The sequence below is a fragment of the Toxorhynchites rutilus genome, chromosome 1 (assembly GCF_029784135.1).
Source record: "Toxorhynchites rutilus septentrionalis strain SRP chromosome 1, ASM2978413v1, whole genome shotgun sequence".
NCBI lineage: Eukaryota > Metazoa > Arthropoda > Insecta > Diptera > Culicidae > Toxorhynchites > Toxorhynchites rutilus.
In genome coordinates this window covers 163,776,333-163,848,421 of record NC_073744.1, presented here as the reverse complement: position 1 = coordinate 163,848,421, position 72,089 = coordinate 163,776,333, and the positions used below count along the sequence as shown (strand labels likewise).

At 40.3% G+C, this 72,089-nt stretch overlaps 4 protein-coding genes and 1 pseudogene across 4 annotated transcripts; all 5 read right to left on the bottom strand.

Annotated features, from left to right (window-relative positions):
* Nucleotides 1-29,147: 29,147 nt before the first annotated feature.
* Nucleotides 29,148-30,587, bottom strand: LOC129761569 (uncharacterized). Its single transcript, XM_055759305.1, has one exon. It carries the CDS (start codon nt 30,585-30,587, stop codon nt 29,148-29,150), a length of 1,440 nt encoding a protein of 479 aa, XP_055615280.1.
* A 3,971-nt stretch (nt 30,588-34,558) lies between these two features.
* Nucleotides 34,559-36,757, bottom strand: LOC129761568 (uncharacterized). Its single transcript, XM_055759304.1, has one exon. The coding sequence runs from the start codon at nt 36,755-36,757 to the stop codon at nt 34,559-34,561; it is 2,199 nt and encodes a 732-aa protein (XP_055615279.1).
* Nucleotides 36,758-36,793: 36 nt separating this feature from the next.
* LOC129761566 (uncharacterized) lies at nt 36,794-39,210 on the bottom strand. Its single transcript, XM_055759303.1, has 2 exons — nt 38,826-39,210; nt 36,794-38,784 (listed from the first exon to the last, which is right to left on the bottom strand). Exons 1-2 carry the CDS (start codon nt 39,208-39,210, stop codon nt 36,794-36,796), a joined length of 2,376 nt encoding a protein of 791 aa, XP_055615278.1.
* A 1,570-nt stretch (nt 39,211-40,780) lies between these two features.
* LOC129761565 (jerky protein homolog-like) lies at nt 40,781-47,880 on the bottom strand. The gene is made up of 4 exons (XM_055759302.1): nt 47,661-47,880; nt 47,075-47,602; nt 46,826-47,011; nt 40,781-40,845 (listed from the first exon to the last, which is right to left on the bottom strand). The coding sequence occupies exons 1-4, from the start codon at nt 47,878-47,880 to the stop codon at nt 40,781-40,783; spliced, it is 999 nt and encodes a 332-aa protein (XP_055615277.1).
* A 22,598-nt stretch (nt 47,881-70,478) lies between these two features.
* Nucleotides 70,479-71,528, bottom strand: LOC129763558 (replication factor C subunit 3-like; annotated as a pseudogene).
* Between the last annotated feature and the right edge of the window lie 561 nt (nt 71,529-72,089).

Below are 72,089 nucleotides of genomic sequence, written 5' to 3'. Positions count from 1 at the left end.
TCAATGAAAATTCGAGCGCCTTCGGCAAACTGCAGGAACCTTGTTCCGTTTATGTTGCTGAGCTGACAGCAATCGACTTCGCACTGGGGATGATCTCCAACAAGCCTGCAGACCATTACTTCATTTTCTCGGATAGTCTCAGTTCGCTTGAGGCTCTCCAGTCGATGAAAACTAGTAGGCACTCATCTTATTTCATCATAAAAGTGAGGCAGCAGATGAGTGCACTGATCGAAAGATCTTATAAGATAACCTTTGTATGGGTCCCCTCTCATTGCTCAATTCCTGGCAATGAGAAAGCGGACACTCTCGCAAAGGTGGGTGCCCAGGAAGGCGAATTGTTTGATAGACAGATTTCATACGATGATTTTTTCCAATTACTACGTCAGAGTTCTCTCTTGAGTTGGCAAACCGATTGGGACACTGGAAGTCTTGGGCGGTGGTTATATTCAATTATTCCAAATGTTTCTTCGAGAGCGTGGTTCAAAGGTTTGGACGTAAGTCGTGACTTCATTCGTGTAATGAGTAGACTTATGTCCAACCACTACTCGCTAGATGTGCATCTCCACAGAATAAATCTTGTTCATGGCAATGTCTGTCGGTGTGGAGACGGTTACGATGACATCGATCACGCAGTTTGGCAATGTACGGATAATTACGCAGCCAGAGAGGACCTTTTGAATGCCCTTTAAGGGCCCAAGGAAGACAACCCTATGTTCCTGTTAGAGACGTGTTGGGAACTCGCGACATCTGCTATATGCAGTTGATCTATATGTTTGTGAAACGGTCTAGTATAAAAATTTAATGCTGTTGTGTTTTTCTTTTTCGTTATTAGTTTGTTTGTCTTGTACCCTCATCTCACCGTCGCTCATCCTCGACAGCTAGTCGAACACCAGATGGTATTATGCACAATGCTACGGTGCGTGTGGAAACCCTCTATTGAGACAACGGTACTCCTTATCCTAATCCCTAACCTGTCCTGTTTTACAAAAATTGTTGCCCCTTTGAACCTCGAGTAAACCGCGAGTATTCGGTCGAATCCTACTAAACATAGCAATTAGTTGAAACTTTGTATAAACAAACCTTGAATTAGCGGCTCCGCAAAGCTTATGCGATTGAGCTTTACAAATTAATGAATTGGAAAATAATCTCAATGAAGATGTGAAATAAGGATTCTTAAACCATGGAAAATATTTTAGAAGTGAAAAAAAAAAAACGAATACTGATGCCGTAAATAATAACAATCATGGTAACCAAAAAAGTAATTTATTAGAAAATCAAGAGACTGGAAAAAAAGAATCGGAAGTATAAGTTTTAGAAAAAAGCATGGAAGAGTATAAATGAATGGGAATATAATTTTGTGCTCTAATAATTTTCAGTCGACTTTTCTTATTTGGTAGATTTCTGTTTTTTACTTAGTTTTCTTTCACCATGTTATTTTTCTATTTTCCTCAATGGATCCATCCATTGATGGTGCAACTACTTTTTTGCAACAGAAAACAAGTTTTCGTTTTACTTCATATGAACGTCAAAATAGGATTGTGTGCGCGAGCAACGCGGTACGTGTCGGGGTGGAGTAGTAAAGGGTGTGTCACATCAAATTGCATCACGGAAAAAACGCTGTAGAAATTTAATTTTTAGGAATTATATCTTCAGCTTTCGCTTATAATCAGATAAGAGTGTATAGATCACGTTGGCCATGCTTCACTGTCAATTTTTCGTAAATTTGGAAGAATGTCGTCGAACGAAAAAGAGCGTCGTGAATTAATCCTGTGCCCTCATTTCGAGAATCCGGAGTTGTCACATCGGGACATCGGTAAGATGCTGGGAATCGTCCAATCCACGGTCAGCAGAGTACTAAAACGATACTTCGAGAACCTAACCATCGACCGGAAGGTGAAGAACGGCAAAAATGGATGCTCCGTCAGTGAAAAAGATCACAAGCGTGTAGTTAAGCGGTTTAGACGTGATCCGAGAAGTTCGGTCCGGGATGTCGCCAATAAGCTGAATTTGTCAAGTTCATTCGTCCAGCGGACCAAGCAGCGGGAGGGCCTGCGTACATACAAGGTTCAGAAGGCTCCTAGCCGCGACGAAAGGCAAAACATGGTGGGGAAGACGCGGAAGCTGTACACCGAAATGCTGACGAAGCCGCATTGCCTGGTAATGGACGACGAAACCTACGTCAAAGCGGGCTTTCGTCAGCTGCCGGACCTGTTGTTCTTCTCCGCAGAGGACAAATTCAGCGTTCCGGAGGAGATTCGCAAGCAGAAACTATCCAAGTTTGCCAAAAAGTACATGGTGTGGCAAGCGATCTGCTCTTGCGGAAAGCGGAGCGCCCCCTTCGTGATGACCGGCACGGTAAACGGGCAGGTTTACCTTAAGGAGTGCCTACAGAAGCGCTTACTTACCACTATTGAAGCAGCACGAGGGCCCGACCATCTTCTGGCCGGATCTCACTTCGTGCCACTATTCAAAGGACGTGTTGGAGTGGTACGAAGCCAACGGGGTCACCTTCGTGCCAAAGGAAATGAACCCCAATAGAGAAATATTGGGCAATTATGAAGCAGGCCCTCCGGAAGAACCCAAAAGTTGTCAAATCGGAGGCGGAATTCAAGAGAAAATGGATTTCTGTTCAAAAAAAAAAACTACAACCTGACGTTGTACAGAACCCCATCCCGTCCATAAGGGTAAAGAGGAAGGTGCGAGCATACGGGCTTGGGCTCGAAGTATGAATAAAAAGAAAATGCCAAAAGTTGTTTAATAGTTTTTATTTTACTGTCTAAAATTTTCAAAAGAATCGGTCTACTGGGCAATTTGATGTAACACACCCTTTAGTGGTGAAGTGAAGTCAGGTTGATTGAAGAGGTAGATTTGTATTCATTTGCCACGTAAATTAGAATTTGCTTCAACTAGCAATGACTTGACGAGCGTCAAGAGTGAGGATTACTGATGAACTAGTCCCGTTGACGGCGAGTGCCAAAGTAGTTGTACTCGAAGCGAAGCGACTGAGAGGAGAGTTGATTTTCATGGGCGAAATGGGCGATTTTCATGTCATCGAGAATGTGAATGGAAATATGAACAGATTGTTGAATTGGAGAGCTGCTTCCGTAATTCAAATGTAGATGATAGCCTTTCGGTGCCCAAACTCATCACTCATCCTGAGCTGACAGGGAAATGCGTTAACGTGTACCGTTGTATTTTTCTCCCAAAACCAGCAACAAATTGGCCAAATTTATGCCCACATTCGTTCTGCTTGTTTTCCGCGGGCATTGCACAACGATCCGTATGTGCCTTCAACGGAACTCTTACTCGTGCGACAAGCAGCTGAGCTATCAAAAATCCCATTCCCGGAAGTTGTGGAGCTGTGTGTTTGTTGGGGAAAGACATCGCAATTTGGAACGTTCATTTCCCCGAAATCCACATCCACAAAGGAACAAAAAAAAAAAAATCAGAGGAAGAAGTAAGGTAAAAATAAACGAAAGAATTAAAACAACAAATATAAAGAGATACAATTCGTGATTATGAGTTTGTTGAACCCGCGGGCTTAAAAAATCAGCAACAACAGAGCGAAAAAAAATAAATATACGAAATGGCAGGAAAACGTAGATCAGGTGGTGACGGTAATGATGAGTGAAAGAAGCGAAAAATAAACTGCCAAAAAAAAAGAAGGCAATGGATGAAACAAAGCTTAGCAACGCACGTAAAAGGGTTGCGAAAATGAGAACATCGGCTTCCCCAAATGCGATAGCCAAAATCACGGCCGGGCAGGAAGGGGAAGAAGAAGCGGCTGTTCGTCAATGAACTTGAATTTTGTGATCGCCGAAAATCATAGCTCCTCTCGGGTCGTGAAGGGTATTTGCACAATCGTTAAGCCGTTTGCTCGGTCCTCACTCAGATATTTTGTCGATCGTGATCCCTATTAGCATCGGTTTATGAAGAGTTACAGCCCCAAAAATGAGAACCATTTTTCGCCCATTTTGGACCAAGAATTTTCAGCGCTTCCGCTGAGTCATTCAACTGTTTATCCAAATTTTTCCGGGAGCAATGTTCTTCCTGTAAGTGGCATTCCGATGGAAGATTGCCAATTTCTCGGAATAGGAGAAAAAGAAACCAACCAAAGAACTTTGCTCCAGCTTTTCTAAATGGATCATTTTCTCCACTTAACCACGATGAAAGGAAAATTTAGCCGCGAACAAAACAGAAAATAATAACAATCTTCACTGGCCACCGCGAAAAGTCCATTGAACTCCGCCCAAACAACAACCACACAATCTGGCATTGGGTTCCGTTGGATTTCCCGACGTTTCTTCGATACATTCGCTGATAATAGTTCCCGAAAATTCACCCGAACTAGACTCGAACGGATGCCAAAAAGATGCCCTGAAACACCTTCCCGCGATGTTTTGGAGCGGGGGAAGGGAAGACTTTGGGTTCGAATAATTAACACACCACGAGCCCCCGGAAAGCGATACCTTTCGCGAGGCGTTAAAATCAAAAGTATTTTTTCGATTGCCCTCCCCCACCCAATCAAAGTGCAAATGGTAACGAAAAAACCCTGCAGAGAATGAAGATCCCATTTCAACACAGTTCTGTTCGAGGTCTCACTTTTGTCGTGTACGAAAGCGACCAAACCACTTGGAAAACTCCACTCACTTAATTTCTGTGGAAACTGTACTTCCAGTTTGTCCAAATATGATCTGGCTTCTTCTAGGTCTTTTTGCTCGTTCCTCCGGGTTGAGCGCGCTGATAATGACAGCCGTGATCATGATGAAGATGATGATGATGAGGGGGATGTTTATGGATGTGTTTTTCACGTTTTGCGCCGCGCACAACGAACGCAACTCGGCGGCGCGTAAAAACGTCCAAAGTTCAACGACTTCAGGAAGGTGGAAAATATGGATGAGCTCCGGAACGTGAGCTGCCATAAGGGGCTGAGGAGTTTTTTTGAGCTAGTGATGACCCTCCACATAAACTTTGATGACAGTCTTTTCGAGAGGATGCGATTTGGCGGTGGCAAATCGTCGCATGAGCTTGAAAGTTCATCATCCTTCCATGATTTCTTTTATTTTCAAATTTAGAAGAAATAAAATAAAGATCGCTTAGCATATAAGAATATTTGTATGGAAAGTTTATATATCATTTCATTTATTACTATCACCGACAGGCCCGAACATAAATCCCCAAATGATGAATCTCATCTTTTCCTAATAAGTGTAATTTATTGTCTCTTCCGTTCTTATATAATTTAGTGTGACATGAAAAAGTGCTCATTGTGTTGATTCATATCAAACCTACGATTACCACAGTAGACCTCTTGATTGATCTCGTTCTGACATTCGAAACACAACATCATCTTTTTTGCACGTTTGCTTTGTTTTTTTCCAGTTCATTTTCATTTGAAAAAATGGAAAACTCGGTGTTTACAAACAACAATCCCTCTGTGTATCCGTAAATTCACAGCAGTGGAACTCCATACAATTCACTGACTAAAAAGTGTCCACATTTTCATCGCTTGTTTACATGGAGAATATAATTTTTTCAGGCACACTTAATTTGAGAGTGTATGGATTTCTAGCTGTCTTGACGCAAGGTCTTTAATGAAAAATGTTAAGATGGGAAGGTTTATATAAACATGTTTATTATTATATAAGTTTATTCAAATATTATTATTGCCCTTTTTTTACGATTCAGCGCAATTTTATAAAAATTTGAAAGAGAAATTAAAAAAGGAATGTTTTTTTAGTATTTTTTTTGAGATGGTTATTAAAAATCCATGATTACCCCCCGTTATTTGTTAATTTTTCTTTCTTTTCGTTCTTTGACCTATCATTTTGACAATTCAATTTGAGAGGTTTAAAATTTTTTTTTTGGCAGACTTATCTCACTTCTTAACTAGGCGAACCTAGCCAGAATTTTCACCTGCCCCCGGGCTTCTGAATGCCAAAGGGGGACTAGGCTCTGCGGAATGCACGTATCTGCATGCTCGTGCTGTTTCAGTCCTGGCCGAGAAATTGTCGGACAATCGTGCAGGTGCTAAGGACGACTGGAACAATTCTTGGGACCTCCCTTAGCCCCCACAGTTCCTTGAGCTCCACGGCCAATGGTCGGTACTTGCAGATTTTGCGACCGTGGGTCTCCTCCAGATTCTGGTTCAGTGGAATAGCGACATCGATGATGGTGACTTTGCGGTCGCTCTTGTCGAAAACCATTATATCTGGGCGGTTGTGGTGGATCGAGAGGTCGGTCAGAACAGTGCGATCCCAGTACAGCTTGAAACGGTCATTTTCCAGGACAGGTGCAGGCAGGTACCGGTAGTTTGGTACGTTGTCTTCCAGTAGAGCACATTGGAGCGCCAGTTGTCGATGAACAATACGGGCCACGTTGTTGTGGCGCTCGGTGTAGGCTGCGTTGGCCAAAACGGGACAGCCTCCCATAATGTGCTCTATTGTTTTGTGCCTAAAGCGCTCTATGTTTTTTTTTTTTTTTTTTTAATACCCTCCACTGACCCTCACACCAATAGGCTCATAGGGAGCCCACTGGTAGTGGACACTTACTAACAGCTAAAGAAAAAAAACAAGAAAAAGTTTAGGAAAACATGGAGGGTAAACTATTAACTAATAAACTAAACTTAGTCAAATCCCAGTGGAACTTAGTTCCTTTGAAGGGGTTCACTTAAGATAGGAAACAAAAAAAAAATAAAGATAAAATAAAAACAAAACGGTGATAATATTAATGACTTTGGAGACTATTTTGAATTAATTTTAAACTTTATAACAATACAAAAAAATTAAAAATTTATAAGAAATAAGATTGGTAAAGTCTAAATTCTAAATTGGTTGGAACATTTAAAGAATTTATTCATTTACGTTCCTGATTATATGATGTTTCAGCTTACTTTTGAATATATTGTTATTGGTTATTGATTTCAAATCATTGAGAAGTAAATTGAATTTTAATGGACCGTAGCTCATAATGCGCGTGAAACCCAAGTTTGTGTATGCTCTACTTCTTGTTAACTCATTTGCATTTCTCGTATTCGGAAGGTTCACTCGAGTTGAAAAATTTATGTTATGATGGAAATTACGATTATGCAATGTATTATGTACAAACATAATAGTTTGAGTATCACACAATCCTAAAATAGGAATAATTCTGTGGTGTAAACTAGTGTAGATCGAAATTGTCGGATATCGGAACGGTAGATTAAAGATTACTTTCACACATCTGTTCTGAAGTGTTTGGATTTTTTTTAGTTTTGATTTGGCAGCATGACCCCACACAACGATTAAATATTGGAGTATGGAATGAATACATGCACAAAACAACGTACTCTTTTCATGAGACCACATAGAGTTGAAACTTTTCTCGATACATGATTTATATGAGTGTCCCATGAAAGACAAGAATCTAAGTGTAGCCCTAAATATTTCAAAGATGTGACCTTCTCAATTGACATGTTCCTGACAGACGGATCGCGATGTTGACAGATTTTGAAAAACCATATATTTTGTTTTAGTAAGGTTTAGTGTGAGATGATTACCACTAAAATATTCCATGAGAGCCGCTAGATCTGATTCCATATCAGCTACGATGGATTCAACATTAGGAAGAGGGTAAAATAAAGCTGAATCATCTGCAAAAAGTCTCGGTATACCATGTAGTTTTAAATTTCCTAAATCATTGATGAACATCAAAAAGAGTAAAGGACCTATGTTACTTCCTTGAGGAACTCCCATGTCAATTGGGCGTAAGTCACTGCGAACACCATTAAACATAACGAATTGTTTTCGATCAGATAGGTAGCTTTTCATCAAATCGTTAGCAACTCCTCTTATACCATATCTTTCAAGTTTCAGAAGTGTCAAAAGCTTTTTTAAGATCGATAAATAAGCCACCTACGATCTTTTTTTGATCAATTTCACAAATCAGTTCATCAACGAGCTCGATAATAGCGATCATTGTTCCACAGCCTTCTCGAAAACCATATTGATACTCGTACATAGCATTGTTTATACGCAAAAAGCTTACAAGCCGTGAAGTTAACAGCTTTTCCAAAATTTTATTGAGAACAGGTAATGTTGAAATCGGTCGATAATTCGAAGGATCGCAGGAGTCGCCGGATTTAAACACTGGTGTAACTTTGGCGATTTTCAAAGCATTTGGATAAATTCCAGTTACGATTATTTTATTAAAAATTTTTGAAATGATCTCAGAAAACTGATCTGTGTTAGCTTTTATCAGTTTACCTGGAAAATTATCATAGCCTTTGCTTTTATTAACGTCGAGCTGACTTATTAGAATGCTCACTTCGTTCACGCTAGCGGGTCTCAAAAAATTAAAGCTGCTTATACATTTTAAAGGTTTGAGATAGTCAAAATTATTTATTGGTAATTTACTGGCCAAATTATTGCCAATACTGGAAAAATAGCAATTAAGCACTTCAGCAACCTCTTTATCAGAAACTATGGTTCTCCCATCAACTTTTAATTTGATTTGTTCTCTAGGTTTAACGCGACCAAAAATTTCGTTCAGTTTTTTCCAAAATTGTGAACTGATTCTCAAGTTTGGCATGATCAACAATGTCCATTTTTAACACTTGTTGACTTTTTGCATTATTCAAAGGAATAGATGAAATAATGGGAAGGTGGTCACTAAGATCGTTAAAGATAGTATGATTTTGTAGGTTCACAGCAAGATTGATCGGACATATAAAATGATCTAAAGTATTACTACTTGCTGGACGAGTTGGGTGCGTATTTGCACATACATAACGATAAGATTCTAATAAATTTGTGTACTTTATTACTACGTTTTTGTTCTTTAGATTTATTGGAACATTACAATCACCAACAATGAGTGATGGTTTCGATTGTGTAGCAGTTGATAACCAACCCTCTAAAATATTGTGATAGTCATTATAATCCAACGAAGGCGGACGATAAACACCAATAACTTTGTACACGTGGCCATTGCATTTCAGTTCTAAATGGATGTAGTGCAGACCATTCACAGTTTGGCTATCTAACCATTTGTTTTCTAATGAGTTTTTTACGAAAATTGCTAAACCTCCAGAAGAACCATCGCGACACAAGAAAAATGCGCGATAGCCTGGAATCTTATAGATTTGACTATTTTCTTCTTTCAGCCAAGTCTCGCCAATAACAATGACATCAATAATGCTTTTACACTCATTAACAAAGTAAATAATTTCATCAAATTTGACAAAGTCATTCATTCCTCTCACATTCCACTGAACAACATTCAATGTTTTTTTACTAGCCATATCACATGTTTTATTTTAATCATGTAAATTGTCATAATATGTATTCGAAATCATTATTAGTATAAAATCCCATAAATAGCCCGAAAATAATTCATATTAATGTGCACTTTTCTTCTTTTTTGGCGAAGGAAAAATTGCGACAAGATAGAAAAAATTTAGTGTGAAAGAGCGAATTGTGGAAAATTAGGTGGCATTTTTTTTATAATTAAAGTTTTTCTGTAGTATTTAATTTCTGAGTTTGTTTTTATTGACCGATTGAAGTTGATTCATAAAAGAATAAGATTTCATTTGATATGTCGATTTTTGAAATCGACTCAATGGTTAAAAAGTTATGACGTTTCTTACTAACTTAATCAGCAAAAGACCCCAGTGGCATGTGCTGTACACAAAAGTCGTCTCCATTCACATGAATTTTATGTTTGTTTTCCCAATTCTTAACTTTCAAACTTATTTCAAGGATCAACATATCATATCTTTCTATTAATCCGCAAGCATGCCTAGTAGTAACTTAAAAAAACCAAACTCATAAACGACAAAAAGAGTCTTCGATTGTATATATTATATCAATCAATATTCAAGGAAGTTAATGATACTTATATTTTCTAGCGTTAATCCAAGTGCAGTAATCCTAATTATTATTATGGCCAAAGATATGAAAAACAACAAGAAAAACGCGAATTTTGAAATTTGTGAATTATTGCAGTATTACTTCAGCCATTCCATGCCAAACTGATATAGTGGTTTTCAGATTTTCGTGAAAATTGGTAGCTTGTTTTCGTTATGGTAAAACATTGAACCTGTATTATTTTTTCGGGTGATTCGATTTTTTTAACTTTACCAAAAAATTACTTTTATCAAAAACTCATAACTTTTGAACCACTAAGCCGATTCAGATGATCGACACATCAAATTGAAGTTAATGAGCTAGTGGAAAAAATATCAAACTTGCAACGAATTTGAATTTTGTTTTCGTAATTATTGATTGTATCCATTTTTTATAGTTTGCATGGTTTCGGGACCAACGGCGCTCTAATTTTCTATATTTTTTCTTGAAAACTGAGGATTTTTTACACATTTAAATTTTTACTCAAACCAGATGTATTCTTTTTTCTTTTTTGAGTTAAAATGTTAACCGAGATGATCGATATATCAAATTAAAGCCAATCAGCTAAAATTTTTTGGAAAAATATTGCACTTGCGAAAAAAATGTATTTTGTTTTCGTGATTAATAATTGTATCTGTTTTTTATAGTTTACATGGTGTCGGGACCAACGGCGCTATGTTTTTTATATTTTTTCTTGAAATCTAAGGAATTTTTACTTAACACATTAAAAATCAGAGATGTGTTCTTTTTCGTTCTTGAGCTATGCTTTTTCAAAGTTAACATGTTTTTAAGCTTCCTTCGATCATCCTATGCGACCAAACTACATATATGCGAATAGAATTCCCCTTTTTTGCAAATGTGAAATGATTGACTTTTATTAACTATGTCGATTATCTGAATCGGTTCAGTAGATCAAAAGTTATGATTTTTTGAAAAAAGTAATTTTTGGATAAAAGGAGGAAAATGATTTTTTGAACCATCGGTTAAATTTGAAAAATCTTACTTTAAAAACGAAGAACAAATTTATGAAATATGTTATCTAAAAAATCCTCAGCTTGCGAGAAAAAAAATATGAAGAGCTATAAAGAACAAATACGATCAATAATTAAGAAAACAAAATTATTTTTTTTTTCAAGTGTAGAATTTTTTCAAAAAAAGACTAGCTAACTAGCCAATTTGGTATGTCGATCATCTGAATCGGTTTAGTGGTTCAAAAGATATGAATTTAAAAAAGTCACAGGAGGGTTGTTTCCGAGACACGACCGCATAGTTGACGTAGGATTCCGTTAGACTATCTGTTGATTTTGGATATGTTTGAAGAATTACATCGTTAAACTCTTTGATAATGATATGGTGGCCCTGAAAAGGGCCGTTTTGTTTGGTTGTTGGGTATTGTATGTTAACTCCACCAGTGTTTATCGAGTGATGATGGCAGAAGGATGGTAAACAGTCGTTGGATGGTGCGTGTCAGATAAAAGATACCGAAGTGGAACGAGATATGATGAAAACCGCCCTCTGTGATCCTATACGAGATGCCTCCTGTGATATGTATGTATGAAATAAAGAAAAAAAAACTCACCAATGTAACATAAGACAATTACCGATACCGAACACAATTATAATTTTTCCTCATCAGTAAAAACATGTTAAAGCTATAATCTTCGTGTGTGATTGTCCCTACATCCTTATACCCTCCTTTCCTTCCTTTGCGGGTAATTCGTCCCCTTGCTATAAATAGTAGAATAAGTTGAAATGTAAATACACTATAGATATACGAATAGATTTATGAAATGAGTGTTCATCAACATTGTTACAATTTCCTTATATCCCATCCTTCTCCTAAAAATATGTCACCCTGCTAAACTTGAGTACACCGCAAGTAATCGGTTTTCCACCTTACTAACCATAGATGTAGCGCGTTCGCTTAGTAAGCGATCGATCGTGAGTTCAAAACTCAGGACCCTCATTGACCATCTTTGTGTTGTTACAGAATAGCTACATCCACGCAACAATCATCAGCGATGGAGATCGATCCACGGTCGAAATAAGATCGATTTATCCATACAACTACTCTGCTCTGCAAGACACATCGGGCTGCTGTTCTATAAATAACTCAACAATGATCAAATCAACTGTCTCCGCTGTCCGGTGGTCCCACTGGATAATGGAAGAACAGAAAGAATACTCTTACGCCTAAATGGCTACTGTGTGAATGTACCATATGTAATGGTATAGAAGGAATACTGGCGAATGGCAACTGTGTAATGTGCTAATTATAGATATATGATAACCATGTGACATGTACACGATTAAAATTCGGCTCTGTTACAGCTAAAATGCTAATGAGCCTTAAATAAATAAATGGGATAAAACCATAGATGTAAGAAAATTGTTTATATATATATAGTTTTAAAATTATATTTAAGAATTCGGCTCCTTTAAACTTAAATAACTGAGCCTGTAAAAATAAACGAATTGATAAAAAAAAGCCATAGTCGGCCAGGCGGTATATAACCAGCGGAACCTAAGTATGGCCTACATCGATTACAGGAAGGCTTATGACTCCATGCCTCACTCGTTTCTCGTCCGGGTATTGGAACTCTACAAAATTGATCCCGTCGTCGTTAGGTTCCTGCAGCATGCGATGAGGCAGTGGAGTACGTCTCTGCACCTCAGTGATGGGGAAAATGTTGCAGTCTAGAACGCTGCAGATAAAGAGGGGGATATTCCAAGGCGACTCTTTCAGTCCGCTTTGGTTTTGTCTGGCACTGAACCCCCTCAGTAGGACGTTCAACAGAAACGGTCATGGCTATAAAATAAGGTATGGCGACGGCGCCCACGAAGAAGTGACCCATACCTTCTACATGGATGATCTCAAGGTCTACGCTGATTCACGTCAGCGTCTAGGTGTAGCTATCCGGGTTGTCGAAGACATAAGCAGGGACATCTGCATGGAGTTCGGCCTCGACAAGTGCCGCTGTGTCCATCTGCTGAAAGGGCAGCTTATCGAATCCGGAGGTTACGAGGTCTATGACGGCGAGTTCATAAGAGACATGGTTTGTGGCGAATCCTATAAATATCTTGGATTCCGACAGCTCACCGGGATTCGCCACTCCGACATCAAGACGGAGCTGCGAGACAAGTTCTTGAGTCGAGTGAACTGTGTCCTGAGGACTTTCCTCAACGCGGGGAACAAGGTACGCGCGATCAACACATTCGCGGTTCCCCTGCTGACCTTCAGTTTTGGTGTAGTCAAATGGAGCAAAACTGACCTAGAGGACCTTGAGAGGAGGATGAGGAAAGCATTTAAAGAGGCCGGAATGCACCATCCTCAATCGGCACTGGAGAGAGTTTCACTGCCACGCAAAGAAGGGGGACTTGGAATAGTCGACATATCTGCACTGTGTGTTGCCCAGGTACGACAACTGCGCGAGTACTTTGCAGAACGCGCTATACCGGGCTGTCTGCGCCGTCGACAGAGGATACAGCGCTCTGCACTTGGCGCAAGCGGAGTACCAACTCAACTGCAATCTGCAGACAGTGGAGGAGAAGATTGCAGCTTGGAAGCAGAAGGCAGTGCATGGTGCCCACCCCCATCAACTGGACCGGCCACACGTCGACAAGGCCGCATCTAATCTGTGGCTAACGCGTGGTGAACTCTCTTCAGTAGTAGAAGCCGACATGATAGCCATCCAGGACAGGATAATGCCGACGAGAAACTGCAGGCGGTACGTCTGGCATCAAGACGTTGATGACATTTGCCGGATGTGCCATCAACCAGGTGAAAACATAGAGCACATTATGGGAGGCTGTCCCGTTTTGGCCAACGCAGCCTACACCGAGCGCCACAACAACGTGGCCCGTATTGTTCATCGACAACTGGCGCTCCAATGTGCTCTGCTGGAAGACAACGTACCAAACTACCGGTACCTGCCTGTACCTGTCCTGGAAAATGACCGTTTCAAGCTGTACTGGGATCGCACTGTTCTGACCGACCTCTCGATCCACCACAACCGCCCAGATATAATGGTTTACGACAAGAGCGACCGCAAAGTCACCATCATCGATGTCGCTATTCCACTGAATCAGAATCTGGAGGAGACCCACGGTCGCAAAATCTGCAAGTACCGACCATTGGCCGGGGAGCTCAAGGAACTGTGGGGGCTAAGGGAGGTCCCAAGAATTGTTCCAGTCGTTCTCTCTGGAACTGGAATTATCCCGAAGACACTTCTGGAAGCACTCAAGGTGTTGAACATCGAGAAGGAATTGGCCGGCATCCAAAAGTCGGTCATCCTTAGCACCTGCGCGATTGTCCGACAATTTCTCGGTCAGGACTGAAACAGCACGAGCATGCAGATACGTGCATTCCGCAGAGCCTAGTCCCCCTTTGGCATTCAGAAGCCCGGGGGCAGGTGAAAATTCTGGCTAGGTTCGCCTAGTTAAGAAGTGAGATAAGTCTGCTAAAAAAAAAAAAAATCGGTCAACAGAAAGGGGGTCAAATTTCTATTAATGTGGGACAGCGCTACAAACATGTAACAAACACAGATACAGATTACAGGGTAAGCTAAATAAAACCGTTTAACAATATCAGGAGCATGTTTGGACTTCAATTTGATCATGACTTCCTTCGTGTTAAATCGCGGATATGTGTCAAATACAGAGCGAGTCAAAACGTAGCTGAATAACTTGTACGCTCAAACACATTATTTAAACGGTTTTTAAACCTAGTGGACCCCCAAAATCAGTGTTCGTTTATGTCGACACCTGGGAAACCGATATTTACCGGAAAGGGTCGATATCGATCACTTTGAAAATCCCTGGTTCACAGAGAAGTCTGTAAAATCCAGGTTCCGAATCTTCCTAAATTCATTATCGATATCCTGAATATCTTTCGATCGCAAATATTTGGAAGACTTTGTAGAAGGGGGACAATTTACATATGCTTCCTTTCTATCGATCAATTATCGCCATGTTCATTGAAATTAAAACGTCTTAGAACTTGATCGCAGAGTGTAATGCAAAATTTTATCGAATTGGTGTTGAATTCAGCTACGATGTTGTGTGGAACTTTACATACTGACAAATATTCATTGATCAACATTTCGGTAGCAGCGTCTACATAAACATTATCCAAACTGACATAAGCTTTCTGATCGACTTGAATATCAATAGAAGGGAGGCAAATTAGTGAGAAAACACCATACCGTACTTCTGTGTGCTTATAACAGATAGATAGATAAAAAAAAAGAAAGATAAAAAAGAATATTATTTTGAAAAGCAAAAAAATAAAAAAGCTGGATAAAAATGTGAAACTTAAAAAAAACTGGCATTATACAGGAAAAACTGGAGAATTGGCAACTCTGCTCACCTGTAGTATATGTCAAAGCACGTTGAATTCAAACATCGATACATGCATACGTGATACATGAGAGAGGAACGAATTCATTTTGGGGTGAATCACTTCAATATGCATTGAAGCCCATTTGACGCGAAGGAATGAAATACGATAGTCGAGTCGTAGAGTGAGATAAAAACTAAAAACCCGAATGAATGTTGAGTCATGTTGACGGAGGAACTGTTGGAACTGTTCATAGAATCCCCTCCAAACCATACACGAGCCTCCACCAAAATTCCTGGTTGAAAAATACTGTTCCTCCGTCCGTAAATCACGTCAGTACCCGTTGAAACGATCAGGACCATCAAAATTGTACTTTTTTCGTCAGTGAACATAATCTATACATTGAAGAACTTTTCGGTATAGTATATAGCAAAATGTATTCTTTTGGACACATTCTTTGTCACAACATACCATGTCCCACAGTCGGTTCATGTGAGCTTTGGCAAAACTCAGACATCTTCCGACGTGAGATGGTGTAAGATGAGGAGCTTTAACCTTTTAAACCCCTTTTTGTGTGAGGATTTTTTAAAAAAACTTGGCAATTGTCACCTGAGTAACATTTCAATTGAAATGTAACTTTATTTGCAAACGCGATTTTGAGATATTCGAAGCTGTTCCAGCTATTTTCCGCTTCTACCGGTCAGAGAGCTTCGATTTGCGTGGAGCTCTTTCCTTCTTACCGTATCCTTGAGGATTCGCCAAACAATTGAGCACTACCTGATGGGATCGTCCAATCCAACGAGCAATTTCTCTGATACCAACATTTTTGTTGTTGGAATGCATCGATTTGTCTTTCGTCTCTCTCCGTTAGCACTTTTCCCTTCGGCGTTTTCCAGATTTATTGCTCCAAACAACAAAAACAACGGAAAATGTAACTGGTCTTATAGAAACTTGACACTTGAAAAATACAAAAACATTCGTTTACGCTCAGCGCTTGTACACACATATGGAAGTCATGCAGTGTATGATAGTCACAAATACCTACACACTAGAATATGATTTGCAGCATTGTTCGTTTACAATGACACAAATCAGCAAAATCATCAACTGGTCTTATAGAAGTTGGACAGAGTGTATAGGTGAAACGGCAATTTTGACATATCGTTTTACCTTCTACTTCACTTTCCTTGGTAGAGTTGTAGGAGCAGGAAATCACACCTTCGACCAATCCCGAGATATACAGTACTGGCAATGAATAAGAATACTCTCTGTCAGTTCTAAAAATGTAATCAAAATGGGGATTAATTCAAAGCAGTTATCGAGATTTTATTTTCCCAGTGTTATAATTGCATGTCATCCTACCAAGTAAGAAGAAAAAAGTTTCGTTAAAGTTTGGTTTGTTCTCCAAAAAACTGAATATTAATTGCTAATTTTGGTCGGGCAAATAAAAAGAATACATGTCGTGTAGTGCTCCCGTGGCCGAGTGGTTAGCGTCACACACTATCATGCCGGGGGTTCGGGTTCGATTCCCGTTCTGGTCGGGGGATTTTTCGTCAAATAAAGTTCTTCCGATTTGTACTGTGGTCACGCGTATTTTAGAGCTTGCCACTCAGAATACATTCAAGGTGTGTTATTTGGCATACGAAATCTGAACTAAGTATCAATAACGAATGACGGTAGTTAATGTCTACGTTAGCGCCATTAAAAAAAAAGAAATGTGTTTGAAACGAAAGCACAAAAAAAAGTCATTAGTATGTCGTGTGTCCTCCTTTGGCACAGATAACTGCCTACAGACGTCAGGGTATGCTTTCAACCATTTTTGCAGGAAATGTTGATCAATTTGTTCCCACGTCGTTAAAAGTTCCTCGAACAGCAGAGTTTTGTTGGTCATCGTGGTTTTATCTTTTTTTGTTTGTTGTTTGTTTTGTTTTGTTCAACCACAGATATTCGACCGGGTTCAGATCGTGGCGGCCAGTCCATCAACTACATCAACTTCACGTTGTCTTGCTGAAAGATCCAATCCTTCGCCAAACCGATCTCCTCCGAGCTCTTCAAATTGTGCATAAGGATATCGATGTACTTGTCAGCATTCATTATACCATCGATCTGAACCAGGTTTCTAACACCGGACCAAGCAAAACACCCCCAGACCATGATGTTGTGGCCACTGTGTTTCACTGCCTTCTGAACGTGCTTGTCAAGCAGCTCCTCGCTTAATCCATACACTGGGTCGTTGTTTCGTTCCAAAAAGCTTTTATTTGATTTCGTCTGACCACAGTATCGTTTTCAGAACGAGATTGTCTCGTGGACGTATTTATTGGCGAACTCCAAACGTTTGATCTGGTTGACCTTACGGATTAACGGTCGACGAGACGCAAACTTGTTCCTTAATCCTGGCTGTTGCAGCCTCAATCGCACTGTTCGTTCCAATATGTGCAATTTCTTTTATAGTTCTGCTTTTAGCTCTTGACTTTAGAGGATGATGGAACCCAAACACCGAAAGCGAAAAGAATTGTCATTGATAACAGTAATGAGGCGCCATCTCCAGCTGAGTTCGAAAACTATCACCTGTATTCTCTTTTTTTGTGCCACATTCAAAATGACCGTTTCTACAACATTATTCATTTGTTCACAAACATGATCAAATCTGGCACAACCAATGTACGAATCTTGCACTGCAGCCCGAAAATAATATTGGTGGTGATAATTGATGTCTTACTTACATGTATAACAAACGATTCATGAGCAAAGAGGAAAAAAAAATTAAACAGTGTATTCTTTATTATTGCCAGTACTGTATTCACAAAATTTCATATCTCCTCCATATTTGGTACACCTACCCTATATGCAAACAAGCTCTCAACAGTAGCTTCGTTGTCACTTAGATGAGTCGCACTTTACCCTGAATTACGCGAGCACTGCGTTTGTTCGTAGGACACAAATTTTCTGATTCAGTAAAGGTCCATATATAAAGGTAACATATGTAATGAACTTTCTATAAAACGAGTTGAACCCAGTGAACCGTATAACACTTATACTACACAAAATGAACTTATTAGGTTCAAACACTTTAACCGAAATATAAAACAGTCAGTCTATTGTAAACCACCAAATTTATCACATCGTTATCCGAATCGTCTTTGCCCTAGAGGTGTCTCCAGTTCACTGGATTCATAAGAACAACTTCTTTACATCCTGTAGACAGGATTGGGCCGTAAGGATATACCGATTGGAAGTCGCGGTGTAATATGCTAATCTTCAACGGTAGCAACCCAAAGTGAAGGTGGTACGGAGATATACAGTGGCTGAAGAAAGGCACCACACGAGTCGTGTAAAAAAGCATTGTGAGGATGCTTTAGGGAAAGATTACCCAGGAAACGAGGAGCATTTGGAAGCACTACGGAGTCAATCTGTTGAGTATACGACAGTGATCATGTGGTGAGCACATGGCAGTTATTAGTCGGAGCCATAGACAGACAGTGTATGAACAATAGAACATAAAAAGGGACGCATTGTTCTACAAGAAATACGTTGGAAGATTATGTTTCGTGAGTACGTAGATCGTTCTGTCATCGGAGAACGTATCGGTTAGCTCGCATCGAAGTTGGAACAATTCAACGTTTGTTACTGACCGAAGGGATAAACGATATAAAATTGCAATGGCGGAAGATCTGACAGCACAAATAGCTGCGTTAAAGTTGGAGTTAGACGAACTACGTCAGCAGTCGGCGTCAAATGCTGGCGCGAGCAACAATCGTAATGAGGGAACAATGGAAAGAGTACCCGATTTCAGGGAAATTAGGGAGTACGTTAACCCATTTAATCCACAAGTGCCGTCGTGTCCCACGGCGGATGCTTGGGTGAAGACCATTGACGGAATTGGAGATCTGTATGGTTGGTCTAGAGCAGGGGTTTTCAGATTTTTTTTATGGCAGAGCACTTTTTATAGCAAAATAATTTGACGGAGCACCTGCATTATTCAATCAATAAAACAAATCTTATTGCATTGACATTACCCAACTGTGAACAACTCTATTTCGGTTTCCACTCGCAGTTACACGACATCTGACCCGGAGTAAACAAGATAAATCACTATATGCCCAGTGAAATGAAATTAAAGAATTGTTATTTTCAAAGTGGTTTTCAGGCGGGAGCATTTGCTATAATTTCTCGGAGCACAAATTTCCCGCGGAGCACCATTTGAAAACCCCTGGTCTAGAGCATTACGTTTACACTGTGCCCGTTTGAGTATGGGTGGTTGTGCCAAATTATGGTTCGAGGGTTGTCAGATCTCGATTAAAAGCTGGGCAGATTTTAAAACTGAAATAATCAAAGGATTCCCGTCGGCTAAAAATCCAATTTATTACCATAATTTGCTGTCGTCTCGAAAATGGAAGATAGGTGAAACGATAGAGGAGTACGTCTACGAAATGCTGGCAGTGGGACGGAAGGGTAACTTTACTGAAGAGACTATTGTCACGTACGTTACCAGTGGCTTGCGATCGTATGCCAAGCGATCGGGCATGACTATTGGGAAAGTATCCACCGTGCAGGAGTTGGTAGAAGAAGTTCGATGGATTGACAGTGTGGATGCTGTGGCTAGCACAATAGCTGCAGGTGCTAGTACTAGTTTTGGTCCAGCGGCGAATTGTGACGAGGGCCGCAAAAAAACGCAGCATATCGGCGAATCCTGCTTTCAGTGTCGGGAAATGGGACACATTGCCAGAAATTGCCCCAAAGTGAGATGTCACCGCTGTAAAAAAGAGGGACACATGAAGAGAGAGTGTAGGAGTTCCGGAGTAGGAAAGGAAGTTCGAGAGCAAAGTCCGAAAGTGATGCGAGTGGTGGACCAAAAAAGCGCTTTTGTCAAAAATGCAGAGGTGGCTGGTCTCACGTTGAAGGCCTTTGTAGATACTGGCGGTCGAGTGTCAACTATCCAGGAGCGATTCGCCAAGAAGGTCGGAGAATTAAAACCCAGTCACAAGGTGTTACGTGGTTTTGGGAAAAAGGAAGTTACGGTGTCCTCGAAAGTATGTGCTCAGCTGCAGGTCGATGGGATTATTCTGCCAGTGGAACTTCAAGTAGTACCTACATGGGTTCAGGATACGGCGATCATCTTGGGAGAGGATGTAATTGACCAGGATAGACTGGTGATGATGAAGCGCAAAGGTGATGTGAAATTTGCGTGGGAGAGAGACTCGGAGTCGAAGTATTCTGATCCTATATCGGAGGCGCGAGCAGAAATAGCAGTGGCCCCAATGTACACGTTTGAAGTAAAATCTGGGAGAGAGATCGACCAAAATCGCTTAATAGTGATGGAGAAGATGAATTGAATCAACGGTTAATTCAGATGATACAGCAGTATCGAGACTGTTTTGCTCTCAATATGAAGGAGATGGGATGTGCGAAATCGACGGTGATGAGAATAAATCTCACTGACGAAGTTCCAGTGTACATGAAACCGCGAAAGTTGGAGTACGCTCGGGAAAATGTTCTTCGTGAAATCGTGAGTGAATTGCTGGATGCAGGTATTATTGCTGAAACGGAATCTTCATACAACAGCCAAGTAGTGTTGGTTCCGAAGAAAAATAATCAGTTTAGGATGGCCGTTGATTATCGGCTATTAAATGCGAAGACAATCAAGGACAAATATCCTATGCCCGACATCGAGGTGTCTTTGCAGAAGCTGGCTGGTGCACGGTTATTCATCACAGTCGATTTATATAGTGGCTATTATCAGATTCCGTTGGATACGGAGAGCCAGATTTATACAGCTTTCTCGACCACGAATGGTCATTACCGTTTCCTGGGGATGCCCTTTGGTTTGGCTAATGGTTGTGCTGTCTTTCAAAGGGCTATGAATAAAATAGTTGAAGTTTTGAAAAAGAAAAAAATTGTGGCGATCGCTTACATCGATGATCTGGTCTTACCGGGTCAAAACGAAAAAGAATTGCTAGAAGGTTTTGAAGAACATTTAAAGATTCTGGGAGACGAAGGATTCACAATAAATTTGCGAAAAAGCCACTTTTTCAAAAAATCCATTTGTTTTTTGAGGTTTGAAGTGAGTGCCGATGCTGTGCGGCCTGGTGAGCTGAAAACGAAGGCTGTGGCAGAGTTTCCAACTCCAACTTCCATTCATTCAGTGCAGCAGTTTTTGGGGTTGTCCGGATTTTTCCGGCGGTTTGTGCAAGATTATAGCGTAATCGCGGAACCTATGTTTCGTCTGCTAAAAAAGGGTAGCGAATTTGTTTGGAAAGCAGAACAGAAGGAAGCATTTCGCAGAATTAAACAGCTGTTAGTGGAGCGACCTTTGTTGGTGTTATATGATCCCAACGCGGAAATCGAGCTGCATACCGATGCTTCTAGTGTGGGTTTGACTGGAATACTGCTGCAAAAGTGTGAGGATGCGTGGAAACCTGTCGGTTATTTCAGCAGGAAGACTTCAAAAGTGGAAGCTGTATATCACAGCTATGAGCTGGAGCTACTGGCTGTGGTGGCGAGTGTAGAGAGGTTTGGCAGTATTTAATAGGAAGATTTTTCGTACTTCGTACGGACTGTTCCGCGATCCGAGATACGTATGCGAAAAGAGAGAGATAAACTCTAGAATTGCTAGATATTTTTTGAAATTGTTAGAATACGACTTCCGAATTGAACATCGAGGAGGGACGAGGATGCGGCACGTTGACGCTCTCAGTCGATCGCCGATCGAAGAGCCGACCGAAATAGAATCGGTAGCAGAAAACATCATGGTGTTGGAGATCTCTAATACTGACTTCTTGGTGAGCAGTAAAGATGAGCGGTTGGTCGAGATAATTAACAAACTCTCACGAGATCCGTTGTGTGATGAAGATAAGCAGATTCCCGATAACTACATATGCGAAAACCATCGGTTGTACCGTAAGGTAGAAGGTCTAATGTGTTGGGTAGTGCCGAATGCTGTTCGTTGGAGTATGCTGAGAAGTTATCACGATGAAAAGGGTCATTTTGGAGAAGAGAAAGTATTGGAGATGATGGGTGACTTTTTTTGGTTTCCTAAAACGCGAAAGTATGTGCGAGCATACATTGCTGCGTGTCCGAAATGTGCTTATTTCAAATCAAAGCAAGTGAGACCCGAAGGTTTCCTGAATCCGATCCCGAAGACACCGATACCATTTCATACGATACACATGGATCATCTAGGACCATTTCCTAGGTCTGCCAAGGGAAACGAGCATATCTTGGCCATTGTTTGTGGGTTCTCAAAATTCCTGTTGGTAAAGCCAGTGAGGTCCACCAATGCGTCTTCAGTGATAACGATGTTGGAAAAATGTTTAAGCAGTATTGTGAAGCCTATGGAATTGATCACGTTCTGGTAGCTATGGGAACCCCTCGGGGAAATGGACAGGAGAGGGGAGTAATCGTACCATTCTCACAACTCTTCGTACAATGGTGGACGAGGCAGATAAAAGGTGGGATGAGAAAGCAAAATTCGTGCAAAGTGCGATTAATACAGCTCCGAATTCTACCACCAAAGTATCACCAGCCTCACTCGTGCTGTCGTATAAACCAAAAGATATAGTTCAGAACGAAATAATCTCTGTCATTTCAACCGAGAACAGTCGGTTAACAGAGCCAATCGAAGAAATTCGTAATCGGGTGGAAAGAGTCACGCGAGAAAACCAAGAAAAGCAGAAGCAATACTACGATAGGCAACGTCGAACAGCGACCCGTTACGAAGTGGACGACTTGGTGCTGGTAGTGAAGGACCAATACATTCCAGGAGGCAGTCATAAGTTGGAACCGCGGTACAAAGGGCCATTCATTGTCACCGAAGTGCTGCCGAACGATCGTTACAGAGTAGCTACAGTTCCGGGAATTGGCGTTCGTCCTTTTTCGACCGTATACTCTGTGGATCACATGAAGAGATGGTGTAAAGCTGCTGAGATAGATGAGATAAAACTAGTCGGCGAAGATCACACGAGCGACGAAGAAAACAATTGAACTTGTTTAAGAGTGAATTATGAAATATATATTGAACTTCGATGAGGACATCGTAAATGTCTGGGTGTCCGATTGTAATGAACTTTCTATAAAACGAGTTGAACCCAGTGAACCGTATAACACTTATACTACACAAAATGAACTTATTAGGTTCAAACACTTTAACCGAAATATAAAACAGTCAGTCTATTGTAAACCACCAAATTTATCACATCGTTATCCGAATCGTCTTTGCCCTAGAGGTGTCTCCAGTTCACTGGATTCATAAGAACAACTTCTTTACACATATCACCTTTTGAAGATTCTGAACCAAATATATTACCATAATTCACTGCATATTATCAACAGGAAGATCGTTACAAGCTACTGGGATGAATTTTCCATGAACTTTGATTACGTCAGAGGGCGTCAAGGCAAGGTTAACTGCGATCAAAACACCCAACGCCTCCTTAGCAATCAATCGATTCTCCCGCGCAAAAGTGATCTGTTTTAGTTCAATGCCCCACTCTGTTATTTGCGTATTTGCAAGTTGAAATCTCGCCTGGCGCCGCCGCCGCCAAGCCGCTAAGCCAAATACTCCAGAATAGAATCTCATGCGTATTCATATGCTATCGACGGAGCAAAACACTGGGATGGTGAAAAATAAACGCCACACTCTCTAGCAATAGCACAAATATGTGGCGAGATAAATGCTAATTGCGTCGGGAGAATTTGGAATTCGGAGCCGTCTGCCGTCTTTGAGTGGCCCAAATGGCGATCGCACGAAACAAACAAATGGCTCGGACATGAGGCATAGGTTGGATCCAGGTGAATGAACTCCAGGGAGAGTATCTATTTAAATGTCTTCACTAATTTCACCCAACCTCGTGATCGTGAAATGGAAACAACCGGTCACGGACTTCAATTCCCCCCCTCGAGAGCCTCAATCTCCCAATGCAATGAAGCAATTTCAGCCACAAATAGCCGTCGAAATCTCCGCGGAGAAGCGATTATGCAAGGTAAGGTGTTTAGGAGTTTGGCCTAGAAAAATAAACCCGACTTCATGTCGGGGTAGGATTTAAACTTTGCGTTACTGGAAAAAATTATTCCATCAAATTAGGAACGGCTGCCACAAATTGACCCACGGGAGAAGATGTATATATACAGTAATAGCAACCTGCAGAGAGCGGCCGATTTTTTTTGCTTCATTTGCGGTCGGAAGAAGAAAAAAATATGTTATGGAAAATGGCGGAGCAAACACGTCGATAATGATCTTCACGTGATTTATTTTCTGAAACGAAGGGGGATTCGTGATTAGGCAGAAATAAAAAAAAAACAACCAGCTCTCAGATTTTGATTGGCCGCCGGGGTTTACGGGGATCCTCAGCGTCTTTAACACGTTTACGTCAACAACAGTTTGCCGAAGCTTTGTGTGCCTGTGTGCGCAGTTTTCTTGTGCCTAATTATCCTTCATCCTTTCCTCGACCAAAATAACGGGTCATAAATCAGCAAACGAGCCGATGCTGAGATTTTGCGAAAATGTTTAGAGGGTATCCCTTTTTTATGATGTCGAACAGAGGGACAGGGAGGCTGAACAAGAACCCACTGTCTAAACTCTTTTTCCGATGCACGCTTCCATTTATGGCCCGGTGCGCAATTTTGCGAAAATTCTACTCTTTCGTCATAATTGCACCACTCCGGCCATAAAAGCCTTTAACCGTTCCTCCGTTGTATCATCAGCACTAATAACCCTGTCTGGGTTCTAGCCGTGCCAACAGACAACGGATTGCTTTTTTTTCGATTAATTCTTCCCAATTTTGCATATTGTCGAAGTCACGAGGAAGAAGATAAAAACGACGAAAGGATTTCGGGTATTTTTTTTGCGTATCCTTTCGTTGCCATGTGGAAAACGCATCATAAAAACAGTCACTTAACCCTCCTGTACTCGCGTGCAAAATCATAACACGTATACTCGCGCACGGTGTCACAGACCGAAAATTGAACTTCTCTGTAATGTTCCCATTGTGTATTTTTCAGGCTTTATTGGCATTTATTTGAAGAAGAGGGTATGATTGAATGAACTCACTCAAAAAAAAAAAAAAAAAAAAAAATGTTTTCTTCGTCCATATTATGTTTTTTTTTTATTTATTTATTCAAGATGCGGAGCACATTTACGGCTATTTGCATCTAAACCAAGATACATACAATACATTTTATACATTTATAAAAAAAACATCACTTAATTCTACCTAGATATAACAATATACTAAATTACATTATAAAGATTTGATTCTTTAAGGAATTTCAGAAGATCATTTACTCTGTCAAAATTATTCCTCAAACTCTGGCTATTGATTTTATATTTTAGTCGGAAAATTGCATATTTCGGACAGTGATCCATTATGTGTTCTACAGTTAGTTGTGTTTTGCAATCCATACACTGTGGAGGAGCCTCACGCTTAAAAATATATTTATTCGTCAAATTTGTATGACCGATTCTAAGTCTAGTAATGACAACTGAGTCCTTTCTTTGCAAGGAGTACGATGTGTTCCACTGTGATGTGTTTGATTTTATTGAGCGTAGTTTATTGTTTTCAATGTTTTCCCAGAATTGCTTCCATTTGCCTCTCACAGCGTGTTTTGAAGCGCTCATTAGATCACTATGTGTGGTTCTTGTTTGCGTTTGAGAAAGATTTGTGGCCTCTTTGGCCAGTTCATCTACAGTTTCATTTCCAGGTATTCCCATGTGGCTTGGAATCCATAGGAATTTAACTGTCTTTTGACTGTGATTGACGCGTAGCAATAGTCCATGTATTTTTTGGATCAATGCATTTTCAGAAAATGGATCTTGTATTGCTTTAAGAGAACTCATAGAATCTGATATGATTAGGAATTTATAATGAGAATTATTTTCAATAGCATATTCAATGGCACTTTTTATTGCGAATAGTTCTGCTGAGAAAATTGATGTTTGATTGGTCAAGCGTTCCTGCTTTCGATGTTGTAAACTAAATACAGCATAGCCAACGTTACTGGCGAGTTTCGAGCCATCTGTATAGATGAAATAGAAACCATCATATTTGGAGGCTTGGACCAAAAATTCTTTTTGGGCCATCAGTGGAGTTGTACTTGTTTTAAACGTCATTTTTAAGGATAAATTTATTTCAAGTTCTCACACAATCCATGGAGGTTCAACGTGGAATCTACGTTCGTAGATATTTCCAGTCTCTGTACTGTATGAATTGCATAAGCTTTTGAATCGGTGTATTAAGGATTTGGTCCTTCCTGATGGGCTCCATCTATTTGAATCAGACAGTTTTGTGTTTAAGGGATGTGAAGATGAGGCAATTGATTTGATTCCATATGCTAATGTTTGGGAGTCTCTCCTGAAAGATAATGGCATCATACCTGCATCACAAAGGATACTAACAGACGGGTTTGTGTTGTAAGCTCCAGTTGCTAATCTTATACCTAGGTGATGAACGGGGTCTAATTGCTTCAAGCGTGTATTTGATGCCGAGTTATAAATAACGCTTCCGTATTCCAGTCTTGACAGAACAAGTGAGTTGTGTAAGGTAAGGAGAATTTTTCTATTCGATCCCCAGTTTGTATTGGATAATGTGCAAATTATTTTTACTGCTCCCATGGATCTTACTTTAGCATTTTTCAAATGTCGATCCCAGTTCAGTTTTCTATCGAATGTCATTCCCAGAAACTTGTGGGTATTCACCACTTCTATTTCCTGTCCATATAGAGTCAAGTAAGGTTCGGTGTTACAACTAGTTTTACGACAAAAATGGATGACTTTCGTTTTACTAACCGAAAAACGAAAACCAGTGACTTTGCTCCAATTTTCTAAATTTTGTAATGTAGTCTGCAAAAGTCGTTGTACTTCAACTAGAGTTTTCCCGGATGTATATGCTGCTACGTCATCAGCAAATTTATAATTCTTAACATTCATTGGGATAAAGTTTTTCAAGCGATTCATTGCCACTAAGAACAAGGTTACGCTTAAAACAGACCCTTGCGGAACTCCGTTTTCTTGTGTAAATTTTGACGAGTACGTATTTCCAATTGCTACACAAAAGGATCTATCTTGGAGAAAGTTATTGATGAACCACAACATATTGCCTCTAACCCCGTAAGAGGAAAGTGTTTTCACTATTTCAAATCTCCATGCAGTATCATATGCCTTTTCTAGATCGAAAAAGATACATACCAGGTGTTCTTTATTTTGAAAAGCTTCGTGGATATCATTTTCCAAAACAGCCAAATTATCAATCGTGCTACGATGTTTTCTAAAACCAGTTTGAGTGTTATCTAGTAAACCATTGGATTCGAGATACCACGTTAGCCTACGATTAACCATCTTTTCAAAGACTTTGCATATGCAGCATGTCAACGATATTGGTCGATAATTCGAAGGGGTTCAATGGGCTTTTATTGGGCTTTTTAATTGCAATGACTATAGATTCTCTCCATTGTGCGGGAACTTGCGTTGGGTCCAGATATTGTTGAGCATTTGTAGGAGGTAGAAGTATGCATCAATCGGTAAGTTTTTAAGCATTTCGTAATGAATATTGTCAGGTCCAGTAGAGCATCCCTTGCAGCTCTTCAAGGCCATTTGCAATTCTTGCATTGTAAAATTCATGTTCAAATCGCTTTGAATGGTTTCTTCAAACAGAACAATATCATTATTTTCCGTGTAGTTCTTGTATTGGATGAATTCTGGGGAATAAGATGAAGAGCTGGCAATCAATGAGAAATTTTCACCCAATTTAGTAGCAATAGCTACTGGTGAATGAATCAATCCTGATTCGGATCTAAGGCAAGTTATCCCTTGAAATTTAGTTTTTCCTGAAATTTTTTGTACTTTGGACCAAACTTCTTTCATCGGTGTTGAGTTATCGATTGTAGATGCATATTTCTGCCAAGAGTTTCGTTGATGTCGACGAATGGTACGTCGGGCTGTAGCTCTTGCGATTTTATATATTTTTTCCGATTCGGGATCCATTTTCCAGTTGAAAACCTTGAGAGCCTTTTTCCGAGCCTCGATGCAATCTGATATTTCTTTACACCACCAGGGAGGTTTACATTTTTTAACAACATTCGATGTCTGTGGAATTGATTGCTTTGCGGCGTTTAAAATGCTTGAAGTGAAATGATCGACTTGATGCAATGAATCTGTGGGTTGTTGTTCGTTCAAATTTGAGTTTACATAATTAGCGAATGATGTTAACCATCGAGGGCGTCTCGTGGTATTTAACATTCTTGAAAGCGGAGAAATGATAATAGGAAAATAATCGCTAGAACATCAATCAGTGTGTACAGTCCAATTAAAATGGTTTGATAGGCAGGCAGAACCAAACGAGATATCAATGGCAGAATAGCTATTGTTTCCAACACTGAAGTGAGTAGGTGAACCATCGTTGAAAATATTCAAGTTCCAGTCATTTATTATTAATTCGAGTATTTTCCCACGTGAATTATTCTGACAGCTTCCCCATAAAATATTATGGGCGTTGCAATCGGTGCAAACCAGAAACGGAGTAGTAAGTTGATGAAAAAGGTCATCTATGTCTGCTCTTTGAATCTGTTGGTCGGGAGGTAAATATAGTGACACAAGTGTAAATTTAAGTGGATTGAACATTTTGACTGCTACAACTTGAAGATTTGTGTTAAGATTCAATTCTTCCGCATGAAATCCATTTTTTACACATATAGCAACTCCTCCTGATGCTAGTGTATGGAAATGGTCTAGTTTATAGAAAATTGAATAGTTTTTAAGCGTGGGTTTCCTTGTATGGTTAAAATGACTCTCTTGGATGTAAATAGCGAATGGGTTGAAATCATTCATGACCATCTTTAACTCGTTATAATTATTATAAAATCCATTAATATTCCATTGTAATATGCAATTATCCATAATGAATATATGTATAAAGTATGCCAAGAGATATGATTGTTTATAACTGAATATCATCTGTTTCAATATCATCAACGAAGATCGACTGTGAGATTGCTTGTGACAAGGTATGGAGATTTCTAGTTTCTGTCGTTGCGTTTGTAGTATTGGATTCATCTGTGTTCTTCTGAAGCTTATGGCTATTGTTAGTTGGGTTAGTAATATCATCTGTTATCGAACTGATTTGCGAATTATTCATTGGACTTTCATTGGACTGGTGGAGATTATCTGCATTAGCTGTGGGGTTTTTCATCTCGTTGCTGTTAGTATTAGTCGTTGAGTTCTCTTCGACTTGGTTAGTGGTCATTGTAGTATTCATTTGAGTTTCTCTGTCCATTGTTTTACCTGTTACGCATGGTTGTATTTGTTGAACATTCTGTGAGTTCTCGTTGGTTTTTCCTGTATTATTGTCTCTAGTAGTGTTCACTTTCTTGGGCTCGCCTTCAGATGTATTGAAGTGACTAGAGAACAACTGTCTCAGTCGTGGTGGGTTAGGGTCCGGTGCTTGTAGTCTTCTCTTTTGTCTGGCTTCACGATAGGTAATCTTTTCGGTGGTCTTCATACGTTGAATTTCGAGTTCATCGGTGTACACTGGGCAGTCTTTAGATAAGGTGTGGTGTCCTCCACGGCAGACAACACATCTTCTCTCTTGCTGGCATTCAGTTTTGTCATGGTATAAATTCGCACAGTTGGCACAAGTCTGATTTCCTTTGCAAACATCTTTCTTATGACCAAATTTTAGGCATTTCATGCACCGCAGTGGGGGTGGGATGTACTGTCGAACCCTGCACAGATGAAAACCTACATCAATAGAATTTGGGAGGGTTCCCAAGTTGAAGGTAAGGATGAATGCTCCTGAGTCTTCCAGCTTTGCACCGTTCCGCCGCTTGATTCGTTTTACATTGATAACATGTGCGTGTTTCAACTCCTCTGTGATTTCCTCGTCTTTATGCATATTCAGATCTGGACAGAAGATGGTTCCACGGGTTGTGTTCATTGTAGGATGTTCCATTATTGCGATGGTTATTGTTCCAAGTTGAGTCTGTTTCAAGAGCTTTACTGCTTGCTGTCTGTTTATGGTTTTCAGTAGCAGTCCACCATCCTTCGTTCTTCCTATCGTGATATTGGATGTGATACTGTCCATTGCCTTTCTGATGAAAAACGGGCAAACAGTAGCCATTGTCTTTCCTTCGTCCGTACGTTTTAAAATCAGATAACGTGGTCCATTGTGAACAGCTATTGTGTCCACTTTTTGTTGTTTAGTAAATTGATATTCCTGGTGTGTTGCTCGAACAGCTGTCCTTTTGTTTCCTTTGTTTCCTCTATTGTTTCCTTTTGTAAGCGTTTGTGTGTTATCCAATTCCTGTTGATCCACGTCCAAACTACTGAACGTAGATCCAAAGGTCCAGGATGGCCCTCCGCCATCTGAATCCTCCATCATTGTCCAACGACCTCCCTCGTGACTTCTTTTTAAATTCTCCTGCTACGCGTGAAAATTAATAGAAATCGACTATGATCTGACGAGCTACAGTGGAACGATGCTTCTCTCTCGGTAGCTTAGATCGAACTGCCCATATTATGTTTTAATAGTCATCTAATTCAGCCTCCTCAAAACAGAGCAATTTTCGATACTCCAACACAAATAACAAAACTCAAATTTTTCACTGTTATTAATTAAAAGTAAGCAACTGAATGTAATTCATGGAAGTATAAAGAGTTATAAAATAACATAAACAAGTATTAATCGATTGTGGTTTCAATCATTGTGGTAAGAATCAGAACATAGCATAACTGCATGCTCGAAACAAATTTATTTTTTACATTTCATGCAGTTGTTGCGTGTTTTTCGGGTCTTTTATCGAAGAGAAGAATGTATAACGACCTTCTAGATAATTACCAGATGATAAAGGTTCTGTAATATGAAGTTTGCATATTCTTCATCTCTGTATTCTTGGTAAACTAAGAATTAATGCCTTTTTTAGATGGGCCATAAAAATGATATAAAATGATTTCTAGGAACTTCCTTTTCTATTTCTGTTTTCTTGTCGATATTGTCCATTACAAGAAAATATCTCCGAAACTGTAACTGTTAAAAATTACCATAAGCCACCGATTAGTTTATAGTTTACTGTTTACAATTCTTTCACAAGTGAAATTCTTTCACAAGTGTGTATATGTATGACCATTATATTTAGCGAATAACTATACGAAAGTCAAACATTTATATTTTGCATCTGAACGTATGAATCTAACTACGAATAGTTAATATATGGATCCGCTCAATCCAATTACAAAAGGGACTGAAATCAAATAAAAATAATCCGGTAATGATCTTATGCATTATATTCAATGAATATTCCACGCCACTAACATTAATTTATACATTTCATTCAACAATATTCTAGAATATGAAAAAAGGTACATGTCCAAAAAAGTTACTCCTATACTCGCGTCGGTGTGTCAGACCGAAAGGGTGAAGAAAGTGACACACGTCCCCTTTGTACCAACACATGCGATACGCTAAACGACGACGAACGACGAATAACGATGCTAGAGAGAATCGCAAAATCGTAGTGTTGATATTTTCTGAGAAATGAACGAATTATTGATTTCTCGGTCTGACAGACCTATGCGCGAGTATAGGAGTGTTAAAAACGAGACTGGTAACTTGCCAGCGTTGGCTAGTTAATCGTTTTTTTTTTCGTCTGACGAACAATTAGCTAGAAATAATATTTGTTGAAATCTTTCAGAAAATGGTTAGGCTGTTCGGATGTCTGCGATGTTTAATAAAGATCGCTAGGGTAAACGATATAGACATTATCGTGGTAATAAATGATGAATCGTGAAGAATATGCAAGAGAATTATGAATATGCATTATTATGGAAGGTGGGACGGTTTTCATACACGAGGGTCGTCCAGAAAAAGGCGAACAGCACTGGCAAAATTGACAAAATTTCAGCACAAATTAGCTATTTTTTTAACAGACCGCAAAGATGTTTACTTCAGTCGAGTGGAAACTCATCTAGTCTAAAGAATTAAATTATATTTTTGATTAAATAAACAACTTAGGGCCACCAAAACTTCCACTGAAGAATTATTCCGTAATGTTCGATGCATTCTTAAATAATATCGGAAATGATAAAAATCAAATTGATGTTTAAAATTCATCGCCGGAAAAGAGCTTGTACAAATTTAGAAGTATTTTTGGGTTTATTGGTGGTTGGCGACTTCCCGATCGATCATTCAATTTTCGCACGTTGTTTCCGTGTTGAAAGTGACGTCAAAGTGCCGCTCATGCGGCGAGAGCTGTGTTCTTCGATTGAAAGAAAACTGATATGTTTCGATGCACACAACCAATTCGGTTCTGATCCCCTTGGTTTGTTCTCCAAAATACGCTGCATAGTATTATTTGTGGATTATTTCTTCGATATTTTGATATTTTTGGGAGCGTGGGAAATATAATTTTTCGAAGACATACTGAAAAACTATTTGTATATTCAATAAGTACAGTACTTAAATGTGGCTCTAGACAACGAGGATCAACATCATTCATTGATAGTCGGTAACAGTTTGGATGTAATATTGTATTCAAAATCGTATTCGAAGATTTTTCTGTGAAATTTAATTTATTCGACCGGATATATTCGAGAATGCGATGCAAATATCTCTGCGATCTATAGAGAAATGGCAGAGCTTAAATCATCATATTTCCTCTCTCCTCTCTAATTGGCCACAGAACGAACGCTGCATTCGATTCGTGTATCACGTGTATGTCAGCGTTTTTCGGATTTCCTACAAGAAAGTACTGGAAAAGAATCGCTAAAAGCTGCCAACGCTTTTCGTTAATTTGATTGCGTCCCCAATTTGTTATTGAACACAACTCGCTGACAACTCGCACCAGATTTTCTCCTTGCCACTAAGATATTGCGTTTGAGCTTGACCTTAGGCAGACTGTAAACTTCGTAGTTACTCACCGTGAAATCAGCGAGATTGCACAAAAAACACACTAAATGACGCTTGGGAGTAACAAATCATTCTCGGTGTGCAAGTTTTGGTGATTCGAGCTTTAAATAGTCAATGGCGATGCCGGCCACGTCCTTATAGTCACTAGGGGAAGGGAAGGAATGTTAGTATGATATTTGCCGCCCGAAGGCCAGAAGTGTCACCTCACCGTTTATCAAGGAAGGGATAGTTGTTAGTGTGGGGAGGTAACAATCAGGATTCACTAAGGTACATGATGTGGTTATGTTAACGCGGACTAACGCTGCCTAACAAGGTAACCGAAAAAGCTCCTATAGAATAAATATTTGGTCGTATATACTATGACTTTCCACGTCAAGTACTCTATTTTAATGTCAAATCGCGACGCCGGCGGTTAACAATCGGTTATCTGAGAAGGTATCCGAATAGATTCCCTTATAACGGTTCGCATCGGATATATATTATGTGACTTCTCATACGTAGTACTAAGAAGTTCTAAGGAGGTAACTGAAAATACTTCTCTATGACGTTTCGAATCGACTACTGATTCTGTGACTAACGCTAACACTGTATTGTATTGTTATCAAAAACCAAAGAATATATGAATGTAAAATAATAAAAAAATGTTTTGATTCGATATATGCAGTGAAAATAATTTGAAGACTGTATATAATCGAGTCCGCCCAATATTAGATAACCAATTGTACTTACGACGCAAAATGACCGGTTAAATCATATAGATTTGTTCGCAAGGTTTTGTCTTGGAATTTCATTAAATATTTTCTTACAATGTAATGACTTTTTCTAAATATACTTTATTTCCGTTGAAATTTTAATATTTTGACAACTATCACACTGGTCAAAATAATCGGTTTGGTAGAAATTCTTCTAAATACAGCACTTGTTCACTAACTGTGTGTTCTTTAACTGGGCCGCCTTTTAACTGGGCTATAGCCCAGTAAAAAATCAGTTAAACGTCAAATATAGCTGTTCGGATCGAATTTGAAAAACTCTTTTTGTAGCAGGTTGTAGTACGCAGCTCAAAACTGAAAATCATTTCATTTATTTTTATGACAATTTAGGTATATAAATTACTTACATTAGTGTTTCTGTTCATCGGTTTCTTTACCGAACAAATTCTTTAATCGATCTTTATCGAGATTTACTAATCGAATCCGAAAATAACTAGAATAACGAATTCAATAGACTTTATAATTTCAATTTTAGTTTTAAACCCTTCTGACTATAGCTTTCTTGTTCAATTTATTTTAATGCTTCCTTCTCTATAGAATTATTGTTTACTTCTTCTTTTCTATAAATCCTTAACGTCAAACTCTGGTCTATTCCAATCTGTCACGACGATCGTTTTCCGACAGGTTCTTCAGCGTGCCCACCGGTGTTATGCCTAAGGGCGGCGGCAACAATTCCCCCTACCGTAACTCTGGTTCAGAACTAGTAATCTGGCCAGATTTACATCTTAATTCCATTGCCGCAAGCTTGGCGACTGCTCGTCGAAAAATTCCCTTCAATGTTCTTACCAATGCTTGACGAGCTCTGCCGTCGGTGCCTCGGAAGACCTTCTCCACTATTCCACGAATCCAGGTTCTGCGGTTACTTCCATCGACCAGATATACCAGTTCTCCTTCTTGAATAGGCTCATGCTCTCCATGCCACTTGGTGCGGCGATTGATGGTTGGTATGTACTCCTTCAACCATCTTTGCCACAGTATATCTGCCACTTGTTGGGATCGCTTATAATTGTCCCGCAACGCTTCGGCCGAATTTGTCGGCACGTGGACCTCTTCACACTCTCCAGAAGGCAGCCCTCGAAGAAAGTGGTTCGGCGATATGGCTTCGACGTCCGCTGATTCCTGTGGTACATATGTGAGCGGCCGAGAGTTCACCATGTCCTCAGCTTCAGCTAGCACAGTGAGTAAAATTTCGTCATTTAACTTTCTACCATCGTGTAGAGCCTTAAGTGCATCCTTCGCCGACCTAACCAACCTCTCCCAAACGCCGCCCATGTGCGGCGCCGCAGGGGGGTTAAACGTCCATCGAGTTCTAGCATCGGTGAAGACATCAGCACACTCTAAATCGATACGACGCACCTCTTGAACGAGCTCCTTACTGGCTGCATGAAAGTTCGTACCATTGTCTGAGAAAAATTGCAATGGAGCACCTCTTCTGCAGATGAATCGCCTGATGGCCATCATGCACGATTGACTGCTTAGGCTATGGGCGACTTCCATGTGAATTGCCCGAGTCGCTAGGCACGTAAACAGGCAAACCCACCTCTTCTCAGATCGTCGTCCAATCGTTACAATGACGGGACCAAAATAGTCGATCCCCACGTGACTAAACGGACGTAGCTGCGGAGTGAGACGTTGTACAGGCAGAGGTGCCATTCTGGGAACTGCTGGTTGGCACTTATTAATTTTGCACATCGCACAGTTCTTCATCGCAGCTCGAATGTTTTGGATATAGAAGCGTTGTCTGAGTTCGTTCACTACTGTCTCACGGTTCGCGTGACCGAATTGTCTATGATAATGAAGAATAAGCTTGCTGGTAACGTCGTGACTCTTTGGAAGAACAATAGCGAAGCGCTGTTCGAACGCGATAAAACCTGCATGGGCTGTCTGCCCTTCCATCCGAATAACTTCAGAATCATCCAAAAAGGGGGACAATCTGTACAGAGGACTGGATCGTTCAACGGAGTGCCACTGCACATGTGGTCGATTCCGGTTTTTTAACAATATCTTGACTTCGTCCGGAAACCCTTCTTGCTGTGCTGTTCTCCACAAGTAATTTTCTGCTCGACGATGTTCCTCGCATTTCAGTGGAATTTTGATATACGGTAACGAAATTTTAAGCAACTTTTCCAACTTTGGTGTGGTTTGAACGGGCTCGATTGGCAACTTCTTTGCCTTTCTGCGGCAGTTTGATATGAAACGAAAAACGCAAGCTATGCATCTCACTAAAATATTCCAGCGCGTAAAACGTGCGGTATCTATCAAAGGCTTGGGAAATAGAATTTCATGGAACAAATGGAACGCTCGCAGCTCTTCTTCTACATCCGGTTCGGGCAGTATCCGTTGTGGCCATTCATCCTCAGGGCGGTACAGAAACTCAGGTCCATTTACCCACCTTCCGCCAGTTTCAAGCGGTGGTCCGTTGTTACCCCACTTGGTTAGAACGTCAGATATGTTGCTTTTCGAAGGAACCCAGCGCCATTCGATAGGATTCGTGAGGCTCAATATTTTCCCGATACGATATGCCACAAACTGCTTATACTTCCTGTGATCGGAGCGAATCCAGGAGAGTACAGTTGCGGAATCGATGTGAATCACGAGACGTTTCACCTGTACCGAGTGATTGGCCTTTACCACAGCGGACATTCTCGCGCCCAGTACAGCAGAAAGAAGCTCCATTCTAGGAATGGACATATATTGCAGAGGAGCAACTTTGGATTTGGCCGACACTAATGCTACCCTTGGTTGTCCATTTAACATAACTCGGAAATAAGCGACGCACCCGTAGGCATCTTCACTGGCGTCTGCAAAAATGTGAAGTTCGAGGTTCTGGTAATCGGATGGCGTAATGCCGGGAAAGTAGCAGCGAGAAACATGCATTTTTTGAACTTGTGGTAGCAAAGCAATCCACCTGAACTATTTCTGCGCCGATATTTCATCGAGGATATCGTCCCAAGAACAACCGTTTCTCCAAAGATCCTGGATGATCATTTTTCCAAATACAGTGAACAACGCCCACAACCCGAGCGGATCAAAAAAGCTCATGACGATGCTCAATAAAATACGTTTTGTAGGTAGCTTCCCTTCCATCAAGAAAGACTTCAAGTCGTCGCGCAGAACGGTAGCAAACACGCAAGTATCTTTTGCTGTATTCCAGGACATCTCCAGAACTCTTTCCATACCGCCGGTCTTATCACAACGAAAGTGGATCATTTGGTTTTTTGCTAGCTCTCCAAAATATTTCAAGAACTCTGAGCTGTTTGACACCCATTTCCGAAGGGTAAATCCTGCCTTAGAATGGATGAACGCAACCTCACTGGCCCGCTTTATAGCCTCACCCACCGTGAATGTGGAATCAAGGTAATCGTCGACGTAATGCTTGTCAACAATTGCCTTGACAGCATCAGGGAACTGATCGACAAAATCCTTCGCGTTTAGGTTCTTAATGTAGTGCGCCGAACATGGCGAACAGGTGGAACCAAAAGTGCCGACATCCATTATGTAAATCACCGGATGACCGGATGAACTCGGTCGAAAAACGAACATTTGCGCTGATTTGTCGTCCGCACGTATTTTAAATTGGTGATACATCTCTGCAATATCACCCCCGAAAGCGACAGGGCGTTCACGGAAAGGACACAGTACTGATGGGAGACTGGTGAGAAGGTCGGGGCATTTTAACAACACGGAGTTGAGAGACTTTCCTTGGACAGATGCCGCTGCGTCCCAAACCAACCGGACCTTTTCCGGCCTTTTGGGATTTAAGACAACGTTTAGTGGAAGGAACCAGACCTTACCTGGCTCTGCTTCCGATAACTCCTTCGGCGTTGCGACGTGGGCGTACCCTTTAAGTTGATACTCCTCAATTTGATTTTTCACATTCTGTTCAAGCTGTGGATTTTTCGCCAATTTCCGCTCCAAACTTTTCATTCGCTTTAGCGCCATCGGGAAGCTGTCTGGTAGTTGCGGGTTGTCATCTTTCCATAAGAGCCCCGTCTCGAAGCGGTCATCGACACGGATGGTTGTTTTTTCCAGTAGTTCTCTGGCTCTGCGGTCTTCGTCTGATTCTGGAAGCACTATGACGGACATTCCAGACTCCTCCAAAGTAAAATGTTTTCGGAGAAGTTCACGCAGATCCTGGTCTGTTAGTTCACCAGATTCGTGATGACCAGTGAAACCGGCAGATGGATCATCGTTGCCTTGAGGGCCGTATATTGTCCAACCAAGTTTCGCTCGTACTGCTATTGGTTCGCCAGGTTTGCCAATGCGCGACTCAAGTGGTGCATACACGTGCAGATGTTTGAGACCGTTGAGAATCCTGGGAGGACCGTCCAGACAATCAGCCACCGGCAGACCGTAGAGATGCTTGAATCGATTCGTTACCTCTGCAAATCGTATCTTCTGTTCCGGCAATTGCAGCTGCTGTACCGTATGGACATTGCGATGAAGAAACCTTTCCTTTGATCCTTTTGCAGAAACCGACACATCGATGGATTTTGAATCTCGTTCCAGTCGGCTCATGCCAGCCGTCCACTTCACGATTATTGGTTTCCAGACACCGCTTAAATTCATATGATCAGCAACGCTGCTTTCCATCAGAGAATACGACGAGCCCTCCCTCAAGAAAGCGATGACGTCCATAGTTCGCTTCCCGTTATAAAGTTTAATTGGAACTACTCGGAAGATGACGGGATGTTGTTCCGAATTATGAATGAGACAGTTTGTTGAAAGCGGTGCAATTGAATTCGTCGGATGAATGAGTGAGTGGTGACGTTCCCTGCAGTTACCAATGTTGCAGTGGCCTTTGAAACGGCAGCGCGTTTGTCCGTGTTCGTTAAGGCACAGCTGGCACAATTTCCATTGCTCCACAATTTTCATTCTGTCACTCCAGGCCAACTTCTTAAACTCTGACATAGACGAATGCGATGATCTAGTTGATCGCACGCACGGCATGGCTTGCGGTTGGCGTACTGAACGTAGCTTTTTTGCTGATCTGATAGCTGTTTCGACGATTGTTCTATTCCCATATGGGTGTTCAGGAAGCCCTCATTCTCTCTGGTTCTCACTTTAACATTGTTCCTATTACGGTTGGAACGGTTTTCCGACTGCGGTTCCATGTAGAGTGTGACTTCGGTTGCCTCCGAGACGATTCCGGATAGAAAATCGGAGAACGTTGACAAATTCACTGCAGCTTGTAGTCGCTTGTACCTTACCCATTCTAGTTTAGTACTGGGGGGCAACTTCTCCACCAGTTCTGAGATAAGCATCGGGTTTACGAGGTGATCTACAAGCTCTGAGGCCACCAAATGATCACACAGTTGTTGGACGACCATACCATAGTGAATAAATGTGGTTAAACGATCAATGCGAGGTGGTTCAGCTTTTCTCGCCTTCTGCATCAGGGTATGGAGAAGTTGTTCCGGTCTACCATATAGATGACGAAGAGTTTCAATTACTCTTGGGACCGACTCTGGGAATAATAATCTGCTCCTTACTGCTTCCAAAGCTTGTCCCTTAATGCTCTCTTGCAGTCTTCCGAGGTTCTCGAGGTTGCTCCAATTACATGCTGCATTTCCATTTATGAAACTGCTTATAAAAAGGGGCCACTCTTCTGGTTTCCCTGTGAACACCGGCAATTTAGCGAATGGGCCCTTCCGTGCAGCTATCTGCGCTTTTGACAACTCCTGGTATCCCTATTGAACGGCTGGATTAGGGGAGCGGTGTGGGGGCTGTTCCATAAAGTGAGACACCTGTACGGGCGGCATAAACGGCTTGTCCATTTGTAATGGCACCAGGTGGTCCCGGAGCGATGCATTTTCCTTCGAAACTTTATCAAGAGGTGGTAGGTTGTCCTTGTTGGTACCCAGTTGCGTCGGTACATCTTTGAGAGTGGAAACTTTTGAAAAAGCTCCCCGTGGATCGACAACATATTTGTTTTGATCGTTTGGGAATTTGAACTTCTCCCTACACAATGTTTCCAAATCCGCATCCGTTTGCGGCCGGTTTTGTACAACAGGACCTCCGCCAGCTTCATCTTCTTGATACTGAAACTCCTTGTAAAGCTCGCTTCGCATCCTACTAAGTTCCGCTTATACTGCTTTCTTTTTTTCCAGCATTTCTCGTTCTAGAAGAAGTTGTAGTTTCATTTTCTCCTTCTCCCTCTGAAGTTGACGATCGAATGTTTTCTTAATCTGCAACATTTCATTCCGGTGTTGTAACTCATCTTCATCAAGCTCTGTTTCGACGTGAGTATTGCCGTCACCCGACTCCTCCCGCGAATCGGAAATATCGACAATGGTATTTTCTGTGGTTGGCGTTTTAGGGCTGTCGTCCGTGGCTGCCAATTTGCAATCCTTGCAGGCCCACGGTTTGTTGCGAATTTCTGCGGTCACCTTTGCACACATGAAGTGAAACCATTTGTGACAGGTTTCACAGTAAACCATATCGCTATCTGCATGGTTTGGTTTCTCGCACAACGCACAATCATACCCGGTCGATTCGCGGTTATGTTTTTCTTTGGAGGATGGCATCTCACTAATTTTTGAGAAATTTGTTCGGATCGAATTTGAAAAACTCTTTTTGTAGCAGGTTGTAGTACGCAGCTCAAAACTGAAAATCATTTCATTTATTTTTATGACAATTTAGGTATATAAATTACTTACATTAGTGTTTCTGTTCATCGGTTTCTTTACCGAACAAATTCTTTAATCGATCTTTATCGAGATTTACTAATCGAATCCGAAAATAACTAGAATAACGAATTCAATAGACTTTATAATTTCAATTTTAGTTTTAAACCCTTCTGACTATAGCTTTCTTGTTCAATTCAATTTAATGCTTTCTTCTCTATAGAATTATTGTTTACTTCTTCTTTTCTATAAATCCTTAACGTCAAACTCTGGTCTATTCCGATCTGTCACGACGATCGTTTTCCGACAGGTTCTTCAGCGTGCCCACCGGTGTTATGCCTAAGGGCGGCGGCAACAATAGCATAAACCAAGGCGCGTAGAAGTATATCCTAAGGTGGGCCAACTTGCTAAAACCACTCTTCAGCCATCTTGGAAGTCTACTGTGTTTTGTTTGTAAACAAAACACAATACGCTTGTGCCCAAGCTCGCTCGTGATCAGTCTGTCTCTTTCACACTTCAAGGAAAAAATTCCCCTTCTGCTTTCTTCCGTACTGTTTTCATATACCGCTCCCCTAACCAACTTAGTGACGAAACGGCCTCACCTAGTACCATAGACCCGTCTTGGCATAAACAACAACATTGGTTAGGGGTACTCCAATGCATCACAGATCTATAATCATGAATACACTGAGAGAAATAATTAGTACATATTTATATAACAGATTTTATTCTGACTAATACCAATTCGATAGTCATTTTCTACTGTACTAACTATGCGTACATCTACGTGAGTAAATGGTAAATACAAATGTCAACATTTATAGCAGAATATCGGCTTAACATCGAAGCATTCTTCGTGCATACACTCTGTCAAATATATACCAGGAATTTGGAATCTTCCTGCTGAACATTTTTAATTTTCTTAAGTATGTACTACTGTTAGTGGCCTTATTTATTTATTTTTTCTCATTAGTAACATGAGACTTCAGTTCCTTTGTCTTGTCGTTGTTTTAGTTAAAGAGAGCTAGTTCGCGAATAACATATCTCACGAGACCGTTCATAATATTTTGGATGATGTTTTAGGCATGAGAAAAGTCGCTGCACGACTAGTGCCAAAAGAGCAATTTTTTTCAAGAATTTCATCGCAATCATTCAGCCATTTGACATGCTTGAACAATCAAATTTTGATCCCACGTGCACCCAACGCATAATTACTGGCCACGGGACATGGGTGTACGAGTATGACATACAAACGAGTCAACAAACATCATCATGAACCGCTGCAAACGAGTCGAAGCCCGTAAAAACTACGTCAAAGTCGATCAAATGTGAAAGTAATGAAGACTGTTTTCTTCGATATTCGTGGTGCTGTCCATTCGCAATTCCTTCCGGAGGACCAAACGGTCAATCAAGTGTACTGCCGTGACGTTATGAGCCGTTCAAGAGAGAAAATTAATCGCAAACGGCCTGAACTGTGAAAGTATAACACTTGTATTTTATAACACGATAATGCACCAGCTCATCGATCGATCATTGTGAACGAATTATTGGCTAAACATGGCACGAATGTGATTGAACAAGCACCGTACTCTCCAGATATTGCCCCGTGTGGCTTTATCTTATTTCCGAATCTCAAGTTTCCGCTTTGACCCGTTTTGACAGCATTGAAGACATAGAAACGAATTCGCTGCGAGAACTGAAAGCAGTTGGAGAAATATAAAATAGACTTCAATTGTTGCGAAGCCTGGACTTCATCTGAAGAAGATTTTGTGGGGTGTGGTGTACCTCTTCCTCAAGGTGATATGGTCGATACCGACAAATGTTGCAACTGGATCAATCCAAATCAACCATAACACGAAAAAGGCCAAAGTTGGCGAACCGACGAGGCATCGTTTTCCATCGCGACAACGCAAGACCGCATGTTGCGTTGGCCGTAAGGTGCGAATTATAACAGTTTGATTGGAACGTTCTACCTCATCCTCCGTACTCCCCAGAGATTTCCCGATCCAATTATTACTTGTTTCTCTCCCTCAAAAATACTTTCCTTGGCAAATGTTTCAAATCTATAAGTGAAATAATAATTTCGGGGCTTCGGACCAACGTCCAATTTAACAATATCGGGTTGCTTTTGTATGTGGCCATGCAATGTCCTGGAAAAAAGGTAATGAAGATGGTTGAGTTTCGAGCGACATAGCATGCGCTGCCAAAACTATTTCGCAAATAGTGACGTCAGTCGTTGTGTTTATCTTTGATTGCTCACCGCATCCATGTGAAAATGCTATTTTCATGAAGTAATTTATCAATGAAAAATGTACATTTTTGTAGAGCTCCCGTTGAATATGAGGCTAATGTGATAGCGTGAAGTGAATATTTGTGGAATAACGTCGAAAAATACGGATAAAAGTGATATTTCCATGTTCCATTTTCACTCCCCCACGTTCATAGAAACAAACGAAGTTTCAATATTTTAGCCGTTATGAAGTTGATGTTCCGAAGGCTCTCAGTGTCGGTGTGTATGTTGTGAGATAATAATCGCCAATTAATCAAAATTTCACCAAAAATGTTACTGCTTTCGAGAACTAAGCATACGACTGCTCTCTGGACCTTTTTACCACATGAATAATCGAAATAAGCCACGATATAATTGTCATCTGTTAAAAAACAACCAGTTGAATGATTTCATGAGAATTTTGGCTCAAATTATCATGCAATCGTAAGTACTTTCAACATTGTTTTGTATCTTCCATATACATTCCATATTGAATACAAATAATTACGACACGATATTCTGCTTGCCAATACAGATACACTTCGCCTACTGCTCCACCTCTATATGTACCTCATTGGTGGCCATGGATGTTGGAAGCAAGGTGGAGCACAGTCTTGCAGCCAAGTGGTACCGCGTGAGAGAGGTATTTACGATAGCACGCATAAAGGCTGCATGCGGTGCGCTCACCGAATGGTGGAACGCAAGGCGGAGCACAGTCTCGTAAGCCGGCAGGACGGTCTCGTGCAGGTCACCGAGTGGCCTGCGTATGATAACGATAACGATAGCGCAGTTGCTCCGTGTGAGCATATGCACGACACAGTGTATACCAGGTATACCAGCCCGTGAATGATGAGGCATCTCTTCTGTGTCAAAAGCATTAAGAAGGCGATGAATATGCTATTCAACATGGTGCCCGACACTTCGGAAGCGATTGACCTTTGAGGGTGAAAACTTTCGGAACAACCTGATAGAAATAGTGGGAGAAGGATATAAATGAGTGGCGGTGACGGTAGTGGCGATGATTGAGAAAATTGCACAGATAGGACTCGAGCTCCGATTGCTTGGATTGTTTAGCAGTGGATATCTCGCACGGCGTTTCGAAATATAATTTCAGAGCAGTTAAAACTCGTACATATGAAACGAAAGAGATGCAATCGAATACGTCATTTTTGGTCGCCTATTGTATTTTAGTGGAAATGTATCGAAATTTATATAAAGATGTGGACAATTCAGGTTCAGTGCTACGTGTTTTAAGTAATCAAATAACATGAAGTAAAAATTTTCATTTAAATTTTACCAATTTAAAGATGCCTTCAGCACCAGACGACATCACGGATCTGGATGTGTCAAATTTCTAATACGATGTAATATGGCCTCAATTACGATCTAATATGATTTACTGTACAACGATTTCCCACAGCATGTCCCAGCAAACATAAAATCGTATGAGTGGCCATAATTAGGGGCTATACACATACATCGAAGAAACATTTGGATGATATATGATGCATATAACTGGCATATACACGAAAATGTGGAGGCGATACACGTATATACCATATTTTATATGCATACAAAGCCGTATATAACGATATACGATGCTTTATACACTGATATGCGTTTTGACTTGACAATGCTATATAAACTGAATAGAATGTGCATATCGCGATACTAGGATGATCGTTATGCCGAAATACGACTCCATCAATCACACAGGAAATCGTGTTTTGGCATTTTATACGATTTCGGATATACATGGTGCACCCTTCGATAGATATTTGATACGATTGTTATTTGATACGAATTTATATGCAAAAGTTATGTGATTTAATATTTGCTAGTGTAATACAATTTTTACACAGTACTGCATTAATTCAATTAATATGTTCATTCGAATTACAATCTGCATAGCCTGATATGCATAAATGATTTGGTATAGATCAATTTTACGATAGTGTATATCATAAAACCGATGTTTGTTACGCCGAATTAAGAATTAATCTGTAGAGATAAATAAAATAGTGATTTTCGCATTTTATACGATTTTAAAAGTACACAATGTATCTATTGAACGACATTGTATATGATTTGTTGTTGTGTGATGTTTGCTGTGGTATGTAAAATGAATGTCAGATTCAATGGACATCCCTACCAGAGGTTAGTCTATTTTATTCGATAGCATACGTAAACTTGAATGTGTCATATCTGAAGACTGTGGTGAGAAAAGCGCGCATTAAATATGTTTGTTGTTGCCATAAGGCAATGCGGAGGTAAGAGTTTTGATATAATTGTAACATGTGCATTATCACCGGGTAAATGTAGCCGATATTCGACTTTCGAATCATGCGAATCATGTCTAATAATTTTTCCTTGTAAACTCAATCAATAATTAGCACGGCAGAAAATGACTAGATTGATTGCATTTTTCAAAAAGTTCGTTATATTTAGTAACTATTTCATCCAGTGTAGATTTTATTTTGCGCTTCCATATCTTTCAATTTATATTTTTTAAGTGCATCATTGACGTTCCCCTCGCTGTTTCTTAACGTTTTAAAAATCAGCCCAGTTAACGAACAAAATCCGTTAACAGGGCTGCGCCTCCGCCCAGTTACCGGACAACCGCTGTATATATACAGGGTTTTCCATTCCGGGCTTCCGAAAGTATACAGCCCTGCGCTGACAACCGTTCGACATAGCTGTCAACCAAAGCGTCATATCGTTAGTTGAATGTCTGCCATTTTACAATATGGATCGTTTTAGCATCGCACAACGTGTTAATTTTGTTAAATTATACTATAAAAATGATGAAAAACCGGCAAATGTTTTTCGAGCATTACGGACGCACAATCGCTAATGTAATGCGGATATTGTGAAACCTGTGCATCATCGTAATGTGCGTTCGGCCGAAAATATTGCTGCTGTTGCTGCCAGTGTGGAGGATGACCCGAATGTTTCGATTCCACGGCGTGCTCAGCAATTGGGCTTGTCAAACACATTACTTGCACCTACATCCATATAAAGTCCAACTGGTACAAAAATTAGAGAGTAGTGACCATGGAATGCGTCGGGCATACGTCGATTGGGTGAACGAACAACAGCAATAAAATGCTGAATTTTCGCATCAAATTTTCTTCAGCGATGAGGCACATTTCGAGCTCGGTGGCTATGTGAACACCCAAAATTTCCGTATATGGGGCTCAGAAATTCCACACGTGATTGTTGAGAGGCCATTGCATCCGCCAAAAGTCACTGTGCAGGTCGGAAGAACTTTTTTTTTGACGAAAAATCCCCCGGTCAGAATGGGAATCGAACCCGAACCTCCGGCATGATAATGTGTGATGCTACACACTCTGTCACGGGAGCACTCATTTTCATTAATAAAACTGAACATATATAATTAAAAAAAAAACTATGCAGAGTGGAGTTTTTAATTTGTATTTATTTGCGTTAAACATGCCTCATCACATTTAAATCGACCAATTTTAAATAATTCAATATAGTAAAGAATCTGTAATAAGAACTATCTCAAAATGAATTTCTATCTGCTATTTTCTCCAAGATATTCGACCTCATCTCACGCAATGAAAATTGAGAATTAAGCGACCAGCCATTTTCTTCAGCATATCTGATCATTATGTCGACAGAATTCAACGCCAATTCATCAGAAACCGTTTGAAAACAATCATCAAGGTCAGGATCTGTTATATTTATGGTGTTATCTTCCGGTAAACTGGAATCCATCGTATGGGTCAATTCATCATCTGCTGTGGGATTGCGTACTTTTTCAACGATTTCTAAATCCTTCAAAATTTCAAACTCTACATTCCCTTCATCTATCACGTTTGAGTGTAAAATTTTTTGCTTGATCTCTGTTAGACGCTTTTTAATAACAGCCAGTGGTAGGTCATCCTCATCTTCAACTTCTTCCGGATTATAGAGTAAATCCCAAGACTTCCTTATCGATGATTGAGGACCTTCTATCCCAAGATTCCGCAATCCAAAATATCGCACCCTTTACGTTAATCCTTTTTACATTGTCATGAAACTCACCTGATCTACCAAAAATCTCTCTCATCATGATCTTCCTATAGCGTGATTTTATCATTTGGATTACGTTCTGATCCATAGGTTGAATGTAGGCCGCTGTTTTGTTTGGGAGTAGAAACATAGTGCTTATAGCACCGTCACTAGTTTTCAGTTCCTCTGCATTAAAAAGTGGAATTGGAAGACCTGATTCTGCCAAAAAATTTCGGACCTGTGGCACAAAATGCTCAAAAAACCAAGTTTTGAATAAATTACGTGTCATCCAAGCGTTCTTGGATGTTGTGTAGTTAACAGGCAGCTCCTTCATATTCTTCAATGATCGAGGATTAAGATACTTCCCGATGACCATCAGAGGTAACTTCAATGTACCGTCCATGTTAGAACATGGCATAAAAGTCAAACGTTCTTTGATAGTTTTCTTTCCTGGTGCCCCTACTGAATTTTTATCAACGTAAGTAAGTAATCTGACTCGGGCATAAGTTTCTATTTGCATTCCTGTAGAGAACTTCTTGATGTAGTCCTCAATTGCAGCCATATTGCTGGACAATTTTTCGCCCGTAATTTTGAGAAGGCGAATTTCATATCTCTTGATGAATTTGTCAATGTAACCTCTACTTCCAAAATGAGACTCACCTTCCAATTCGTTGACAAATTTAACTGATTGAATTTGGAGCATTTCTTGGCTCACCGGAATGTGGCGTTGTCTTTGTTGCAGAAACCAAAGGTACAATGCTTCATCCACCTTTGGGTAACTTGGAGCTTGTTTGAAGTTTTTGCGGTGTGCTGTGAATAAATCGAAAAAAATTTTCGATTTTTTTTCATAAAACTTTAAATTCCATACCAATGTTTCCATGAATGTTTGCAATATTGTTCATTATCTTAACTTTAGATTTTCGAATAGTGTAGATGGTAGATCGTGATCTAATGCGGTACTTTTTCATTATCTCTTGAACTGCAATTCCATTCTCCAGATCATGGATAATCTTCACTTTATCTGTCAGAAGAATGCCCTTCCGGTTCTTCTTTTCTTTCGAGACTATATCAGTGTGTTTAGAAACCATTTTTACCATTAAACTTTTACAAATCCAATTTGAGTAGCTACGTGAAGTTACTTCCGATATAGTACGTCAAATCAATGGCTGGTGTATTCGCAAGTATTCGCAAGGATATGATTAAGGTGTGCTGCAAATTTAGCTGTCTTTGCCACACCTACCTAACTATGGCAGATCTATGGAACTAGGTACGCCAGTTTGGTCACTAAGTTGTTTAGGTGAGTGGTTTAAAACAGTACGGCAGAAAGCGGAAGAGGGATTGTTTATCTGAAATGTTGAATAGAAAGAATGATCCCAAGAGCCTGAATGAATTATGCACTCTCTCTCAATAATTTCAGTAGTATTGCATCATAGAATGTTGTCTTGAATAGATTTCACAAATCGTGCACAAGCGCACTATGTTTTGTTTGCAAAGAATCAGTATATTTTCAAGATGATTGTAGAATGGTACGAAAAAGTTCATTTTCATTCATAATATTTATTTTAAAAGTGTGTTAATTTCATCTTGAAAATCCATTATAACTTTCTTTTCCAAATGGCGCAACACGAAGTTAGTGTTGTCAACGCAAATAGGATAGACGAAATGCTTTCATCGTTGAACGTAATTAATATAATCTATATAGTAATGAATATGTAATAAAGTATCAGTATAGTTCACAAACTGTGAATTACTTTTGTTTAGTTTAAGATGACTGCCGAGTGTTTTCAACATTTTGACCTACCTGGTTGTATACTAAGCGCATTGATTTACACCAGTTTGAGAGTTTGACAGTTATCACGATGGACGTTGCTGTGTGTGTGACATGGGTGCCCTACACTCAGAAAAATCCTTGGTAGAAAACTACCAAATACTTTTGGTAATGCAAATATTAGTAAAAGGTACATATTTTTTGTACGTATGACTAACCGTATGTAAAATGAATGGACAAAATGGACAAAATCAACATTTTCGACACCTGTTCTTCTTTGCATTTCATCAAGGTCCAAAAGCTGCCGAAGCAGCTCGGGACGTTGACGTGTAGGAAGGTGCCATAGGCGAGACCAAGGCGCCTCTATATATACCAGGTGAAACAATCATATGAAATGCACTTTCAGCCATATTGGAATTGCTGTCGGTATTGTTTACAAACAGCATCAGAACGCTACCGGCGGCTCTCTACAAACTGCTGTGACGCTTATTCGAACGATGCCCACTTTGTTCGGCTTTCGCGAATTTATGTGAAAAAGACGGGATGATTTTGTAGAATTTCATTCTCATCCAGTTCATCCACTACTCTCGCATGTGAAAATGAGAAATGGCGTATCCTAGCAATATCAAAACAAACAACCCCCGCTCCACAAACCGTAATACCCTTCTCATTGAAGTGATGATGTTGCTTCACCTGTTATACATTTATACAAGCGCCTTGGGCGAGACTACTGCATGGAAATGGTTAGCAAAGTTCAAAAATGACACGCCCCTTCTGAATTCGATGGAAAACGTCTCAAATCACTTTTAAAGGAGAACGGTCACCAAACCAGTCGTGAATTGTCGGAAAGAATGGACCTCGTATATATAAAGGGTGTGTCACATCAAATTTCATCACGGAAAAAATTTAATTTTTAGGAATTATATCTTCAGCTTTCGCTTATAATCAGATAAGAGTGTATAGATCACGTTGGCCATGCTTCACTGTCAATTTTTCGTAAATTTGGAAAAATGTCGTCGAACGAAAAAGAGCGTCGTGAATTAATCCTGCGCACTCATTCCGAGAATCCGGAGTTGTCACATCGGGACATCGGTAAGATGCTGGGAATCGTCCAATCCACGGTCAGCAGAGTACTAAAACGATACTTCGAGAAACTAACCATTGAAAAATAACAGAAAGTATTTGGTCGCAGAAAAACACAAAAAAAAACATTAAAATAAACTCTTTCGCTTGCATGTTATTTTCAATGCCAAGGGGAACTGGCGGATTATTTTGCAGAAGCGATATCTTTCCGGACTCTTCTCGAAGTCCACCACCAATGGTTAATGCTAACTTAATAACCACCTGTTAATTGCACTTGATTGAAAAATCACAAAACCAAATGTATTTAAGTCGCAGAAAACATTTAAATAAACTCTTTCGCATGAATGTATTTTTCAATTCCCAGGGGAACTGGCAGATTATTTTTCAGCAACGATAATAATTTTCCGGAATCTTCTCGATGCTGGATGGCATTTAAACGAAAGAAGTTCCATACGTATATATATATGAGTGTTGCGGCGGCCGCTTCGATATCTCAAATGGAACCGTTTTTCGGTGCTGATAATTTCTCGGTCGTCTTCTCTTCTTCTGATGGAAGTTCCAAACAAACTGTATGTGTTTCAAGTCAGGTTAGGCCAGGTAATGAATCTCTTGATCCCTCGCCGTCCAGCTCGTTCAATAACGATGTTGCCTTGTCGATATCGTCACGAAAAAAAATTTCTACTGATTTTCTACTGATGGGGAAGAATAATTTCAGAAGCTTTCCTGTTAATTGCGATTGATTGAAAAATCACAAAACCAAATGTATTTGCAGTGTCATATGGATAGAAAACATTAGAATAAACTCTTTCGCATCAATGTATTTTTCAATTCCCAGGGGAACTGGCAGATTATTTTGACGTAGGACTACGTCTTTCATTTCTATACCGGGGTGTAAAATCAAACTTTCGAAAACGAAAGCGTTACGCCGGAGTCCGAAATTTTGAGCGTTAATAGCTCCTAAACAACTGAATGAAATGGTATGATAAACACTTCATTCCAAAGATAAAATGTCTACGCGTTCTATACTTGTTACTTTTTGATCCAAAAACTTGTTTCAATAGTCTTAAAATTGCTTTCAAAACAGGCTATTGAAATCACCAATCGGTATATAAGCGAGCGCCGCTCGGAAATCCACTCAGTTCTAATTGAACAGCGATGGGAGCATGGTGTGGCTGTTGTGGTGAATCTCTTCGTTTATCATGAAAGCGCGGATGAACGGTGTCACCAAGAGCCTGTTTGTGCACCTTAGGCTATCAGGAGGAGAGTGATGCGACAAACGGTTCCCCGGAAAGAGATCGGAGCAGCCGCCACACACACATATACGTGCGCGGAACCCTTCGTTTGAATGCCATTCAGAATCTAGAAAATTCCGGAAAGATTCAATTGTTGCTGAAAAATAATCTGCCAGTTCCCCTGGGAATTGAAAACCGTTGCGGTTATACCATAGATATAACCCACTTCCTGTTTTTCAGCAACGATTAGATTTTTCCCGATTTTCCTCGATACTCGAAGCCCACCAGTGGTTAATGCTAACTCGATAACCACCTGTTAATGGCACTTAATTGAAAAATATTTGGTCGCAGTGTTACATGGATAAAAAACATTAAAATGAACTCTTTCGCATGAATGTATTTTTCAGATCCCAGGGGAACTGGCAGATTATTTTTCAGCAACGATTGAATCTTTCCGGAATTTTCTCGATGCTGAATGGCATCCAAACGAAGAGTTCCGCGCGTGTATGTGTGTGTGTGTAGCGGCTGCTCCGATCCCTTTCCGGGGAACCATTTGCGGCATCACTCTCCTCCTGATGGATTCCCTTCTGGCCTAAGGTGCACAAGCAGGCTCTTGGTGACACCGTTCATTTGCGCTTTCATGATAAACGAAGAGCTTCACCACAACAGCGACAACATGCTCCAATCGCTGTTCAATCATAACTGAGTGGGTTTACGAGCGGCGCTCGCTTATATACCGATTGGTGATTTCAATAGCCTGTTTTGAAAGCAATTTTAAGACTATTGAAACAAGTTTTTGGATCAAAAAGCAACAAGTATCTAACGCGTAGACATTTTATCTTTCGAATGAAGTGTTCATCATACCATTACGTTCAGTTGTTTAGGAGCTATTAATGCTCAAAATCTCGGCCTCCGGCGTAACGCTTTCGTTTTCGAAACTTTGATTTTACACCCCGGTATAGAAATGAAAGACGTAATCCTACGTCAAAAAACTACAACCTGACGTTGTACAGAACCTTATGGACGGGGTAAAGAGGAAGGTGCGAGCATACGGGCTTGGGCTCGAAGTATGAATAAAAAGAAAATGCCAAAAGTTGTTTAATAGTTTTTATTTTACTGTCTAAAATTTCAAAAGGATCGGTCTACTGGGCGAATTTCTACAGCGTTTTTTCCGTGATGCAATTTGATGTGACACACCCTTTAGTTGATTAACTTATTGTTAAAATGATTGTTTTTTGTTTAAATAAAAGCTACGTTACCAACTTATTTCACAACCCAATATCTATATAAAAGGTGGCTCAAAATTCGGCCATTTCAACGTTAAGTAATTTTTGAATGAGGCCTAAAGTGTTTAGCCGAGCAATATGTACCATTCGGATGAAAAAAAATAATAAAAACGAATTTGAAAAAAAATTATAGGAGGTTGTGTCCAAGATAAGACCGCATTGTTGACGTAGAACTACGCTGTTATTTTATATAAGTCGCTTCGGATATTATTCTATAATGCTGTGAAATTTTAGAAACAACTGCTTAGTAGAATAATCTCTGAAATGATTTTTTCATTGTAGATTCAGTTGACGATAATTGATTGATGATACATTCTTGCCCTCGCAAAACAATCGTATGTCGCAATTTGATTCATGTCAATGCATTGAAAATTTACCTCGAAGGCTATTCCGGTGGCCTTTTCGAAATTGACATAGACTCGGCTACAGTCGATTATATACATGTTGCACCAGCACCATTATTCCATATCTCATAACTACATCAATATATCTTACTCTCTCTACTCTGACCGTTGGATTTTCAAATTTGCAAGAAAGGTTTGTCCCGATTCCGTTCCTGCACAAAACGTCGTACGCGACATTCCGCTCCAAGGCGATTATGAGAATTTTTCGATGGTAGAATTCTCAATTGCACTTCTCTCATGTAACAATTAAGCTCCGGGGTCGGACAAGATTAAATTCAACTTATTGAAGAATCTTCCCGACTTGGCAAAACAGCGTTTGCTGAACTTGTTCAACAAGTTTCTGGAGCTGAATATTGTCCCGCATGACTGGAGACAAGTGAGAGTGATAGCCATACGAAAACCCAACAAGCCGGCTTGCGATCACAATTCGTATAGGCCGATTGCAATGTTATCCTGTATTCGTAAATTGTTAGAGAAAATGATTCTACTTCGTTTGGACAAGTGGGTCGAAACGAACAATTTGCTGTCAAATACGCAGTTTGGCTTCCGCCGAGGTAAAGGGACGAACGATTGTCTCGCGCTGCTATCTTCTGAGATCCAAATCGCATTTGCTCGCAAAGAACAAATGGCTTCCGTTTTTCTCGATATCAAAGGTGCATTTGAATCAGTTTCCATGGAAATTCTCTCAGAGAAACTTCATAATCGTGGACTTTCGCCAATTCTGAATAATTTCCTGTACAATTTACTGTCAGAAAAGCACATGTTTTTCAATCATGGCAGCTTGAAATCTTCTCGATACAGTTTTATGGGCCTACCACAAGGCTCCTGCCTAAGCCCCCTCTTGTACAGTTTTTACGTCAATGATATAGATGATTGTCTAACTAGAGATTGCACGTTGAGACAACTTGCAGACGATGGAGTTATTTCCATCACGGGTACTAATCCCGCCGTTCTGCAAAATTCCTTGCAAGATACCCTGAACAACCTGTTCACGTGGGCTCTCAAGCTGGGTATCGAATTCTCTACGGAGAAAACTGAAATGGTCCTTTTTTCTAGGAAGCACGAACCCGCCCAATTCCAGCTTCACCTATCCGGTAAAGCGATCAGGCACTCGATGTTTTTCAAATACCTAGGAGTATATTTTGACTCTAAATGTACCTGGGGAATACACATTGCGTATTTGAAACAGAAATGCCAGCAAAGCATCAATTTTCTCCAAACAATTACCGGAACATGGTGGGGTGCCCATCCAGGAGACCTCATTCAGTTGTACAAAACAACGATATTATCAGTGTTAGAATATGGCAGTTTTTGCTTCCGATCAGCTGCCAGGATTCATATTCTCAAGCTGGAGAGAATACAATATCGTTGCTTGCGTATAGCCATGGGGTGTTTGCATTCGACACATACGATGAGTCTCGAAGTTTTGGCAGGAGTACCCCCGCTTACTCTTCGGTTCACAGAATTATCCTACAGATTTCTCATCCGTTGCAAGATCATGAATCCATTGGTGATTGATAACTTCGAAAATCTACTCCAACTGACTCCTCAGTCAAGTTTTATGTCTTTATACCATGAGTACTTTACCCATGAAGTGCACCCTTCACCGGGCATCTCCAACCAAGTTTGCTTCCCATACTTCTGCAATTCCTCTGTCATTTTTGATCTGTCCATGCGACAAAAAATCCATGGAATCCCAGATCATCTACGCTCCGACTCCATTCCGCCGATATTTTCGGCAGAATATGGGAAAGTTAGATCTGATAAAATGTTCTTTACTGACGGTTCATTCATAAACGGGTCCACTGGCTTCGGCATCTTCAATGAAAATTCCAGTGCCTCTTTCAAACTCAAAGATCCTTGTTCCGTGTATGTCGCTGAACTGGGTGCGATATACTATGCTCTAGGGATCATTGAAACATTGCCCATCGACCACTATTTTATTTTTTCAGACAGTCTCAGCTCAATAGAGGCAATCCGCTCAATGAAAATTGATAAACGCTCATCTTATTTCCTAACAAGAATAAGACAACTATTGAGTGTTTTGGTCGAAAAATTATTCAAGATTACCTTAGCATGGGTTCCCTCTCATTGCTCGATTCCGGGGAATGAGAAAGCGGACTCGCTAGCTAAGGTGGGCGCTTCAGAAGGCACACTTTTTGAAAGGCAAATTGCCTATAATGAATTTTTTCACATTCCTCGTCAGGACACACTCGTAAGTTGGCAGCGCATGTGGAGTGAAGATGAGTTCGGTCGTTGGTTACACACGATTATCCCTAAGGTTTCGACGAAAGCTTGGTTTAAGGGATTGAATGTAGGTCGTGATTTCATTCGCGTGATATCTCGGCTTATGTCCGATCACTACAACCTAAACGCGCATCTCTATCGCATTGGGCTCGCAGCAAACAATCTTTGTGATTGTGGCGATGGCTACCACGACATCGAGCATATTGTCTGGTCGTGTATCCGGTTCCATGCTGCTCGCTCTCAGCTCTCTAGAGCACTGAGAGCAAAAGGCAGACAATCGGATATCCCCGTCCGGGATATCTTAGGTAGCCGTGATCCTGATCTTCTGCTTCATCTATACCTGTTCCTCAGAAACGCCGATGTCAACGTTTAATGATCTTTCCTTCATTGTGTCCCTGTTTCGTATCCCTCATATCCGATCTATAAACTTTTACTTAGTCGCGGCAATACATACACACACTCTTTACAGATACACGGGCCAAAGGTTGTGCAGTCCACTGATCATTCAACAAGAGCCAAAGGTTGTACCGCTCATGACAACTCTACACGAGCTGATGATTGCGCCGGCTAGTGACCATTCTATCCTGGATTCCTCGAGGCGAGAAAGACGCACCACGCTAGATATGGGGTACAGACTAGGGGGGCGTTGCTGATTAATGGTCAGCTGCATCCCAATAGGAAGTATCCCGTGTCGGGCACAGGTACAGATCATTGAAGACAGCAACATCACAATTACGAAAACACTTGTAATACTAACCTCGAGCCAACCGCGAGTAATCGGTTACATATTACTAACATAGTTATAAGGCAAACAAACATTGTCGAAATATTGAACTCCCGGCCCCGTCAGGTTGACGCCATATGAGCCTTAATAAAAATATATATTTTGGATTAAAAAAAAATATATATATATATCTTTGGTACCGCATGCAAACAACAACAATGACAACACTTGCAAGTATCAAATATCATGCTACATGTTATTCAGTATTGCCTCAAAGGAATCGCATCTCTAGATATCGTTCGTACAAACTAAGCGTAAACCAAGCGCCAAACAAGCGTTCGCCATAGCATGCATACAGAACCATACATTGGTGGCTTGAAACTACTAGCAATATAAAAATTTCTCATCATTTTGCGCTATTCTCAAAAGAAACGCTTCTGTTAATATTACTGGCCTCGAAAAGAGTTGCATTACTTTCTCATGCTCGAGAGAAGCGCAGCTGTCACCCTTAGTGAAGGATGTTTTGCTACTGGCAAGCAAAACCAAATCACATACAAAATTCCAGAACATTTACTTTCTCGATGACTAAACAATAGAAATAAACTCTTTTTGTTAATAACAACCTCGAAAACAGTAGCAATGCTTCATTATGATCAATATTAGCGCAAATGCAATCCTAGTTGAAGGCAGTTTTGCGACTGGCACGCGAACCCAAATAACTCAAATAACAGTAAGATATTCAAGATGCTTAGTATTCCCAAACCATTTTTTGGTGCACAACCTTAACGTCTGCTTAGTCATAACGTCAGTTTAATGCATTGATGCATTCTCAAAGGCACAAACGAAGCCCTTATGAAGACGGAAAATAAAAAAAAGTTAACTGCATGGAAAAAGACCGAATTATGCCACACAGCTTGTACTCTGGTGTAACACCCATCGATGCGAATTCACTGATGAGTTTGTCAAGAGCGACCGCCTTCACCACCAGCGGGGGGAGCTTGATTTTTGTTGCTGCCTGGGCGTTTACATTTTCGACCGACGCGCCGAAATCGCCTACTTCGCTGTTGTGTAAATGTATAGGAAAATAGAAACACTTAAAGTTTTCATGAATTTTAACCATTTACTAACCAGGGCATTCTAATGTCTGGCATATTAAACAAATCTTACGGAATTTCCGATTCGTTTAGTATGTAAATCGCCAAAATCCGTTCGCGGCAAAAATAGTTATTAACGATAACTTTATTTCATAAAAACGTGACCTGTTCTCTGATTTGACACCCTTAATGAAAGACGTAGTTCTACGTCAAAAGTGTGTGTAAAATCGAGGTAAAATGTGCGTAAAATCGAAGTACGTAAAATCGAGGGTGCGTATAATCGAGGGTCCGTAAAATCGAGGTATACCTGTACTCCGGTTAGACGTAGTCCCACGTCAAAAATACTTCAATGTGCAATTGTGCAACAGGGAACTGCAATGCAAGGATAACAACGAACACCTCGGGAGAAAACCCAAAACGAAACCTCTTTCCGAGAAGAGCGGAGGCTAAAGGAAACATTCCGAGCGAATCACGACAAAAGCGGGAGATAAAATGAAGTTAGAATTAATTCCCATTGATTGGGCCGATCAGATTAGGCTCAGCCAGAGAATGCATCACTTCGGGACTTTGCTATTCTTTTCCCATTTTTAGATCCCACTTTTCCCATTCGTGTGCCAATCGCGTAAATCTATTCCCTGCCGGGGGGAGAGGTTACCCCGAGGAGCCCCGAACTCGGAAACAAAAACGAGGAAAATTCATTATAAAAATATGAGAATAGAGATAATTTATTCGCTATGTTGTTTTTGCTTTTTTGTTCTGCTCTTTTTTCTCCGTTGCTTTCTACTGCAAACCCTCGTCTGGTCCCTCCCGATTGAATCACTGTGCCATGGGAAAGTATCACAATGTGCACGGGAGACGAAACGGGACGCACGTGGAAATCTAGATAGATTGGATTGGAGATAACTTCCGCCCGTCGGGAGACTAAATTCTAAATTCCATTGTTGTCTCGGCTAGAGAACTTTCCGTCGCGATGAAAAAAATAGGCATAGTTTATTGCGAATATAAAACGTTCACAGCGAATAATCACCGCAAATTAATCTCTCGAACAAGTGAAAAGCTTAGAATGGGTGGGGATCATTCGTTCCGCTGGAGAGCGCCTAGGCCCGGGAGAGTTACACTTACGCACCTCGTTTCAGACACTGTGGGACTTGATTTGGTAATCAATTCCCCATTATCCCAATTAGCTGATAATACGAGGTGGGGCTTTTTTCCCACGTGGCGGTGCCACATGTCATAAAATGTGCCATCATAACATCAAAACGAGATCGCCGCTCGCAAATCGTGAGAGTTTTTCACTCGAAATGCGATCATTTGATAGCTTATCGGCGCTCGATTCGTGAGAAAGAAGCGCCACCTCTGGGTGATTGGGTTTGTGCAAGTTTCTCCCGAAAATGGTGCTCAAAATCGGAGCAAAACGGGTTAGCAAATTGATTTATTGTGGTCATGAAATTGATTGATCGATATACCAAGTGGTGGGCAATAGAAGGGTAATAATTAACAGAGAAAAAAAAATGCATCGCGCAATAAACTCACCGCAAACTCCCATTCCCTCTCTGTGCGCCGCCACAAATCACCTCATCTCCGCCCTGATCGAATCGGAATGTTTTGGGTTGGGACCCTTCGCATTCGGTTCTGTTCCACTGCGAGAATAGGGTACTGGGCCGAACAGTGCGCGTTAGATTAGACGTGTGGGAATTCTAAACAGGTGCGAATGAAGGTAAACACACCACCAAAGAAAGGTCCCGGGACCCGAATTTCGACCGGGTGGGAAAGGGAATAGGGTGGAAAGAACAAAAGCGGAAAGATTCCCATCCGGATCAAACCGTAACGTGAGCAAATGTAAAGCGGAAAGCAGCGGACGCGAACGGGTGTTTCACCCACGATGGATTGCGTTGGCTCGGCATGGAAATTCACTACCGAGCGCACGGAGCTGACTCTGGGCGCGAAAAAGGTTGAGTGAGATAGACGCGAATGACTGATTGAAACGCGTAACCGCGCGGAAATGGTGGTTCCATGTTTACATTCTGTTTATAATATGCTGTCAAGGGGAGATTGAATCATAGTTTCGAGGCTTACTTGTATTTTTGTTCCTATTATTATTTAATGGTAATATGTTCCCTAAAGGAATTTCGCCTTTTCAGATCAGTTGCGATACTAGAACGCCGTGTTATCGTTCTTATATCACAAAAAAACAAGCGAAGAGGGGAGAAACTCTGAGCTCCCTTTTTGTAAGACGAGTGATAGAAATGACGTCTTCTTGTGTTTTTTGAATTTAAAAAAAAAATAAAGGGTGTGTCACATCAAATTGCATCACGGAAAAAACGCTGTAGAAATTCGCCCAGTAGACCGATCCTTTTGAAAATTTTAGACAGTAAAATAAAAACTATTAAACAACTTTTGGCATTTTCTTTTTATTCATACTTCGAGCCCAAGCCCGTATGCTCGCACCTGCCTCTTTACCCCGTCCATAAGGTTCTGTACAACGTCAGGTTGTAGTTTTTTTTTGAACAGAAATCCATTTTCTCTTGAAGTCCGCGCTTCTGTAGGCACTCCTTAAGGTAAACCTGCCCATTTACCGTGCTGGTCATCACGAAGGGGGCGCTCCGCTTTCCGCAAGAGCAGATCGCTTGCCACACCATGTACTTTTTGGCAAACTTGGATAGTTTCTGCTTGCGAATCTGCTCCGGAACACTGAATTTCCATTACCAGGCAATGCGGCTTCGACAGCATTTCGGTGTACAGCTTCCGGGCTCGCGTCTTCCCCACCATGTTTTGCCTTTCGTCGCGGTTAGGAGCCTTCTGAACCTTGTATGTACGCAGGCCCTCCCGCTGCTTGGTCCGCTGGACGAATGAACTTGACAAATTCAGCTTATTGGCGACATCCCGGACCGAACTTCTCGGATCACGTCTAAACTGCTTAACTACGCGCTTGTGATCTTTTCCACTGACGGAGCATCCATTTTTGCCGTTCTTCACCTTCCGGTCGATGGTTAGGTTCTCGAAGTATCGTTTTAGTACTCTGCTGACCGTGGATTGGACGATTCCCAGCATCTTACCGATGTCCCGATGTGACAACTCCGGGATTCTCGAAATGAGTGCACAGGATTAATTCACGACGCTCTTTTTCGTTCGACGACATTTTTCCAAATTTACGGAAAATTGACAGTGAAGCATGGCCAACGTGATCTATACACTCTTATCTGATTATAAGCGAAAGCTGAAGATATAATTCCTAAAAATTAAATTTCTACAGCGTTTTTTCCGTGAAGTAATTTGATGTGACACACCCTTTATATTATACTGAGAACATATGTCACATTTGTGGGAAAATAATCGTCATAAACTATATCACATTTGGCAACTCCGATTTTTCACGTAATTTGTTTTCATCGTTCTTTGCGCTTGGTAGTTAAAAAACTGATAGAAAAAAGCAAGTTGAAAGTTTTTTTTTTCTGATAATGAGAATAATAATTGCGCAACGCGAAGAAGCTCCTGTTTATTCAAAAAATTGAAAGAGGTTGTATCTAGGACACGACCGCATATTTTGGACGTAGAACTATGCAATTAAATTATGCAATCCACTTGTTTACCACTTCGAATATTATTTTAAAATACATCGAAATTTTTGTAATACATTAGGTTCTTCGATACAAATAAATTTGATGCCTATGACTACCAAAATTTGTGTGGCTCACGTGGCCAAGTGGTTGGCGTCATACCTAACATGCCGGGTGTTCGGGTTCGATTCCCGTTCTGGTCGGGGGGATTTTTCGTCAAAGAAATTTTCTCCGACTTGCACTGTGATCACGCGTATTCTAGAGCTTGCCACTCAGAATGCATTCAAGGTGTGTTATTTGGCGTAGAAATCTCAACTAAGTACTAATTAAAATGACGCAAGTAATACTACATTGAGACGGCGAATTTCCTCTAGGAACATTAGTGCCATTTGAGAAGAAGAAGAAGACTACCAAAATATGATGCCTAGGACTACCAAAATATGTAAACGGAAGAATTGTCAAACGATCATTGTATTTTACATTTCCCTCTGAAATCATTGCATATCTCATGTTTACGTAGTTCTCGAACCCCGAAAGTTCATTCACCTCTAGTATTTGAAATGACGATTTTTTTTTTTATGTAAGTTACGTTTGGGGAAGTTCGGTTGACTTTTTAAAAAAGCTGAACTACCCTGAACGGAGTCACAATGTAAACTGACTTTATTATTTCATTGATTTACACGATTGCCTAAATATGCTTAGACTATGGTTTTTATAATGTTTGCTTTTATGCCGAGTGTTGCGAAAAATGTGCCTGTGACTCGGTGCACTGGGTCGCAATGCTCCCTGCTGCTGGTGTACCGTGCCTGGGTGGTAACTGCTCCTCCCCTAGTGTTGAAACTCCAGGTTCAACGGTCAGGTTCTTAGCGATGGTGGTTGGTAAAAATGTACTGGTGCTGGGTCAGCGAAATGATCATCTATGGTTGACTTTTCTGGGTTGATTGTTGCTTTAGCTGATTGGGTTCTAAACTTGAAAAGAATGTAGATGATAAAGATTATGATCATAGAAGTTGTCAATGAAAATCCTCCGATTAACTGTTGTGAGTTTCAGGTTTTCCAGATGTTCCAGGTTTTTGTGGTGAAGTCTTTTCAATGAATGAATGTCGGTTTGCTGTTCTATTTTCCGCTTAACAACATTTAGTCCTGTTGAAAGCGAGAAGATTGGATGCTCAACGGTTTCTATGATTTGATTTGTAAATGTCATGTTTCGTATCGAAACTGAGCAGTTTTGGTATGTGATCAGGAATGATCCGATTAATCGTCGATTGGAAACTCCGCATGTGTTGTGAAATGAATCGTTCACTTGATTTAATAGTAGTATTGTGGGACTCATTTCCGTTACTATTGGGTAATGCGTGACGTTCTCATACGTGCACTTGCTGTCGTGGCCAATTATTATATTGGATATGCATTCGTCTAAGGAAACATCTTTCAAACTGTTGTGGTTGCAAAGACTCCAGTTGCCTAATCTTGAACAATGGTCTGTTTTCAGGAAAAGTTTGTCATTACCGTAGAGATACTCATCTCCTTCCAGTTTTATACGTAATGAATCTGTTATTATAGGAGCAATTTTCAGGTGCTGATATGTTGAGTTGCTAAGATTTGGAATGTTGATGATGTAGAGTATAGTTTGTCCGTTGGTGCCTATGGTGACGCTTGCGAACCCAAGTGCCTCGTCTATTAATTCGGTTGGTATACCTTGATCGCTAAGAATTTGAATCATGAAATCTGTCTCTTTTGATGTAAGCATTCTATTATTAACAATTCCCAACTTTGATAGCGTAATGGAATTTTGAATTTTTAATACTTCCTGGTTGATAATATCTAGATTGAGAATAATATTTATTAAATCATTTCCTGCCTTAACTGCTCTGTGTGTTTTATTTTCTTCCTTAATTAGATCATTAATGGTTTCTGTCATGTTATTCAGCCCATCATAAAGATCGTCATTGATAGTAATTTGTTGGTTACTATTTTCGGTAATTTTGTGAATTCCAGAGTCGATAAGTCGTGAATCGTCTGCGTCTGGTGAGCCTGACATCCACTTCCATGCTCTTCCGAGTGCGTCCCATCGTTTTTGTCGTCGGTGTGCCGGTTGTATTTGGTTGAGGTTTGTTTCTAGTTCATCTATTTTCCATTTTAGTAAAGCTGTCATTTCGGGGTCGTCATTTTTTCTAGTCAGAATCTTGGTTTTGATGTCGTGTACGGCTAATGCTATATTTGTTGTGTTTATTTTGTTTATAACTTTAGACTGCCCTGTTACAATTTTGCTCTGGGATAGGTGTATGATTGCTACATGTTCTTGGTTAAGGCTTTGTATTTGCAGTGTTCCTAAGACTGCTGGGATCCTGGAAATAAGTTGATATTTTTTACATTAGATTTGTGCAGTTTTGCATTTTCTTCGTTCCTGAACGTTACTTCATTGCTATTTTGAACAAAAGTTTTCTTGAATATTTTCTTGTGCTTCGGTTTAATGATTTTGTCTTTTACATATACCATTTTCCCAGTTTCTAGTGCAGGTGCAGTTTTACTATTTTTATTTGTTCTTTCAAGTTGTTTGTGTTGGGCTTCTTTTAGTCTAACTATTATTTCGTCGTAAGTCTTCTGTCGTATTTGTTCTAGTTCGTCAGGATTAATTTGTCTGTCGGGGTTCCTTTGATTTCCGAATAAAATTTCCTTAGGGGTTTTGAGTGTGGATGAGTGGATTGTGTTATTGTATTTTTCCACTGCTATGTGGATAATGTTATGGGATGGCAAGTGAGGGGTGATTTGCTTTTGAATTCTGTATAGTTCTAGGATGGTGGAATGAAATCTCTCCACAGGGCCATTTACTTCTGATTTGCTATTTGGGGTTAAATAAACCTTGATATTCAAATCGAGTAATTTCCCTTTGATATCGGGTGATTGAAATGCGCGCTCGTTATCCATTACAAGGGAGCTTGGTACGATAAAGGAGGTAACTGTTTCCCATATTGCTTTCTCAATATGAACAGCATGTCGGGATCTAATAGGAATCATGCGACCATACTTACTAAATTTATCAATGCTAGATAAAAAGTAGTTGGACTCTATTTGAAATATATCTATATGAAGGATTTGGTAGGGATGATTAGGGATTGGTGTTTCTTGTATAGGGATAATGAGCGGGTGTCGATCATATTTCGAAGTGTTACATTCATCGCAAACGCGTATAAGTTTCTTCAAATGTTGTATAATATTTGGGAAGTAAAATTCACGTAAAATCTGAAATTTATTCTCTTGGATTCCGCGGTGGGCTCTATTGTGAGTCTCTTGAATTATTCTTGTTTGCTCATCTGCGTCTGTAACATCTCGTAATATAATTTGGGTGAAACGAATCTTGAGCAATCCGGGCCTGCTGAAATATTTTTTAAACACTTCCTGGATTTGTCCCAGAATTTCTTCAGAAGTATACAATCCGTTGGTTTTAGTTGGATCACAAAATTCTTTTAGAATAGTGGTCAAAATTTCTTCGTTCAATTTCGTTCTTCTGATCAGAATTCTACGATAGCCAGGAAATGGATTTGTTACTATTGTTTCTGAGTTAGTTGTTGAAATTTCAATTATTAATTGGGAACGGAAGCTGTTCAAAGGGGCTTCTGTTGAAATGATGTAGTTGGAATCATCGTCTTCTGCAGAGTGTTGAGTGGGCGTTAATGAATTTATCTGAACGCGACTCAAGGCGTCTGCAACTACATTAGATTTTCCCGGTTTGTACATGATTTCATAATCATGTTCTTCAATGAAATTTTTCCAGTTCATGAGTTTTCTATTCGAAGTTTTAGGAGAAAGATTGTATGTTAGAGGTTGGTGATCTGTATAGATCTTAACCTTCTGACCGTAGAGATATCCTCTAAATACTTTCAAAGCCCAAACAATCGCAAGCAGTTCCTTTTCTATGGCACTGTACGATTCTTCAGTTTTGTTTAAAGTTCTAGAGGCAAAATGTATCGGTCTATCCTTTCCAGGGTTTCCTTGACTTAAAACAGCACCAATCGCGAAATTAGACGCGTCGGTCGTTAAGCAAAAAGGTTCGGAGAAATCTGGATAAGTTAGGATGTCATTTCCGGTCAGTATCCGTTTCATACTTTCGAAACATCTTCTTTCATCAGTGTTGAAATTTATACTTTTAGCACTTCTTTGATCTCCTTCTCCTCTCAAGAGTTTAGTTAAGGGTTTGGCTATTTTAGCGAAATCCTTAATAAATCTCCGATAATATCCCATCATGCCCAGAAATCCTCTAAGTTGTTTCAGGTTTCTGGGTTCCGGATATTTTTTTATTGCTTCGATTTTCTTCTCGTTGGGTTTTATTCCTCCGTTGGTTATTATATAACCTAAAAATTCCACTGATTCGTGTAGGAATTCTGACTTGTCTAACTGAACTTTAAGATGGGCGTCGTGTAACGTTATCAAAATGATTTCTAGATTTTCGAGGTGTTCTTTGAGTGTCTTTCCCATGACTATTACATCGTCTATATAAACAAAGCACCGTTTCCCGATGTGGTGTCGTAATACGTCGTCTATAGATCTCTGGAAGATGGCCGGTGCATTTTTTAGGCCAAATGGCATACGAACAAATTCGTATTTGCCATAATTGACGGAAAATGCCGTCTTTTCAATATCTTCTCCTTTCATCTTGATCTGATGGAAACCGGATGCAAGATCGAGAGTAGTAAAATATTTATTTCCTCCTAATTGGTCTATAGTGTTCGATATTTCTGGCATAGGGTATTTGTCCGAGATAGTCTTATCGTTCAATTTTCGATAATCTATGACAAGCCGGAATTTTCTTTCCCCTGAGGCGTCCAGTTTTTTAGGGACAATCCAAACAGGTGAATTCCACGCGGATCTAGATGGTCTTATTATACCATCGTTGAGAAGTTTGCTTATTTGTTTTTCGACCTCTGATTTGTATGCTATTGGATACGGGTATGCTTTCTGATAAATGGGTATGTCGTCAACAGTTCGAATTTCGCATTCGACGTTGGTGGTACAAGTTAATTTGTTATCGGGATTATGAAACACTTCTTTGATGTTATTTATGATGGGTATCAAGGAATTTCGCTCATTTTCGTTTAGATGGGAAATTCTAATTTTTCCTAAAATGTTTGTTGTTTCTGTTTTATTTATCGCTTGTCTTCGTGTAGGTGTAGGGCTGTAAAATTTTAGAGGGATGGTTCTCAGATCTCCTGAATCGCATTTAACTTTAAGGGTTTTTTTCGCACTAATAAGGTTAAATCTATTGCCGAAAAGAATTTCGGTTCCGATTATTCCGTCAAAAAAAGGATGAAAATCGAATACCAAAAAGTTGAAACTTCGATGCAAAAGTGGGTGGAAAATTTTTAATTTGACGCATTCTTTTATTTTCTGAGTACCAATAACACCTTTAATGTTTTGTTCACGCATGGTATTTATTGGCATTCCGGATGAATTAGCCCATTTCTTTGAGATAACATTTACGTTGGCACCGCAATCGATGAGCATTTTAATGACTCCTTTCGATGTAGGTATTTCAACGTAAGGGAGGGTTTTAACGTCAGGTTCTCCTAAAACCATTTCGTGACCCAATCGGTGTCCTCTAAAAAATTAGTTTCTTCAGCTTGGTCGGGCATTTGATTGGTGTTAGCTTCGTTAGAATTTTCGGCGTTTAGATTTAAATTTTCTAACGATTCCACATAATTTTCGTTATTGAAATCATCCTTACTCAATTCCAATTGTTCGGTGTACCATTTTTCATATTCTTCCGGATCGGGGCATTCTTCTAAGATGTTTGCCATTCGTTTAGCGTTAGGTTCGTGAACACGCATTGAATCGCTTGCTTGCCTACGTTGTGCAAAAGGTCGATTACCGTAGTTAATTTGATTAGTACGAATAGAGCTCGTATCCATCGGTTCCGGTCGTGGTTGAGGTTGCATAAATGTCCTTTTGGGTGCAAATACGTTAGGTTGTGATTGGAAATTGGTATTTTGGAACTTTTGACTTTGGAATGGTGTATTTCGAGGTGGTAATATTGGCAATTTTCCTGGGTGGAAATTTGAAAATTTGGGTTGCGAATAACGCGGGGGCACTGGTGGCGTAATATTTCTCGTTGGTAGATTGCTACGAGGAGCGGGTAATGGCAGTGGTGTCTGTGTATTAAATGGAGCGTTTCTTGCACTTAGGTTCAGGTATTCTACACAATAATGGTAGGCCTGTGCTAAATTACTTGGTTTGTAGTTTTTGCAAAAAAGTGAGAGCGGTTCTCCCAGACCTCTCACAAAGGTATCTAAGGAAAGCATATTATATAATTTTATTAGGGCGGTTTCGTGTCCCCGCCATTGTTCGTCTAAGTTTATTGCGGAACTTATGAGAGTTATCATCTCGATGATCCGGCTATAGTAGGTTTCGATTGATTCGTTCTTTGCCTTTGTCATATTTTTCAGCTGGCTGTCCAGTGTCATCAAATCCCTTTTGTCCGCGTAATACAGACGCAAAGTGTTTTTTATTGCCTCCCACTCAACGGGAGTATTGTTTGTGATGAGTACATCACTTGCTTCATCTTTAATTTTACGTCGGATAGTTTTTATTATCAGATGATAGTGAAATGTATCTCTACCATCTTCGAATAATTCCAATATATCTTCTACATCGAGAATCCATTGCGCGAGGTTGCGCGGATTCCCTGTGTAAATGGGCAAGTCTGCCACGATAGCTGGAATTTTGCCACGCTCGTGGAACGACATTCTGGTGTCGATCGTAAAACGTGGTGTGGCGTTTTCCAAAACAGGTGGCACGGAAACGATCGGGTTCGACGGGTTCAAGGCCATGTCGGGATCGATCGTAAGTGTTTCTAATGCCTCGATTATTGAATCAATTTTTGCTAATTCTAAACACTTTCACCTTTCACACAACACTTCACTTTAGATTAATTATTGTTTGGGGGAATTATGTTAGTTTCCGCGTTATTTTGTGATATAACAGCGCTCCGGTTACGGTGGGTCCGGCCTCGGCGCTCTGAATTAGTATAAGTTTATTGGGTTCCGTACTATCCGCTTTGCGGTACGGTTTTAGCTTAGTCTATTTCTTTCGAGTTTATACTCACAAGATTATTAGGAGGTACATTCGAGTACCGCGGGACAACGCCTTAGTCCTTGGAAGTCCTATTAATGCCGGTTGACTCGGGTCCTTCTTTTTCCTGGTGCGCTCGTTCGCTGTGCTCCTACACGCAAATCCCTCGGTTGACGACGGACGGAGCTTGGGTCCGGAGTAGGAGTAACTTTAGAAAGTTAACTCGGAGCGGCTTCACTACTAGGAGTACAATACTGTTACCAGGTGGAGGGTCCCTATTCGGGCGCCAGTTACGTTTGGGGAAGTTCGGTTGACTTTTTAAAAAAGCTGAACTACCCTGAACGGAGTCACAATGTAAACTGACTTTATTATTTCATTGATTTACACGATTGCCTAAATATGCTTAGACTATGGTTTTTATAATGTTTGCTTTTATGCCGAGTGTTGCGAAAAATGTGCCTGTGACTCGGTGCACTGGGTCGCAATGCTCCCTGCTGCTGGTGTACCGTGCCTGGGTGGTAACTTGTATTTATCACCGTCTCGAATTGTTTATAATTCCTCAGACTGAATCCTTATATTAAATTCCTAATCCTATTTTTAAAGATAGTTTTGGACACGTTAAAATCGAACACAGCACAAGCACTATTGAATTCACGGAAACAATTCTCTAAGGGGTTATGGAATCCGTAGGAAGTCCTATGGCGATTGATAAACAATAGATCTCGCTCACGTAGTTGTCGAAATGGTACATAGAATGATACATTATATAATAAGGATGGACAATCAAAGTTTCCATTTAACAGATCAAACACAAATATTTTTTGAATGTTGGCACGTCTAGAAGCTAACGATTCCAACGCGATCAGTCTGCAGCGGCTCAAGTAGTCGGGGAGATGGTCTGGATCTATCCAAGGCAGTTGTCGGAGAGCATATCTAATGAAACTACGCTGTACTCTCTCCATTCGTGTGATTTGGGTGATGTGAAACGGAGACCACACGCAGACAGCATACTCCAAAATGCTACGTACTAATGAGCAGTATAGCGATTTGATTGCGTAGACATCTCTGAAGTAATTGGTGCACCGACAAACAAATCCAAGGGCAGCAAACGCTTTAGCGGTAGTGACGCAGATATGCTCATTGAACCTTAGTTTGTTATCTAGGACGACTCCAAGGTCGCGAATGGAATCAACACACTCTAGTGTTTCAGGCCCGACTGAATAACGAAATTCAATTCGTGACTGCCGGCGGGTGAACGACATTGTTTTGCATTTTTTGATATTCAATTCCATTCCGTTATCCTCACACCACCGCCGTAGCTCCTCTACGTCAGCCTGAAGCGCGCAACAGTCCAGATGGGATGTTATTGATCTTCAAATTTTCAGATCGTCGGCATAGAGCAGTTTTCCAGCATTCAGTCGAAAGCTCAGGTCGTTTATGAACAAAACGAAGATAAACGGCCCAAGAACACTTCCCTGTGGTACCCCTGATGTGATGGGAAAATATCGAGAGTGAGAGCCATTGATGTTTGCATACGCCCACCGTCCAGATAGGTAGGAACGCAACCACTCACACATCCAATACGGAAAACCTAGGTGACTAGGTTTTCTCAGGCATCTCAGTTAAGAAGTATGTTTGGGGAAACATATTCCGGTCTGCACAACGACAAGCGAGTACAAAAGTACTCAACACCAAAAAATACCCCCGACTTGCATATATTTGCAAAGGGGATTCCCCTAGACACATTAATTTTAAGGTCCGTGTTAGGGAAACACAGCTCAGTGGGAAAAACTACCTCCGACTTGCATGTTTTCACAAAACAGATTCCCCCAGGCACATTGATTTTGAAGTCTGTGTTGGGGAAACCGTAAATCGGGCCAATCAAAACTTGGCAGTTAGGGCGTTTAGATAACGCTTGACATTTTACAATTATTCAATTGTTCATCTCATGAAAAATAATATCTTATTAATGGTGATAGACGCGTATAATATTTCCTATTAGTTGATGCCAGAGCTGCAATCCATCACCGTCAATGTCACAAAAAAGCTGACCATAGTCACTCAATTCCTCTCACGGTACGTGAGATCCAAATATTCAGTAGTGATACTCACTCTTTTGTTTCTGACACCTAACCAAATGACGGTTGGTTTCAATGCCTCTCACTGCCGATCGCTCTGTTTACAACTTTACGTTACGAGAGCGGTCGTTGTGGCGTATGTTGGTAGTAGAAATGTGAGTGATCAGACAGTTCCAATCATTTTTGACAATCGCGACGGTTGTTTAGATTAAGAAGGTGGAGTTAACAGGTGGCTCATAATTTACACTATTTAGAAAAGACGTATGAGGAATGGCAAGACGAAAGGTTTGGATTTGTTTATGTTATTACTTACGTTGGTATGGTTACATTTGATTTCGTCGAAGGTATTTGAAGCAGTATAATAAATAAACAGTTGTCGTTGAAAATAGTAACCTAGTAACCTTTATGCATATGCTTCCGCCAGCTGGCTCGGCTAATGTGATATGATTTATTCAGGGAATGCTTTGATCGTGGTACCAACATGGTGCATAATTTGCAGCTTTGTTTTTTGTGCTGGTTCATAACGGCAATCAACTGTGCCGACGAAACTGTAGCCAATGTTTAGTGTTGTTTAGATACCACCTATGTAAATAAATTCAAACTTACGGGATACGTCCGAACGGCAATTCTGACATTACGTTTTACCTTCCACTTCACTTTCCTTGGTTTAGATTTGTTTGTTGAAATAGAAGTTGTTGTTGTTGTTAGAGATGTCTAAATTTTTCGTTTATTCTATTATCGATTAATTGTGGGGCCATTTTTAAATATTCGAGTCATTCGAACAATTGTCTTTCAGTATTCGAGTATTTATTTCTTGCAGTTAAAATAAACAAACATACATAATAAAAAAGATTACGGTGTCATAATTTTTAAAGGTATATTAAATATAATTTTCAAATAAACATGGTGCAGCCAAAACCATTATTTGAATGAAATGGTATTTAAGTATATTGATAAATTTACCATTTCATAATTATTTGCGGATCATGAAAATGATTCGATTGAAAACCGACAAGGCGTTTTTTTTATTTAGAGTTAATCCTTACCAGATGTTAAGCCTATTTAAGTTTAGTTAATAAACGTGAGATGAACACAAAAATTTCATTTTTTTTATAAAATGAAAGAAAATTGTGATCTCAAAGAATCGCTCAAAAATCATCCACTACCATTGAGGCTTTATTGAGAAACTTCTTATACAGTGTTACAAACTGCGCCACGAACACGTCCAGATGGAATATATGTTTGCTTCCTTGCTGCATCCAGTGTTCATAATGCCCAGCAAAATTCAATGTTTGCGTCTTCAGACTCATATCGCAATTTTTAACCAGATTCGGTACCACTCCACAGATTATAACATTCGATAGAACGCCTTGAAATAGCAGCTCGTATAGCCGTTCGCTCACCCCCTCCAGCTTCTGTGGACTTTGTTCGAGGACAATCTGATTGGCGGTTTCTCGATGAAATATTTGCCAGTCAATTTCCGGTACTTCTTAGTTGACCGTGAACGGTTACTGTTGTACCTTGCAAGCTTCCAGCATGAGGATAGCGTAATTCTTTTCTCCGAAGGAATGTGCTGAAATGCAAATAGTGTTGTTACATTCAAGAAACAAACAAAGTACAATATTACATTCAAAATTTTAAGAATATCCTCCTAACATAGAGCCGGTCCCCTTATTCCCAAGCAACGACTTCTCACCGCGGGAATAACCAGCGAAGTAGAATTGGCGCACAAAATCAATCTGCACCTAGACACATACTTTTCAATGGTTCTTCTCAGCGCATCCTGGGTATCTTTGGTCAGCTAATCCACCACGGACAAGACGAGTCTCATATTCACTCTACCCGCTGGGATCAATTTGATTGATCAAATCCGACACGACCACCCTGTCATATATCCCGGTAGCCGATGAATTCAACTCGATGTGGTAATTACTGCTGATGGTACTGATTTCCACCTTCCAGGTCGAGGGTGTAGTGAATTTTATTATTTCATTGCGTAGCCGTTCCACGCCCGGTTGGAAAAGTTTCCACAGCAGATACATGATGCGAGTTTTCTTACTGGCCCGGAAGGACCGTATAACATGAGATGCGGGAAGTCTCCCTGGGACCGAAGATTAATCAGATGCACAACTTACGTTTTGTGGTAGTCCAGTTTGGACAGCTGGCGCGGTAAGGTAGCGGTCAACTCAGAGAGCCATTGTACACAAAAACATTTGATGTATAATACAAAAATACTTGGTGACTTGTTGCTTTCGTGTTGGTATTTGTCAGAGTAAATGCATCACCTCCAGATGTTTTTGAAAATCATCGACAAAAATCTGAAATGTTGATGAAATCTGAGATGCAGATACTTTTGTAACCGTGAGAATAGCAAAGTAATGTTTGAAAAAAGGAGTTTTAAGCACAGGGAATCAAGCCATGTAGAGAAGAAATACCATATCCCTACAGTCTGCAACTGAAAATATAAGTTTGCAACAGGATAGACAGGACATTAAATATCAGTAAAATTGCGAATAAGTCTGCAAATTTAGTATCCTTGCAATGATGAGAAACAAATTTGGTAAAAAAATCGAAGTCGAACGGGTTAAAAAATGCATCATTTTGCTAATTTCAAACCCGATCGGGAGCCGGAATAGAGGGGATACGCAAGCAGTGTTATTCCACAAACTAAGTACTAATACAAATGACACGTGTATTACTACGTAGAGTCGGCGAAGTGCCGCTAAAAACGTTAAGGCCGTCTGAAAAGTTGAAAAGAA

Coding starts and splice junctions, on each gene's coding strand:
- LOC129761566 (XM_055759303.1), bottom strand. CDS start 39,210: ATGGTCGTCCAACAACTGTGTGATCATTTGGTGGCCTCAGAGCTTGTA. Junction 38,785..38,825: donor CGCCAACCGCAAGCCATGCC/GTGCGTGCGATC, acceptor CGTCTATGTCAG/AGTTTAAGAAGTTGGCCTGG.
- LOC129761569 (XM_055759305.1), bottom strand. CDS start 30,587: ATGATGGAGGATTCAGATGGCGGAGGGCCATCCTGGACCTTTGGATCT.
- LOC129761568 (XM_055759304.1), bottom strand. CDS start 36,757: ATGCATGTTTCTCGCTGCTACTTTCCCGGCATTACGCCATCCGATTAC.
- LOC129761565 (XM_055759302.1), bottom strand. CDS start 47,880: ATGGTTTCTAAACACACTGATATAGTCTCGAAAGAAAAGAAGAACCGG. Junction 47,603..47,660: donor AAACATTCATGGAAACATTG/GTATGGAATTTA, acceptor ATTTATTCACAG/CACACCGCAAAAACTTCAAA. Junction 40,846..46,825: donor AGAGATTTTTGGTAGATCAG/GTGAGTTTCATG, acceptor CGCCGCCCTTAG/GCATAACACCGGTGGGCACG.